This window comes from Triticum aestivum, chromosome 5B, assembly GCF_018294505.1.
Source record: "Triticum aestivum cultivar Chinese Spring chromosome 5B, IWGSC CS RefSeq v2.1, whole genome shotgun sequence".
Lineage (NCBI taxonomy): Eukaryota > Viridiplantae > Streptophyta > Magnoliopsida > Poales > Poaceae > Triticum > Triticum aestivum.
This window is the reverse complement of record NC_057807.1, coordinates 461733237-461805325: the sequence shown is the minus strand read 5'-3', so window position 1 is coordinate 461805325 and position 72089 is coordinate 461733237. Positions and strand designations below refer to the sequence as shown.

Sequence of the window (72089 nt, the reverse complement as noted above, 5' to 3'; positions counted from 1 at the left end):
TGCTTGCACCGATGACAACTTACTTGAAGGATCTTACTCAATCCATAGGTAGGTATGGTGGAATCTCATGGCAAAACTGGGTTTAAGGATATTTGGAAGCACAAGTAGTATCTCTACTTGGTGCAAGGAATTTGGCTAGCATGAGGGGGAAAGGCAAGCTCAACATGTTTGAATGATCCATGACAATATACTTTAATTGAGATGTGAGAAAACATAACCCATTACATTGTCTTCCTTGTCCAAGATCAACTCTTTAGCATGTCATACTTAATGAGTGCTCACAATTATAAAAGATGTCTAAGACAGTATATTTATATGTGAAATCTCTCTTCCTTCAATATTCTTTCATGAATTGTTCAAATGACCAATACAATGTTTGCTAACCTTCAATAAATTTACAACCTCTACTTCTTAGATGTGAAGTCATTACTCCCAAGCAAATGAAACATATATAATTTTAGATTTATTACATTCAACGCATTCAACCATTTACTCATAGGATATAAGTGAAGCACACGAGTAAATGACAAACTACTCCAAAAAGATATAAGTGAAGATCAATGAGTAGCTAAATAATTATGTAACTATATGAAGACTCTCTCTCATTTAAGAATTTCAGATCTTGGTATTTTATTCAAACAGCAAGCAAAGCAAAAAAAATGGCATTGCAATGATAGCACAACTCATGTGAAGAAGCAAAAACTTAGGCTCAACTGATACTAAACGATAGTTGTTGAAGAAGAAAGGAGGGATGCCTAACGGGGCATCCCCAAGCTTAGATGCTTGAGACTTCTTGAAATATTATCTTGGGGTGCCTTGGGCATCCCCAAGCTTGAACTTTTGTGTCTCCTTGATTCCTCTCATATCATGGTTTCTCTTTTTATCAAAAGCTTCATCCACACCAAACTCAACAAGAACTCGTGAGATAGGTTAGTATAAACCAATGCAAAAGCCTTATCATTTTCTACTGTAACAAATCACTAAAATTATTATTCAACATTGCATACTAAATGTCTCTGCATATTTAACAATCTTATCCTCAAATAGAATCATTAAACAAGCAAACATATGCAAACAATGCAAACATAACAACAATCTGCCAAAACAGTATAGTCTGTAAAGAATGCAAGATTCATCATACTTCCCTAACTCCAAAAATTATGAGAAAAATACCTCACTGTAGAATATTTATCATAGATCAATATTCAAAAAGTTTCAAAATTATACCATTCTCTCACTTTTCTAGGGAATTTTTGCAACAGCGGTAAACTTTCTGTTTTCAAACAGCAACATGTATACTAGCAAAAATAAGCATGGTAAAGGCTATCCTTGACATTTTTATTGAAAATAAAGATGCAAAACATTATTATAAATAACAGCAAGGAAATACTAACAAAATAAAATGATGCTCTAAGCAAAACACATATCATGTGGTCAATAAAAATATAGCTCCAAGTAAAGTTACCGATGAACGAAGACGAAAGAGGGGATGCCTTCCAGGGAATCCCAAGCTTAGGATCTTGGTTGTCCTTGAATATTACCTTGGGGTGCCTTGGTCATCCCCAAGCTTAGGATCTTGCCACTCCTTACTCTATAGTCCATCGAATCTCTATCCAAAACTTCAAAACTTCACAACACAAAACTCAACAGAAAACTCGTAAGCTCCGTTAGTATAAGAAAATAAAACCACCACTTAGGTACTGTAATGAACTCATTATAAATTCATATTGATTTAATATATAATGTATTCCAACTTATCTATGGTTCATACCCTCCGATACTACTCATAGATTCATCAAAATAAGCAAACAACACATAGAAAATAGAATCTATCAAAAAGAGAACAGTCTGTAGTAATCTGTATCAAACGTATACTTCTGGAACTTCAAAAATCCTACCAAATTAGGAAGTCCTGAGAAATTTGTTTACCAATCCAGAGCAAAAAGAATCAGATTAGAAGCACGTTTCTGTGAATTATCAAAACTAATTTACTGGGTGCAAAAGGTTCTGATTTTCAGCAGGATCAGCACAATTATCACCCTAGGCTATCCTAAAGGTCTTACTTGGCACTTTATTGAAACAAAAGCTATAAAACATGATTAGTACAGTAGAATAATCATGTTGAAAGCACAAGTGCTCCCTGGGTGGTTTTGGTAATTAATGTCAACATATCTCTTGTTGGACTAACACTTTTACCTAGTATATTTCAGACAAGTTCAACAATGGAGTGGCATGGACTAAAGGATGTGGAACCCCTTCAAGATGCTAAGGACAAAGGATTGGCTCAAGATCCAAGATCAAGACTCTACATGTTTTCCATTTTAGTGATCCAAGATCACATTGAGTCTATAGGAAAAGCCAATACTATCAAGGAGGGATGAGGTGTTGCTTAATGAGTTTCTTGCTCCATAGTGCTTAGTGATATGCTCCAAAACCCTCAACTACTTTACCACATCCACATATGTCCTAAACCCAAAGTCTAACTCGGCCCCACCGATTCTTTCTACCCAGAGCCACCGAGTTCAGGTGTCATAGCCACTGCCACAAACCCTAGGCAAATCGGTCTCGCCGATAGGGATCTCGGTCTCACAAAGATGGGATTGTAATCTCTCTGTGTATGTCCATTACCAAAATCGGTCTCACCGAGTTTGAGCAATCGGTACTACCGAGATTACAATGCAAACTCTCTGGTTAGCTTATTACCAAAATCGGTCCCACCGAGTTTGTGTAATCTGTCTCACCGAGTTTGCCTGACCAACTCTCTGGTTAGCTTATTACCAAAATCGGTCCCACCAAGTTTTTGTAATGGGTCTCACCGAGATTACGTTATGCCCTAACCCTAACCATATCGGTCCTACCGAGTTGCATGTCGGTCCCACCGAAAATCCTAATGGTCACTAGGTTTACTAAATCAGTCTGACCGAGTTTGTTGATTCGGTCCCACCGAGATTGGTAAACTGTGTGTAACGGTTAGATTTTGTGTGGAGGCTATATATACCCCTCCACCTCCTCTTCATTTGTGGAGAGAGCCATCAGAACAAGCCTACACTTCCAGCATCCTATTTCTGAGAGAGAACTACCTACTCATGTATTGAGGCCAAGATATTCCATTCCTACCATATGAATCTTGATCTCTAGCCTTCCCCAAGTTACTTTCCACTCAAATCTTCTTTCCACCAAATCCAAATCCTGTGAGAGAGAGTTGAGTGTTGGGGAGACTATCATTTGAAGCACAAGAGCAAGGAGTTCATCATTAACGCACCATTTGTTACTTCTTGGAGAGTGGTGTCTCCTAGATTGGCTAGGTGTCACTTGGGAGCCTCCGACAAGATTGTGGAGTTGAACCAAGGAGTTTGTAAGGGCAAGGAGATCGCCTACTTCGTGAAGATCTACCGCTAGTGAGGCAAGTCCTTCGTGGGCGACGGCCATGGTGGGATAGACAAGGTTGCTTCTTTGTGGACCCTTCTTGGGTGGAGCCCTCCATGGACTCGCGCAGCCGTTACCCTTTGTGGGTTGAAGTCTCCATCAACGTGGATGTATGATAGCACCACCTATCGGAACCACGACAAAAACATCTGTGTCTCCAATTGCGTTTGAATCCTCCAATCCCTTCCCTTTACATTCTTGCAAGCTGCATGCTTTACTTTCCGCTGCTCATATACTCTTTGCATGCTTGCTTGTTATGTATTGTGAGTGTTAAACTTGTGCCTAAACTCCACTCCAACTTAAAGTAAGTTAAAAACTGCAACTTTTGGTACTTAGTGTCTAATCACCCCCCTCTAGTCACCTCTTCTCAATCCCTTTCAATTGGTATCAGAGCTTTGGTCTCCATTGCTTTGGTTTAAACACCATTGGAGGAATATGGATGAGTCTACTTTGGGGAGTCTTAGTCATAGAGTGCCTATACTTGATGGAGAGTATTTTCATGAGTGGAAAAATGATATGCTTGTGATTTTCAATCAATATCATTTGAACAAGTACATTACTAGCCCTTGTGCACCTCATGTTGACCCTATGCATCCTACCCTTGATGAGTCAATTGACATGATTAGGAATCTTAGAACTGTTAATCTTATCACTAGAGGCTTGCCTAGAAACTTGATTAGAAACTTGCCTACTCTTGAGTGTGCCTACACTGTTCGGAAATTTCTTGAGGAACGATTTCCGAATTATTCCTTGAAAAATCTAGATGAAATTCTCCATAAGTCTATTGCTTTGAGTAAGATGAATACTAGTGATCCTATGTTTGGTGATCGTCTATTTGAGCTTACAAACCTTATGTGTGCCAAAGGAGATATTTTCGAAGCTATAAAAATTCATAAGAAAGATCATTGACAAGCTCACTCTAATGAATCACCCTCTCTAGGATTTGATCCACCACATGACGACGTTAAACATGGATACTATGATGAGGATGATGGTAGTGACTTCAATCTTGATGATGCAATGAGACACTTTGGACTTATGGCAAATCTTCGGGGATATATGGCAGGAGGAAAGGAATGGGTTCTTGATAGTGGATGTACCGATCACATGACCGGAGATAAAGACATGTTTCATGAGCTTGCTGGAAACGATGGTCCTCGAAAGTATGTCACTTTCGGTGACAACTCAAAGGGTAAGGTGGTTGGCCTCGGTAAGGTGGCCATATCACATGATAGCTCCATAGAAAATGTCATGCTCGTTGAATCTCTTGGCTACAACTTATTTTCAGTATCTAGACTTGCTGATTTCGGTTTCAATGTCCTATTCACTAAAGTAGATTGCCAAGTGTTTCGTAGAGATAATCATAAAATGGTCTTTACCGGTGTTCGTAGAGGTGATCTTTACATTGTTGATTTCACTAAAAAGGCTCAACCTAGAGCTTGCTTTATTGCTAAATCTTCTAAAGGTTGGTTATGGCATAGACAATTAGGTCATGTTGGTATGTGAAACCTTGACAAGCTTATTAAAGGAAATCATATCCTTGGTGTTAACGATGTTATATTTGATAAGGATAGACTTTGCAGCGCTTGTCAAGCAGGTAAGCAGGTTGGAGGAAGGCATCCCGTGAAGAACATCATGACCACAAGGAGGCCACTCGAGCTACTTCACATGGATCTTTTTGTTCCCAACGCTTACAAGAGTCTCGGTGGAAATTCTTTTGGTCTAGTTATAGTTGATGATTTTTCAAGATTTACGTGGGTGTTCTTTCTCGATGATAAATCGCAGGTCCAAAAGATCTTCAAAAATTTCGCTAGGAAGGCCCAAAATCAATTTGAAGTGAAGATCAAGAAGGTTTGCAGCGACAACGGAACGGAGTTCAAGAGCGCAAATGTGGATACCTTTCTTGACGAAGAAGGGATTTCACACGAGTTCTCGGCTACGTACACACCTCAACAAAATGGAGTTGTTGAGAGGAAGAACCGGACGCTCATCGAAATGGCGAGAACGATGCTTGATGAGTACAAGACGCCGAAGCACTTTTGGGCAGAAGCGGTTGAGATAGCTTGTCATGCAACAAATCTCTTGTATCTTCACAAGCTACTCGACAAGACGGCATACGAGCTCCTCACCGGTAACAAACCCCAAGTTGGATACTTTCGAGTATTCGGCTCAAAGTGCTATATTCTTGATAAGCATTGTCATTCTAAATTTGCTCCTAAGTCTCATGAAGGTTTCCTACTTGGTTATGGCTCAAACTCTCACACTTACCGTGTCTACAACAATTTCACCCGAAAGGTTCAAGAGACGGTAGATGTGAAGTTTGATGAATCTAACGGCTCGCAAGTAGAGCAATTGCCAATTGATGTAGGAGACAAAGACCCCTCAGAAGCAATTCAAGACTTGTCTATTGGCAAGATTCGCCCAACGGAGGTGAAGGAGAGTACCTCGTCCGTCCAAGTGGAAGCTTCCACCTCACGACAAGGTGAACCAAGAGTTGATACGGAAGCATCCACAAGTGGGACACACCAAGATGAAGAAAACGAGGAAGTGCATCAAGATGAACGTCAACAACCTCCTTCTCCATCACGACAAGAGAACGACAACGCCAACAATGAAGAAGGCCAAGAATAAGAACAAGATGAAGAAGAAGTTCAACCAAGAAACAAGCAAAAGCTTTCACGAGTTCGAGCAAGAATTGCTAAAGACTATCCCGTCGAGCAAATCTACAATGACATTCAAACCGGGAGAATCACTCACTCTAAAACTCGTTTAGCTAACTTTTGTGAAAACTATTCATTCATCTCTAGCATTGAACCTATGAAGGTTGAAGAAGCATTGGAAGATCCGGATTGGACAAATGCCATGCATGAAGAGCTACACAACTTTGAGAGGAATCAAGTTTGGACATTGGTTGAGAAGCCCGATGACAACCACAACATCATCGGTACCAAATGGGTGTTTCGCAACAAGCAAGATGAAGATGGACAAGTAGTTCGCAACAAAACACATCTCGTCACCCAAGGCTACACACAAGTCGAACGTATGGACTATGATGAGACTTATGTTCCCGTTGCTAGACTTGAGTCCATTCACATCTTACTTGCCTATGCTAATCACCATGATATCACCTTGTACCAAATGGACATTAAAAGTGCTTTTCTAAATGGTGAAATAGAGGAGGAAGTTTATGTTAAGCAACCTCCCGGCTTTGTCAATCCTAAGAAACCAAATCATGTTTACAAACTTTTCAAAGCTCTTTATGGTCTTAAACAAGCTCCTAGAGCGTGGTATAAATGCTTGACCAAGTTCCTTATTGAAAAAAGCTTTGAAATTGGAAAAATAGATTCTACTCTTTTTACTAAAAGGGTCAATGGAGAACTATTTGTGTGCCAAATCTATGTTGATGATATTATATTTGGTTCTACTAACCCTCATTTTAGTGAAAAGTTGGGAAGCTAATGTCGGGGAAGTTTGAGATGTCAATGATGAGTGAACTCAAATTCTTTCTTGGTTTGCAAATCAAGCAAACTAAGGAGGGTACCTTTGTCTCTCAAACGAAGTACACCAAGGACTTATTCAAGAAGTTCAATATGCAAGAATGCAAAGGTATGACTACACCCATGCCTACTAGTGGACATCTTGACTTGACCAAAGATGGTAAACCAGTTGATCAAAAGGTTTATCGATCTATGATTGGTTCATTGTTATATCTATGTGCTTCACGTCCCGATATCATGCTAAGTGTGTGCATGTGTGCACGATATCAAGCTGCTCCTAAAGAATGTCACCTTAAGGCCGTGAAAAGGATAGTGAGATACTTAATTCATACACCAAATTTTGGCATTTGGTATCCTAAGAGGGCCTCTATCAATCTTGTTGGCTACTCTAACTCAGACTATGCCGGAGACAAGGTTGATAGAAAGTCCACTTCGGGTACTTTTAAATTTCTTGGTAGATCTCTTGTGTCTTGGTCTTCCAAGAAACAAAACTCGGTATCCTTATCCACCGCCAAAGCGGAATACATTGCCGCTGGATCATGTTGTGCTCAATTACTTTGGATGAACCAAACTCTTAAAGATTATGGGATATATGTGGAACATGTTCCATTACTTTGTGACAATGAAAGTGCAATCAAGATTGCTCACAACCCCGTGCAACACTCTCGAACTAAGCATATTGAAGTTCGTCATCATTTCATTCGAGACCATGTTGCTAAGGGTGACATTAAACTTAAGCATGTTCGCACCGAAAAGCAATTAGTGGATATATTCACTAAACCACTTGATGAGAAAGTGTTTTGCAGGTTAAGAGGTGAATTTAACATCATTGATGCTTCAAACTTGGAGTAGGAACTCCATTTGATACATGCAAGGCATGAGCCTATGACTAATCATTGACATTTCTCTTATGATGACTATCTTATGTCCTGGATATATTTGCACCTTGCATGTTATCTAACCCTTGTAGGTACTTGGATGAATCTAAGTCTATGAGATTGCAACTCACTCACATCTTGAGCAATCTCTACATCACCAAGTCTCTACACAACGGTGGTTGAAGACAAGGAAGCATGGAACCATTCAAACATATCCTTTGACAAATTCTATGTTGAAATTCATGATTGTTATTTTGGATACACAAGTGCTCTTCCTTGAAAAAACTAACCCATGTAGGTAGATGAACTCAAATTCCAAGTGGTGCTCCCAACTCTTGATGAGCTACATCAACCTTGAGCAACCCACACAAGTTCAACTACATGATCAACACCACCACCCAAGGTATGTCATTCCATCTTAGAGAAGCTTTACTCCAAGTCATGAGTCAAAGCAACTCGACAAGATGTGAATACATCAAGATGCTTAAACGATAAATGGTAACCCCATTTTGAGCTTAAACGATGAGTATGACCTATGATCAAGTGATCTCACTTGACTCCTAAGTCAATATACTCTAACATAGGTGACTTTGTCACCGACCATCTCTAGATGAAGTTTACTTGTGTTCCTTTCTGTGCTCTTGCATTTGTCTCATGCATGTTTGTTTCCCCTTTCCAAAAAATAAAAATAAATAAATAAATAAATAAAAAACTTCATCTAGATTTCTTTCTTTTCTATTTGTTCTGCATTCCCTGCATTCAATTCATTGCATATCCTTCAGTTAATTCCTTGCAAATCCTTGTGAGATCTTACCTATCTAGTGAGCTGAGGTGACAAGTGTTTTCTCTGCGATGAACTCGGCCTCGCCGGTTTGTTGCTTTTGGTCCAACCGAATCCTTTCGGTGCAACTGAAACATACCACTCGGTGCCACCGATTTCACTACAGGAAAAACATTTTGCCACTTATTCCTACCTTATTTCTGATCCAGCTCTACTCAATGAATATTGTCCTCTACAAGCATCACATTTTTATCAATGCTTTGTGTTGTGACTCAAGGACCAAACCCATTCACGACAAATTCCAGAAGGCCCTTCTTGGAAATTGATGTCAAAGGGGGAGAGAGAGATCACATCAAAGCTTATCACTTCCAAAGGGAGAGAGAGTATCACCTCCATAGGGGGAGAGAGAGAGAGAGATCTCCAGGGGGAGAGAATACTCAAGAAGAGAGTAAGCCTCAAGGATCCCAGATGCTTGATGTTCAAGAGGAGAGATTTCACATGTCTTCTTGAGGGGAAAGAAAGACATGTTCATATGTGCTTATTTGCATTAGCTCTGATTTTGCTTTTTGCTCTGATTTTCTGTTCCCTATCTTCTTCCAGTATCCCATGCTAGATTCAGGGGGAGCAAGACATCTAAGGGAAAGAAATCATTTAAATTCATTGCACATCTTTACCTTTGGGGACATGTCTATATCAAATGTGGTACTCAGTACTCACTCTCTACGTGTCATCCCAGTCTTGGTATTCTTGTGATTTCTTCTGTTTGCTCTGGCTAGTAGGTGTATCTATGTTATCTATCCTTGTTTACGCAGGTTCATTCCATCCTAAGCCAACTCAAGACCACAAGGTAGGTATATGCATCACAGTCATGTGTATGAGGAATTCTTGCTAATGTACATATCGTTTGCAAGAAGGACTCATGAGCATGAAGGTACATTTCCCACATACACATCTCTTGCTATATTTTGCTCTGATGCATATGGACAAGATACATGTAACACATTGCTTACTCTGTCATGTTCATGCATTCACATGCTTCTATATTCCATATTCACATGATTGCATACATGTAGGGGGAGCCTATGCTTGTTACATGTCTTTCCAAAGCTTTACCTGCTATTCTCTATATCTTTATCTAAAGCTTTGATGTATGTTGTCATCAATTACCAAAAAGGGGGAGATTGAAAGCACAAGTGCTCCCTGGGTGGTTTTGGTAATTAATGTCAACATATCTCTTGTTGGACTAACACTTTTACCTAGTATATTTCAGACAAGTTCAACAATGGAGCGGCATGGACTAAAGGATGTGGAACCCCTTCAAGATGCTAAGGACAAAGGATTGGCTCAAGCTCAAAGATCAAGACTCTACATGTTTTCCATTTTAGTGATCCAAGATCACATTGAGTCAATAGGAAAAGCCAATACTATCAAGGAGGGATGAGGTGTTGCTTAATGAGTTTCTTGCTCCATAGTGCTTAGTGATATGCTCCAAAACCCTCAACTACTTTCCCACATCCACATATGTCCTAAACCCAAAGTCTAACTCGGCCCCACCGATTATTTCTACCCAGAGCCATCGAGTTCAGATGTCATAGCCACTGCCACAAACCCTAGGCAAATCGGTCTCACCGATAGGGATCTCGGTCTCACCGAGATGGGATTGTAATCTCTCTGTGTATGTCCATTACCAAAATCGGTCTCACCAAGTTTGAGCAATTGGTACTACCAAGATTACAATGCAAACTCTCTGGTTAGCTTATTACCAAAATCGGTCCCACCGAGTTTGTGTAATCGGTCTAACCGAGTTTGCCTAACCAACTCTCTGGTTAGCTTATTACCAAAATCGGTCCCACCGAGTTTGTGTAATCGGTCTCACCGAGATTACGTTATGCCCTAACCCTAACCATATCGGTCCTACCGAGTTGCATGTCGGTCCCACCGAAAATCCTAAGGTCACTAGGTTTACTAAATCGGTCTGACCGAGTTTGTTGATTCGGTCCCACCGAGATTGGTAAACTGTGTGTAACGGTTAGATTTTGTGTGGAGGCTATATATACCCCTCCACCTCCTCTTCATTCGTGGAGAGAGCCATCAGAACAAGCATACACTTCCAGCATCCTATTTCTGAGAGAGAACTACCTACTCATGTGTTGAGGCCAAGATATTCCATTCCTACCATATGAATCTTGATCTCTAGCCTTCCCCAAGTTGCTTTCCACTCAAATCTTCTTTCCACCAAATCCAAATCCTGTGAGAGAGAATTGAGTGTTGGGGAGACTATCATTTGAAGCACAAGAGCAAGGAGATCATCATCAACGCACCATTTGTTACTTCTTGGAGAGTGGCGTCTGCTAGATTGGCTAGGTGTCACTTGGGAGCCTCCGACAAGATTGTGGAGTTGAACCAAGGAGTTTGTAAGGGCAAGGAGATCGCCTACTTCGTGAAGATCTACCGCTAGTGAGGCAAGTCCTTCGTGGGCGATGGCCATGGTGGGATAAACAAGGTTGCTTCTTCGTGGACCCTTCTTGGGTGGAGCCCTCCGTGGAGTCGCGCGGCCGTTACCCTTCGTGGGTTGAAGTCTCCATCAACGTGGATGTACGATAGCACCACCTATCGGAACCACGACAAAAACATCCGTGTCTCCAATTGCGTTTGAATCCTCCAATCCCTTCCCTTTACATTCTTGCAAGCTGCATGCTTTACTTTCCGCTGCTCATATACTCTTTGCATGCTTGCTTGTTATGTATTATGAGTGTTAAACTTGTGCCTAAACTCCACTCCAACTTAAAGAAGTTAAAAACTGCAACTTTTGGTACTTAGTGTCTAATCACCCCCCCTCTAGACACCTCTTCTCGATCCCTTTCACATGTGAACACACAAAAATAGTAAGGATAAATATTGGGTTGTCTCCCAACAAGCGCTTTTCTTTAATGCCTTTCTAGCTAGGCATGATGATGGTAATGATGCTCAAGATAAGAATTGAAACACAACGGGAGCATCATGAAGCATATGACTAGCACATTTAAGTCTAACCCACTTCATATGCATAGGTATTTTGTGATCAAACAACTTATGGGAACAATAATCAACTAGCATAGGAAGGCAAAACAAGCATAGCTTCAAGATTTTCAATACATGGAGAGGAAACTTGACATTATTTCAATTCCTACAAGCATATATTCCTCCCTCATAATAATGTTCAGTAGCATCATGAATAAATTCAATAATATAACTAGCACCTAAAGCATTCTTTTCATGATCTACAAGCATAGAATTTTTACTACTCTCCACATAAGCAAAATTCTTCTCATTCGGAATCGTGGGAGTATCATAAGAGACTCGAATACTAAAAATTGTTTCCACATTAAAAGAGTAACGTTCAAAAAAAGGGTAATCATAATCATGACAAGTTTTATAAATATAATCATCACTACTTTTTATAGCATAAGTTTCATCACAATAATCATCATAAGTAGCAACTTTGTTCCCATCATAATCGATTGAAACCTCTTCCAAGATAGTGGAATCATCACTAAATAAAGTTGACACTCTTCCAAATCCACTTTCATATTCATCACAATAAGATTCAACATCCTCCAAAATAGTGGGATAACTACTTCCTAAAGTTGACACTCTTCCAAACCCACTTTCATCAATATAATCATAATAGGTAAGAGGCATGCTATTATCATAACAACTTTGCATATCAAAACTTGGGAGGCTAAGAATATCATCTTCATTAAACGTAGCATCCCCAAGCTTGGGACAAACATTAATTTCAGCAAATATATTCTCAAATATTTCATCCTCATCAAACATAGCTTCCCCAAGCTTGGGCCTTTTCATATCATAAGCATAATCACTCTCATCATTAATATTATGGATAGCACCAATAGTATAGCAATTATCATCATCACAATGAGTAGTAGGAGCAACATCATTTGGGAGGGATACCTTTTTACCTTTGTTGCTCCTTCTTTTCTTTTTCTTCTTCACATTATGTGTGGGTTCAACCTTCTTCTTTGAGCTCCTTATAGATGAGATTGGTTGAATAGAGAGCTCCTCCTCGTTACCTGATTCATCATAAGAAATAATAGGAGGATAATGGGAAGTTTCTTCCCTTTCATTAGTATTCTCTTCATCTTCTGTTTGCTTTCTTTTCTTTAGGTAATTGGCAATATAAGGATTTTCAATTCAATTCGCCGCACAAAACATATAAATCGTCTCTAGATCGAAATCAAGAAGGTTATAACGGGCAAATTTTGGAAGAAATTTAGTTAGACGTTTCATTTCTTCATAACACATAAGCAAACTAAGTTCATTATAATGTGCAAGGGAAATCAAATCATCACAATTTTTGGACACGGTTCGATCATGAAACAACTTGCATCGAAGATGTAAATGACCACTTTCATTGCAAAGTTCACAAGTACGTCCAAGGAAATATAATTCTTCAGCACTCACCCTTAGCCTTTCTTGCAACAATTTAGTTTCTACTCCCTCCGTTCCAAAATACATGACCCAACTTTGTACTAAAGTTATTACAAAGTTGGGTCATCTATTTTGGAATGGTGGGAGTACATGCCTATGCCTCTTGCAATATCTATCTTCTCTATTTGGTGTATCTATGCAAACCCAATGCTCTCCACAAAAATCGATATGCTTATAGGAGACATTTTCATCATAACTAGTGCAATCATCATTAGTACTATGGATATTCAAGGAGTTCATACTAACAACATTGCAATCATGCTCATAATTCAAAGATTTAGTACCAAGCATTTTAATGCATTCTTCTTCTAGCACTTGAGCACAATTTTCCTTTTCATCATACTCACGAAAGATATTAAAAAGACAAAGCGTATGAGACAAACTCAATTCCTTTTTTTGTAATTTTCTTTTATAAACTAGACTAGTGATAAAACAAGAAACAAAAAGATTCGATTGCAAGACCTAAAGATATACCTTCAAGCACTCACCTCCTCGGCAACGGCGCCAGAAAAGAGCTTGATGTCTACTACACAACCTTCTTCTTGTAGACGTTGTTGGGCCTGCAAGTGCACAGGTTTGTAGGAAAGTAGCAAATTTCTCTCAAGTGGATGACCTAAGGTTTATCAATCCGTGGGAGGTGTAGGATGAAGATGGTCTCTCTCAAGCAACCCTGCAACCAAATAACAAAGAGTCTCTTGTGTCCCCAACACACCCAATACAATGGTAAATTGTATAGGTGCACTAGTTCGGCGAAGAGATAGTGATACAAGTGCAATATGGATAGTAGATAAAGGTTTTTGTAATCTGAAAATATAAAAACAGCAAGGTAATTAATGATAAAAGTGAGCGTAAACGGTATTGCAATGCTAGGAAACAAGGCATAGGGTTCATACTTTCACTAGTGCAAGTTCTCTCAACAATAATAACATAGATAGATCATATAACAATCCCTCAACATGCAACAAAGAGTCACTCTAAAGCCACTAATAGCGGAGAACAAACGAAGAGATTATGGTAGGGTACAAAACCACCTCAAAGGTATTCTTTCGGATCGATCTATTCAAGAGTTCGTACTAGAATAACACCTTAAGACACAAATCAACCAAAACCCTAATGTCACCTAGATACTCCATTGTCACCTCAAGTATCCGTGGGCATGATTATACGATATGCATCACACAATCTCAAATTCATCTATCCAACCAACACAAAGTACTTCAAAGAGTGCCCCAAAGTTTCTACCGGAGAGTCAAGACGAAAATGTGTGCCAACCCCTAGGCATAGGTTCATGGAAAGAACCCACAAGTTGATCACCAAAACATACATCAAGTGGATCACGTGATATCCCATTGTCACCACAGATAAACACGGCAAGACATACATCAAGTGTTCTCAAATCCTTAAAGACTCAATCCGATAAGATAACTTCAAAGGGAAAACTCAATCCATTACAAGAGAGTAGAGGGGGAGAAACATCATAAGATCCAACTATAATAACAAAGCTCGCGATACATCAAGATCGTGCCATAGATAGAACACGAGAGAGAGAGAGAGATCAAACACATAGCTATTGGTACATACCCTCAGCCCCGAGGGTGAACTACTCCCTCCTCGTCATGGAGAGCGCCGGAATGATGAAGATGGCTACCGGTGATGGATCCCCCCTCTGGCAAGGTGCCGAAACAGGCTCCCGAGAGGTTTTTGGTGCCTATAGAGGCTTGCGGTGGCGTAACTCCCGATCTATTATCGTATTCGATGGTTTTAGGGTATATGGGAATATATAGGCGAAAGAAGTCGGTCGGGGGAGCCACGAGGGGCCCACGAGACAGGGGGCGCCCAGGGGGGTGGGCGCGCCCTCCTATCTCCTGGCCTCCTCGAAGCTTCCCCGGCTTGTACTCCAAGTCTCCCGAATCATGTTCGTTGCAAAAATCATGCTCCTGAAGGTTTCATTCTGTTTGGACTCCGTTTGATATTCCTTTTCTTCGAAATACTGAAACAGGCAATAAAACAGCAATATGGGCTGGGCCTCCGGTTAATAGGTTAGTCCCAAAAGTAATATAAAAGTGTATAATAAAGCCCGTAATCATTCAAAACAGATAATAAAATAGCATGAATGCTTCATAAATTATAGATACATTGGAGACGTATCAGTGCCTTCCTTGCTTGCGTACAATTTCCTCAAATTGCTTACTTCTGGCAAGGCTCTTGTAGACACCTTTCTCTATAATTCCCTTCAATAAGCTATTTTCTTGCTCAAGTGTGACTTGGCTAAGAGAATCATTAGTGGAATTAAGAGAACTACTAGAAGCAACAACATTGGATTTAGCATGATTATTGTTACTACTAGAAGAAGAATCTTTCTTACTCTTGTTGCTAGACTTTACTTGTGGCGTGTAAGTAGATAAGAGTAAATGCTTGGCAATGTAAGAAGAACTTTTCTTGCGAAGATCATCATTGATTGCCTTTAAAAACTCATGTTCTTGCTCAAGTTTGAGCTTTTCAAAGCATAACTTCTCATGAGTCTTTAAAAGTTCTCGATGATCTTCCAAAGTAGTTTCATGAGCTAACTAAGAGTGTTTAGTCCTTTAGTTAGACGCTCAATCTTTTCCTTATCATCGTCATTCGTTTTATCTTGATTAGCATGATTAGTTGACGTTTCATCATAGTATTCATCACTAGAGTTGTCAACAAGTAAATCATCATCACCTAACAAGTCATCTTCATCACTATTGAAATCAACATACTCGGGGTGTGATACCTTTGGGCCTTTAGCCATGAAGCATCTTCCAATTCCTTCATTTGGTGAGTCAAATATGTCGTAGGAGTTGGTTGACACAAGTGCTAGACCGGAAACACCTTCATCTTGAGTATATTCGGAGTCGGGGTGATGGTTGGAGACGGAGCCGGATACCCATTCACCAACATGAGATTGATGTCTTCGCTTTGTGTAGCTCTTTGATGATTTGTCCTTCCCTTCTGAATCCTTGCTTCTCCGGGAGGTTCTTCGTTCATAACGATCATCTCTACTCCTTCTCTCTCTTGGTGGTGATTCTTCTCTTCTACTTCTTCTTTTAGGTGAATCTTCTCTCCTTTTTTAAGGAGCCGTACACTCATTAGAGTAGTGTCTGGGTCTTCCACAATTGTAGCAATTATGTTCACGACTCGAAGATCTTTTGTCATTGTAGGACCTTGACTTGGAGCTTCTTTCCTTGCTTCTACTCTTGTAGAACTTGTTGAAGTTTTTCACCATTAAGCTCAATTCCTCATTGAAGGTTTATTTCTCACTTGATGACGTAGGAGCATCACATGAGGCTTTGTAAGCACCACTTGACTTGTTGTGAAGCTCTTCCTTATCCTTGAGTGACATCTCATGAGCAATAATTTCCAATGACTTCCGTTGGCTTGAGATCTTTGTAATTGGGCATCATTTGGATTAATGTGCACACGGGATCATATTTTCCATCCAAGGCTCTTAGGATCTTCTTGATGATGAATTTATCGGTCATCTCTTCACTTCCTAAGCGGGCAATCTCATTTGTGATGAGAGCAAGCCTAGAGTACATTTCAGCGACACCTTCACCATCCTTCATTTTGAACTTGTCAAGTTGACTTTGAAGCACATCCAATTTGGATTCCTTGACGGAGTCGGTACCTTCATGCATATCAATCAAAGTATCCCAAATTTCCTTTGCATTCTCAAGGCGGCTGATTTTGTTAAATTCTTCAGGGCACAATCCATTGAAGAGGATATCACAAGCTTGAGCGTTGTATTGCAGCATCTTCAATTCTCCTGCGGTAGCTTCATGGTTCGGTTCTCTCCCATCAAAGAATTCACCTTTCAAGCCAATACACACAATATCCCAAACGGCGGGGTTATGCCCAAGAATATGCATTTTCATCTTATGCTTCCAACTAGCAAAATTAGTACCATCAAAGTAAGGTCCTCTACGGTGATAATTTCCCTCGCTAGACGCCATACTCTCCTAGGTTGTGAAACCAAGGCTATGATCACCACAAGCTATGGAAATTAAGGCAAATGGAGACCAAAGCTCTGATACCAATTGTAGGATCGAAAGTATGTCTAGAGGGGGTGATTAGACTACTTGACCAAATAAAAACTTAACCTTTTCCCAATTTTAGTTCTTGGCAGATTTTATCAACTTAGCACAAGTCAAGCAATCTTAACACAATTCATGCAAGCATGCAAAGAGTATATGAGCAATGGAAAGTAAAGCATGCAACTTGCAAGAATGTAAAGGGATGGGATTGGAGTGTGCAAACGCAATTGGAGACATGGATGTTTCTGGCGTCGTTCCTATAGGTGGTGCTATCGTACATCCACTTTGATGAAGACTTCAACCCACAAAGGGTAACGGCTAGGCGAGTCCACGAAGGGCTCCACCCACGAAGGGTCCACGAAGAAGCAACCTTGTCTATCCCACCATGTCCATCGCCCACGAAGGACTTGCCTCACTAGGGTAGATCTTCATGAAGTAGGCGATCTCCTTGCCCTTACAAACTCCTTGGTTCAACTCCACAATCTTGTCAGAGGCTCCCAAGTGACACCTAACCAATCTAGGAGACACCACTCTCCAAAAGGTAATAGATGGTGTGTTGATGATGAACTCCTTGCTCTTGTGCTTCAAATGCTAGTCTCCCCAACACTCAACACACTCTCATAGGATTAGATTTGGTGGAAAGATGATTTAAGTGGAAAGCAACTTGGGGAAGGCTAGAGATCAAGATTCATATGGTTGGATTGGAATATCTTGGCCTCAACACATGAGTAGGTGGTTCTCTCTCAGAAAATGGGTAGTGGAAGTGTAGGCTCGTGCTGATGGCTTCCCTCATGAATGAGGAGAGGGTGGAGGGGTATATATAGCCTCCACAAAAAATCTAACCATTACACACAATATACCAAACTCGGTGGGACCGAATCAGAAAACTCAGTCGAACCGATTTAGCACATAATGTGACCGTTAGGCAATTTTGGTGGGACCGACATGTCAACCCGGTGGGACCGATATCATTAGGGTTAGGGCATAATGTAATCTCGGTTTGACCTATTACACAAACTCGGTTGGACCAACTTTGGTAATAAACTAACTAGAGAGTTGGTCAGGCAAACTCGGTGGGACTGATTCGCTCGTCTCGGTGGGACCAAAGCATTACGAAAAGGAAATAGAGAGTTTGCATTGCAGACTCGGTGGGACCGATCGCTCATCTCGGTTAGACTGAAATGTTACGAAGGGAAACATATAGTTTGCAACCCCATCTCGGTGAGACCGAGATCCCTATCGGTGAGGCCGAAGTGACTAGGGTTTCTCGCAGTGGCTATGTCAAATGAACTCGGTGGCGCCGGATGGATCAAATCGGTGGGGCCGAGTTTGACTTTTGGTTTGGGACATATGTGGATATGAGAAAGTGGTTGAGGGCTTTGGAGCATATCACTAAGCATTTTGAGCAAGCAACCATTAAGCAACACCTCATCCCCTTTTAATAGTATTGGCTTTCCTATAGACTCAATGTGATCTTGGATCACTAAAAATAGAAAATGTAGAGTCTTGGACTTTAGAGCTTTTGTCCTTAGCATTTTGAGGGGTCCATAGTCCTAATCCATGCCATGCCAATCATTGAACTTTCCTGAAATATTTATCTTGAAATGGCATTAGTTTAATGAGCTATATGTTGTTAATCATTACCAAAACCACCCAGGGATAGTTGCACTTTCAGAGACAAAAAAATTGTTCTCGCCGCCCCGCTGATAGCAAAGGCCGGTGGCAAGGACGCAACAAGACCGCGATGATGGCTCGTCGACCTTCCCTTCCGTTGGCCAGCGGAAAGCATGCGAGAAATCCAATGGAGGCAATGAAGGCACTGAAAGGAGGGCGTCAAAGAATAAGAAGAAAAAGGCATCGGCATTGAATGCGATGGCTCGTCCTCGTTCGATGGGTCGTAGCACATCTCTGATCAGCCCTCCGTCTCCTCGTCTGACGTGTCCGTCCATCGCAGCCGCAGCCGAGAGCCATGGCTACCAAGTGATCGATAGTATGCCGATGAGGTAACTCTTTTTGCCTTTTCATTTGGGTCGATACATTGGTGATGGCTTGCGGCACGAGTGGTGTCACTGTTTGCATCACATGAGAAATCGTCATTCCAAGATTAGCCACCCCCGAGGAGTTTATAAACAAAAAATGTATGTGTGATGAAAATTTTGTGTAATAATTTAATTTTATTGATTGATGAACAATTTGTTTGTGGTTCATTTGAGATGAGTTTGGTATATTTGATTTCTTGGGACGAGAGGAGCGAAGGCTGGCCAAACCCAACATAATAAGCCAAACCTAAGTTTAATTTCTTGGGACGAGAGGAGCGAAGGTTGACCAAACCCAACATAATAAGCCAAACCTAAGAGCAACTCTAGCAGACCCCGCATCCGCCGGCCCGCAAAACGTGTTTGCAGTTCACAGAAAACGGCTTTGCGGGCCGGCGCGGACGGCCGCAGAGGCAAACCCCCCAGACGGACCCGTATAAAAGGATATTCGTGAAATATACTTTTTTACGGGTCGGCTTTGCGGGGTCTGCTCTTGCGCCGCTGCATCCCGTATCCCGCTGGTCCGCAAATATCAATACCACACCATAATTATCAATGCCAACACAATACAACAATCATCCACATTACAAATAATTATTTAAATCACCGAATACAAACACAAATAATGAAATACAAAACTTGTCCCGAATACAAATACAAATACACATGACTGGAAAAATGAGTTTGTTACTGTCCAACCCTTTGCCAATGGTGCTCAATGAGATCCTCCTGAAGCTGAAAGTGGGTGTTTGCATTTTCAATCTCCTTGTATGTTTGAAAAAAAACTCTAATGCGGTTAGGGTCTCTTAACTGGTTTGGCACGGATACCCACATTGTCGTAGAAGAACTCCAAGTTCATGCCTTTCTCATCTTCGAGAATCATATTGTGAAGGATAACACAACATGTCATGATGTTTTTCATGGCCCGCTTGTCCCAAAAACGAGCAGGACTACGAACAATGGAAAATCTAGATTGCAAAACCCCGAATGCTCTTTTAATGTCTTTTTGGGCTACCTCTTGCACCTTTGCGAAACATTGTTTTTTAGTAATGCTCTTGACAAATGTGCACCAAGGAGGGTATATACCATCTGCAAGATAGTACCCTTTTGTGTATTCATGCCCATTGATAGTGTAGTTGTAAGTAGGAGCATCACCACTAGCAAGCCTAGCAAACAACTGAGATCGCTGCAACACATTGATATTATTGAGAGTGCCCGGCATACCAAAGAAGCAATGCGGAATCCACAAATCCTTGAATGCTATGGCCTCTAGCACAACTGTTGCATCACGAGACTTGCCACAATACATTCCCTGCCATGCCTCCGGGCAATTTTTTCAAGTCCAATGCATACAATCAATGCTACCTCGCATGTCAGGCCAACCTCTTCTCTCATTAGATGCCATCAATTTCTTTGTGTCATCCTCGTTGGGTGGCCGAAGATATTCAGGACCAAAGACACGGATGATCACTTTGGCAAATCTACGCACTGACTCAATTGTGGTATCTTCACCAATGCGAAGGTACTCATCGGCATAGTCAGCCGGAACGCCGTATGCAATCACCCGCATAGATGCCGAGATTTTTTGATATGCACTAAATCCCTTCAAGCCCGCAACATTTCTCCTTTGAGTAAAATATTGACAATTTGCCTCACAAGCTTGAACAATTTTCACAAAGAGGGATCGGCGCATTTGGTACCTTCTCCGGAAGAGGTGCGGTCGATATGTTGGATTCTCCACGAAGTAGTCTTGCATCAACATATCGTTCCTGAGATGACGATTCTGAGGAATGCAAAGACGCCCGACGGTCGATCCTCGCCGCCTCTTTCGGATCTCGTCTTCGTCTCCTTCACGGCAAGAGCCATCACCAATGTCTGCTGCCGAAAGTTTGAAAGCATCGTCTCAACATCCGAGTCGTCTGAATCGAACGAATCAGAGAGCAAAAACTTCTCGCACGGGCTCAATTCCATCTACATGAACGAGAAGCGCACGCCACGTCAACCAACTACGCGGAGCGCTCGACACGAAGCACAAACAAACCGGCGGCTCGTGGGGCGGGTGATCCGGGCGGCGACGAGGAGCGGCTCAAGGGCGGTCGATCCCCGGCGGCGACAACGACGAGGGCGGCTCTTCTCGCCGGATCCGGGGGGCGGTGCAGCGTATCGATGGTGGAGGGTGGGGGACGCCCTCGCAGCGCGGTTCCGCCCGCAGATTTGGCCGGAATCGCCAGCGGCGGACGGGCGGAACCAACGGCGGGCGGCGGCGGAAGGAGGTGGGGAAATGGCGCGGGCTGAAATGTCCCTCCCGCCAACCGCTTCACTGCGATACGGGGCACCGTAGGAGCGATGTGGAAACCCGCGTATTCGTGGGTTGGGGCCGAGGTTTTGCCACGCCCCTCAAATTTTTTTATGGACCGGTCGAGTTTGCAGGGTCTGTTCGGGCGGGATTTTCCATGTTGACCCGCATTTTGGCAGTTATTTTACGTGTCGGGGTTTTTTGCGGGGCCTACTAGAGTTGCTGTAAGCGATCTCGTAGCCGATCGATATCCTGATTCCTGAATAAGCACGGGGGCATGCGCTTGGTTGGTTACGAAGTCTAAGCCCTGATCCGGCTTTGCATCGATCGTTCGAGCTCGGGCGTCATGACGCCGCCGGCCTTGCTTCCTAGGGCGAGCGCCGTGCGACCTCTTGCCCCAGCCTCTTCTTCCCCCCTCCGCGCGCGCGTCGTCGCGGCCGCCCGAACGCCCCTCGCGCCGCCACGCACGGCGCGTCCCGTGTCGCTGGTGAGCGCCGTCGATCGATCAGTCGGTCGCCCTGCACCGTTCATATGCCTGCACGTCTCGCTCGTTGCGGTGACTAACTTGTGCAGTCGATTGCAGCTCTGCACCCCGCGCCGCAACGTGGACACCGCCGCCGCCGGTGGCGCTGACACGAAATCTTACTGGTGGCCGTGGGGGGACGAGGACCCTCCCAAGTACGTGGAGGAGGGCATCGTGGAAACCCACCGCAGGTTCGTGCGCGAGTCCAGGGAGGCGGTGGCTGCGCTCAAGGCCGCGGCCGCCGACGCGTGCCGCGCGCTCGTCGACAACTTCGGCGACATCCGCTCTCTCAAGACCGTCTACGACGTCGAGGACGACCACATCGACATGCCATTCGGTATGTATAGCTTGATCGTTTTTTTATACAGTAAAAGCAGCTTGATTCAAACATTGCCAATCGTTCAGCAGAAGCAGCGAAATAGAATCTGGTGACACAAGCGCTGGTGGGTTGCAACTTGCAACCACCTCTAGCTAGGACATCTGCCACGGAGTTGCTTACCCAAAAAGACTCCACACTGGCTTTATAGATAAAGCAACAACAACCATACAACCAAACCATGCGAACGGAGGTCCACAAAAAGATAAACTCTCTGCCTTTCGAAATATAAGTCGTTGGGGGAGTGTAAACTGAACTCTCCGAACGACTTATATTTCGAAACAGAGGTAATACATGGGTAAACAAGAGAAGAGAAAGGGGTCTACGCTACGGGCACAGCAAAACAAGGCCGAACAAGAAAATGAGATACATCCTCAAGGAGGGCATAATACAAATGCTGCATTTACAAACAATACACAAAATAAGAGTGGAGGTGATCTCGGCCGATGCTCCCATACGTGAAGAATGGGGATTATTGGACTTTAATCTTGAACGGGCTTTAATATATAGATTGGAGAACAAAAGCAGTAGTAGGAGAGGAATTGGGTGCTGTGAGATGCCACAGCGGGAGGCGTGGGCATTTTGGGTCACTTCTTGTTGACATGTAGGTTTGCTTGGCCTAGCTTGTTATTTTTTAGATGAAGAAAAATGTCAGAGTGGATGGATGATCGCTAACTGAAATCTTTATATGATGCCCCTGAATTTAAGTTGTGCCCTGATTAAAAGATAATGCCGTTATATATCACTAATTGACTTCAGAAGTGAGCCTGAATTGAAAGAACATCATAAAGAGCAAAATTACAATAAAACACAGTGTCAATGTATAATTGAGTAAGTACAAGTGGGCATAAAATACATAACACATATACACTCATTATTCACAACGGTGTCCAATATTCGAATTGTGCAATCATCCTACCCGAAAACAAACATAAAAAGCTCAAGAGATTCACTTCACTTTGGACAAAATTTAGAATGCAAATTAAACACGGACCAACCAGCTAATATTGTTCTCTTACACGATTGATCCAACCTAATATAGCAAAAAATAGCTTGGGTTGGATCTGGAGGTACTGCTACCAGGTCACACGATTGCGGTGTGGAATAATTTCGTGGAGAAGTTTGGGGTGCACCCTTGTTTGGGTCCAAGGAGAATCTCGGGATACTGCTCCTAGGCAGCTTGCGCAGATACACACAAAACCAAACAAGCCAAGGAAATAAGTGGGCCACAAATTATCCATTCTTTTCGGCAATGTGATTTTTTGCTTTCTCATTGATGTCTTGTATACCTTCATTGTTTGTTCCATTTACTCCATCCAATAAGCTTCATATATGAAACGTAGGGAATGAATTCAAATGCTTGCTAGTTCCCTTGCCATCGGATGTAGGGAGAAGGGGGAAGAGGACAATCGGTATATAGAAGATCAAGGAAAAGGCGAGGGGAAAGAGGGAGGCGGCCTAACTGGTGATGGTAAGGTGAGAAGGTGGAAGGAGTTCGATAGTGATGGGCATTATAACAGATAGAATGTGCGCAAGGGGGTGCGAATGAAGATTGAGGGGAGGGGATGTTCATACTACCTCTGTATCATTAGTCATTACCAGTATCATTAGTACATAACTTTAGTTGATATATACAAAATGGTTTGCTGCTCTAATCTCATTCAATTGTTGGTCGTTATCGTCTCATCCCAAAATTTAGGAATTTATTTCTTCCTTCTTCAGGTGTGCTTGTTGCATGCATCGGTTGCTATCAACTCTGGAAGCTAGACCCCTCAACATTTCTAGATGTTGTACTGGGTTACGCATTCTACAGGCTAAGCGTCTTAGGGTCTCACGTCCGGAGACAGGGGTTCTCGAATGACCTGTTCGGGCAGCTCAAGTTCGGTCAGTTATCGTACTACACAGTTTAAAATCGAAACTTGTATGTCTGATTTATGAAGCCATGTGAAATACTATACTTTTCTTTCTATGCAGTTATTGTCATAATCATGGCCGTGAAAGATTTCAGGAAAAATCTTGCTCTCATTGATGCTATCAGGTATGAGTATCAGCTTACACTAAGACGCATGTTATTTTTTAGATGAAGAAAAATGCAGAATAATATATTTTTTCCAAAATGGCCATGGCTCTGCAGTTCTACTTTAACTTTAGATGGCATGAGTTTCAAACATACAAAAGGAATATTTACATCCCTCAAATTTGTTTAGAGACATCTAAAGAACCATCATATTCCAGTGACACAATTATATGTTGTGAATGCAGAAAAATAGTGTTCACACCCTTTACACAAGGCATTGCACTCCACCTTGACGATGCAAGGTTCTAGGCATATTTGCGCTAGTACGTTGTTGATATGTATTACTTATACATCTTATAATTATATGGTCAAGTCAAGGTAAATTTTGGGGTGAAATAAATGTATCTTTATAAAAAATACATTAATAATAGATGTACATATCAAATCCAAGTAACATCTATTATCTTAGGGTAAATAGCTTGATGCACCTGGGTGTTGGTGCACCCGATAAGGATTTTTTTTTCATTACTTACATATAAGTCAAAAACTCCTGAAACTTTTTTGGATATAAAGTTGACCTACTTTTGTACCCGTATAAAAAGTTTATCACATGAATAAACTTCTGTTGACCTCAGGCAAAAAAAAAATCCTAGTACAAACCTCATGAACAGTAACTTATATATAGTCTTGATGTTTTCTGTTGCCCCTGGATGGTATTCCTTCGTGAAACTTTTTATATGGGCACAACTTTTGGTCATGTATGTTTGCAGACATTTTCAAGATTTTTTTTACTTTTTAATTACTAAATTAATTTTGCCTGTCGGGTGCACAAGCGCTCGAGTGCACCAAGTTCCCTCACACTATATTACATTTATCTTTATCATTGGGGGGGTCACTCAAATAAATGTATCTAGCACTGAAATACGTCTAGATACGTCTGTTTGAGCGATATGTAATATGGATTAGAGGAAGTACCTGAATTTGATTTAATAAATTAATAAAGTATGCAAGGTGCTATACCTTGTCAGTATTTTAGTTTATGCACCTAAATGAAGCAACGTTGACACTTCTTTTTGGGATACTATATGCATGGTGCTACCATTCCAATTTACTGTTGATTTATGCATCAAAATAAACTACTCCCTCTGTAAAGAATTTTAAGAGCGTATTGATCACTATTTTAATAATCTAAACGCTGATATATTTCTTTACGGAGGTAGTAGAAGCCAAACTTTAAAGATACACTTGTTAGAGTACGTAATGGGTCTGGGCTGGCGGTATAGCCCGTTAGTCTTAGGGTTAATTAATGATAAGGGTTGCTTGCTTAGGGGTCAAGTAAGCCTTGCTTGGGAGTCAAGTAAACCTCTTTATATAAAGAGAGGAGATGTATCAATCTAATCAAGCAAGAATTAAGAAGGAAATTCCTTCCCTCTTGCCCGGCCGTGGGCAAAAAGGCCCCCGGTCGGCCCTCCCGCGCCCTCCTTCTAGCAGCACCTTAACAATTTGGTATCAGGTAGCTCAGTTTCGATCATGTCTTCGTCGCTGCCCACCCCGTCGCTTCAGCTGCCGACCGTCACCACCGCGCCGCTGGCCATCTAAACCGCGCCGCTGCCCTCCCCGTCCGCGCCGTTGGTCGCATCCTCCAGCGCCGCCACCGCCCAGATGCCGGCGCCCTCCACCGCACCACCGGCCGCCGCCTACACCCAGGAGGAGATCACCGGGGTCCTCAACGACCTCGTCATAGCCGTTCAGGGGATCCGGTTGTACCTGGCCAGCCCCTACGGGCCGCCGCCGCCCCTGCCGTTGACCGTCGCCACCGGGCCACCGCCCCTGCCGTGGTACTTGCCGCATCCAGGGGCCTTCGCGGCGTTCGCTGGGACGATGCAGCCCCAGCTGTAGCTGCCGCCGCCGGCTCCCGCCGCGCCTCTAGCGCTCATCGCCGCCCCGCGCTGCTGTGGCTGCCGTGGCTGCCGCCACACCAGGCGGCCTTCGCCGCGCTCGTCGGGCCACTATAGCAGCCGCTGCAGCTGCCATCCATCGCCACCACCGCCCAGCTCTGGCTGCAGTGGCAACCGTCGCTCCTGGTAGCCTCCGCCACGCCCGGTGCGCCACCGCAGCAGCCGCTGCAGCTGCAGCAGCCACCACCGGTCAGCTCCGGTCCCGCATCGACCACACCGACGGGAGTCCCGCTTCACCAAGTCCAGTCCCCGCCGTCGCCGTTACCGTTTTCGTCTTGGATTGCTACCCGCCACGTGTCGGTGGCGGTGAGGCTGCAGGCTGCTGCGCGCGGCCTCCTGGCGCGTCGGCATGTGCGGGAGATGCGTGGTCTGCAGCTGCTGCTCCTCCAAGTTACCCTTCGCTGCGCAAAGGACATCGATCTCATCTGCTGCGTCGGGGATCTTGGGCATGCGGTTTCCCCCACGGGCGGCGGGCATGCTGTTTTCCCCGCGGGCAGCGACCTCAAAGACTGCGACATCGGCGGTTGGGGGGGCGCACCCCTCCTCGTCATTCTCCATCGCAAGCCCTCCACTCTTCCATGTGCGGTGTAGACCAATAGTCGTTCGGCAGGGAGAAGGCAGGGTGTCACCGACAAGAGCGCACCGCGTAGCACCACTACTTTCCGCCGGCAGCCGCCGCAAGGACGCCTCTGCTGGTCGCTCTTGCGACCACTTCCAGGTGGCCATACACATGCACTCCTTTGGTCCACGTGGTGTTCATGGGATCCAGGTGGTTGTACACATGCACGTCCGACGTGCAGATGGTGTCTACTTTTTGTTGAGGGGTCCACAATAAAGTGTCCCAGTCCATTTCAGGTTGAGAGTAATAAAACAAGCCGAGATGTAAAAGGCTTGTTTTTAGGTGCTAGATTTGTGTTGCGTCGAATCCTGGTTATAAGTTGGTTAGGCTGCAGCTCGAGGACAAGCTGCATGTCCAGATGGGGTGTAGTGTTAGAGTAAGTAATAGGCCTGGGCCGGTGGTATAGCCCATTTTTTCTTAGGGTTAATTAGAGATGAGGGTCGCTTGTTTAGGGGTCAAGTAAGTCTAAATAAACCTCTCTATATAAAGAGAGGAGATGTATCAATCTAATCAAGCAAGAATTAAGAAGGAAATTCCTTCTTGCCCGGCTGTGGGCAAAAAGGCCCCCGGTCGGTCCTCTCGCGCCCTCCTTCTAGCAGCACCTTAACAACACTTAGTGCTAACATGCAAGTATGTGTCGATTTTTATGCACTACAGAGTGTTATTTAACATCGTGTAAAAATATTGAGTTGTCCGGTGACTAGAAAAAAGAGAGTGGATATTTGCCAAATGCAATGCTTACCATTTAATAGATAGAATATGTATTCGGTCTCCATGGAGACTGGGAGCCAAAAATCTACACTCAGTATCTCTTAATAATGTCTTTGTTGGTTAACATTTTATTAATTCTATGCTCATAGGACACCCGTTTATGCCTTCTATGTCATATCATTCCTTCAAGACATAAGTGGTCAGAAGAAGTATAGCAAATATTATTTGGCTGTGGTTATAGAACTACTAAAAACTGAGGAGGGCAGAGGCAAGCTAGTGAGTTGTTTCTAAATGTTGATCCTGCTAGTGGAGTGGCCGTCTTTTCTCCAAGGTCATCGATGATAAGTGCTCCATATTCCATATGATTATCAGATCGAACAATGTACTTGTTATGGAGTTATTTCTGAATGTTTGCGACATGTATATAGTGAAGTGATCTCAGCCTTCTCTCAAGTATGCTACATAGGATCGACAGAGAGGAGTTTGTTTCTCTTATGTTATGTGTAGAGATGATCTCTCGGTGTCTAAGAGGAGAAGTATTTTATTATGCACAATTTTCTAACTAAAACTCAATCACCATATATAATATATTGAGAGCATACAAGTATTATTTGCTAAGGGCATCTCCAACGCTGCCCCGCAAATTCTCTCCCCCATTCGTCCAAGAACCGGGAGTACCAGTCCGCTGACACGGATGCGGGAGGCGGTCATCCAACGCTATCAGCATACATTTTGAATGCATTTCAATTCAGATAGTTTTCATATAAACCAGACCAAATTGATAACATTTTGGACAATTTTAAACTAAACCCTATTCTAAAACTAATCTAAATGATCGACAGCACCCGTTCCTCATGTTCGGCCATGAGCCCCGAGAATTCCACTCGCCATCGCAGCCTGAGCGGCTAATCGGTCGGTGATTTTCAGCTTGCCAAGCTTGGATTCAGGGGGAGGGGAAGAGCGATGGCCTTTTTGGGACCCGGGTGGCGGCAACCTACGTTGACACTACGCTTCCTTGTTGTCGGCAGCGCCCGCAGACGTGCTAACTTCAGGGTCGTGGTGGCGGGTGTGGCCTTGGCGGAGCTAGTGATGTCCTCCTCGTCTCTTTTCTGAACACCTCGTCCTCCGCCTCGTCCATCTTGTAGGTGGTCTGTAGTTCTGCCTGTTATTGGCGGTACAGCTAGCGGTCACGACGGATGTCACGGGCGGAGCGGTAGAACTTGAGCGTCTGCATCCGACGCGGTGGCCGTGGAAGCGACGAGTTGCTCCTCCACTTGTCGATGCTCATCAGGAGATGGAGGTTGTAGGCCTGGTCGGCCCGTGCCTCCTGGAACTTGGCCTCCTGCTCCTCCCACATCATGTCCATATAGTTGGCATGGGCCTCGCCGATGGTGATGCCAACATGTACCGATGAGGAGAGTGGTGCCAGCTCGTCCTTGGCCACGTCCTCCATTGGGACGTCGACAACCTCCGTCAGCCTGCCGGCCTGCCAGCCAGCAGCAATAGCGGCCATCTCCTTCTCGATGGACGAGAGGTCGTCCGAGATGTCTTTGGAGCACGATAAGGCTATGTTGGGCATGGTGGGGAGAAGGGAAAGGAGTCGAAGATGACTGTGGCTATGGCCTAGGCTGAAGTTTATATAGCGGGCAAAAGACAGACGGATGTACGGGTGGCGTCGGAGTAGTTTCCTCTGCAACCGCACATCATTAATATGGACCACTATGGTGTCATTTGAACGCGAAGCAGTCGCATGCACCGAGAAGCGGCATGGGTGGCGCGCCACTTCAATGCCGACAGTAATGAGAGGCCGCGTCCGCTCTGGCCAGGCATGAATGCGACACTTACGATCTGGAGCAGCGCTGTCCGTTTCAAAAGGGAAGCACGTGGGGCGAGGGAGGGGGTTTGGGTGGGCCGGGGCAGCCACAAGAGGACGTGGCAGCGGTCTGGACGCCCGCAAACACACACCCCCACCACCACCACCACCAACTTTGCCTCTGGTTTGTGGGTGGGGGGGCGTCCGGACAACCAGCGGACCAATACAGACCCGTGTTGGATGGCAAAACACGTCAAGACCGTGTGTCCGGATGTATGCAGGTGGTTTGAGGAGTCGGCTTCGGAGATGCCCTAAGAGCATCTACAGTCAGACTTGGCAAATCCGACCCCTCAAACGCCTGCAGACGCGCTCGGGCGCGTCCGCGGACACTAACCGGTCAAGCCTCATATTTCCCTTCTCACAACCGAACACGTCAATTAGCATACCTCTAATCCATACAAACTCGTGCAACTACATAATAATGCATTGCACACATTGTCAGGCTACTACATTTAAACATGCCTTCGGACTACCAAAATTTGGTCTATTTGGCTATGGTTGACAAGATCATCCGCAGCTGCCCTTGCTCTTCCTGCCGCCATTGCCATCCTTCTCGTGAAAGTACCGTACGGAAACGCGGTAGGGATCGAGCCAGATCTGCTCGTTGCCTTAGCTATCCGACCCGTTGTTGTCCTCCTTCTCCTTGGTGGTAGTCCGACCATGGCAAAGACCGCCCGATTCTGCTCTCAGGCGATGGCGCACGTGTTCCTCCGCTACCGCTTATTTACAATGTAGGCACTGAAGGCTTCCTCCTTTGCGGCCACCCGCGCTGCCGCATCAGCCACCCCGGCCACCGCCATGTCGGCAATGAGGTGGGCCTCCGCCGCCCTTATCCTCTCTTCCCACGGCGGGGTACCCGGTCCCGATGAGACTCATAGTTCGCCGGACCGGTGATGGGGAAGGGGAGATTTCAAGGCTCCTAGAACCGCGATGATCCAGGCCCGGAGGATCCGAGCGCCCGATGCATCCACGCTATGGAGTCAGCACCGGACAGATCCTGCCGTCGGCTGGGCGCTGTCTTCCCGGGAGCGGCGGAGTGCAATGTGGACGATCATTGCCTCCTCCAACCCGCATGGGATAACACCCCAGTCGACGGATCCGAACTGGTCGAAGTCAGATATGTTGTCCGCCATGTCGGAGAAGGCCGGAGATCACCGGACGCAAGCTTGGGTGGCGGAGGGAGTGGAGTAAAGTGGTTAGGGTTTGGTCCAACGAGCGGATGGGGAGGAATACATGTGGGGTCCGATAGGCCAGCATGCGTCAGGAATGACGTGGCGGGCACGCCCATATCCGTCTCATATTTGAGCTGGATATGAGGGGTGTCGGTCAGCCCTCATGTTTGAATCAGGCGTCCATCTGAATCACAATTTCGTGGCCAAATGTTTGAGGCGGATTTGAACACCCGGGCGTAGATGCTCTAAGGAGTAAATAAATTGCACAGCCGGCACCGTCGCATGTCCGCGCCCTCAAATTGTCTCACTGGATTGTCGCTATGCGATAAGGCTAGTCATAGTGGGAGTAACTTAGCAAGTAATGTAGCGCATTCCGAGATTTTTTTGCTTATGTGGCATGTAGTTAATGAGAAGTGGTAATATAATATGTTACTGTAACATAGCGCTTTCCAAGACAAGATGAGTCTACAAGCTAATTAATGAAGTCCTCTATGACACTACTACTATATTATTTTGCACTATGAAAGTAGTAATTTAGGCTAGTGTCATATGCATGACACTAGTATAAGTTACTCCCCACTATGACCAGCCTAAGAGATTTGGAGCACGCAGGTGGTGTGCACACGCACTTTCTGGGCCGCACATCTATGTCCTCTCGCGTGGCCTCATTGCTCTCTGGACAGGCCGCAGTCTCGCTGCCGCTGCAGTCAGCGTTGTTGACGCCGCGTCAGACGCAACCCGCAGTCGCGCCCAGCCGCCGTGCCGCTACATGTCGCTGCGCAGACGGGCCGTACCTACTATCGCGTGCTGTTGCTGCCGGCTCGCGCCGCCACGATCGACGCCGTCTCGATGCGTCGCGCCATCTTGCATGGCAATGCATCGCATGCCAATTCGCTGATGGCACGGTCGCAGAGTTCTTTGCCAAGGTGTACTGGAGTTCGCAGTCTGCAGTTCAAGTGATCTGGTCGACTGTATTTGGTGGCTCTAAAAACGCTCGCTGTGCCTGTGCCTAACGATGCCGATCAGATAGCTTTGCTACCGACTACTCCCTCCGTCCCATGAAAGTAGCTAGCAGCTTGGCATACGTACCAGTCGAGATGTGGAGCCCGGCGCGTGCGTGGCGCCGAGGGGCATGGGGGAGCTGTTACTGCCCGATCCTGCCGACTGCCGTGCAGCAAGACGAGGAGCACCAGAGCGCCGACGCCTCGGAATCCAAGCGGGCACCGGCTGTGCAACGACTGGCCGCGGCGGCAGCAAGAGCAGATGGCGTTCTTGCCGTTCGGTGGCGTCGAGCGGGTTTGCATCAGAGAGAACCTGGCGATGATAGAGGCCAAGGTGGCGCGGCGCTCGAGATGGGGAGGTGTCCGTGTCCCCTCCCGGGACAGGGGAGTAGACTGGTCACCGGTGCCTACACCTGGGCTAGCTCCCATGACCGGCCGCCGCCAGTTCCGAGTGGATCACCAGTCCACCGCTCGCGGAAAGGCTCACGACGCCACGCGCATTTCATCAAAACAACAGGTGAACAGTGATCTTTTCTAGGGAAAAACACAAACTTTACATTACTCAACAGGTTCGGACAGATTGCCCATTGTATCAGCGGAAACTACAGCTGACAGTTCATACTACTAGTCCCGGGATACGCAGGTACCCCACGTCGCCGAACTGGGCGAACACAGTGACAATTTGGTAATACTGATACCCAATAATTCTGTGCGTGTGTTGGGTGCAAATTGCGCAGACGACGGATATGTGCGGAGTAGAAAAATAACAGCGCAAAACACGTGGGCATTGTTCCTATGTTATCGGATTTGGCCGGCCACTTGAGGTTGAGGTACGGCACAACAGTTGAAGATCTCCGGTATCTTCTATGCTCTATCTGATATCTGTATCTGACCCCTGTAGCGTTTTTCTTCAGGTTCCAAGGAAATCGCAGTGTCACCCGTCACCTGCAGTTGACACAATAACGACGTTGTTTAATCATTCATCACAGTTTGTATATAAGGAAGCAGAGCTGATTTATACTATACCCACGGCAAAGTAGATTTGTCAAAGAAAGCTTTAACATGTGATTTATACTATTATATGAAATCACGACCATATGCTATGCTTTAACATGTATTCATCACACTTCAGTAGGAATCAATGCACGCAATTCCATTTCATTGTCATAATACTGCTCCATCCGCCTGAATATTTAATTCATACGAGGAAACACAATGACGAACATTTTTAAGTATTAATTAATTGACAGCATTACTGGTTCACATAAAACCTGCAAACTAAAATAAGGTGATTCCTGAGCCAGGCTTTGTTTCAGCAAAACAAAATATACCCTACAAACAGAGCCAGAGGGAGAAAGAAGCGTGCAAATAGGATCTGATCGCCAAACAGTACTCCATCCGTTCATAAATATAAGATGTTGTGGATTCAATAGGGACTACATACAGACCGAAATTAGCAACAAACACACCAAAACGTGTTTACATACATCCGATTCATAGAAAAGTTAGAACATCTTATATTTGTGAATGGAGGGTATGGTGTATTGTGGCTACCACATTCATATATACGCCAAATAATTACAGCTGACCAAATTCAACTAATAATATGCAGATAGAAGGAACAACAGATATATCCGGTTAGCAATCTACTTTCTAATTATCATGTATAATGGTTGAACACCAAGTTCCAGAAGTTTATGTGCATATGCCTTTAGTTCATCCCAAGAAGGAACATCAGTAAATTAATAAGTCAGTACGATCAGACACAATATATCAACACTAGAAGTTAAGCAAACAGCTGCTTTATGTATTAGTGCCAATGTTTCACTTCCACTATCAGATATAATTTGGAGTAAACAAAATGCACAGGTCGATTTCTCGTATTTTTCAGTAACACTACCATTAGGTTGCAGTGATGAGCAACATAATACACACACATTTGGCAACTAATTCAATTCAGTTCAGTAGGCGAAATAACAGTAACACACACAGTTGGCAACTAATTCAATTCAGTTCAGTAGGCGAAATAACAGTAACACACACATTTGGCAACTAATTTGAAGTACTAATTCAACTCGTTCAGCAGGCGACATAGCAGTAACAGTGTAACACCACGCATTGTTCGAACACAGCAAGCTGAAGCACGTCTGAAGAAATGAACATCAGATTACCTCTTCGATCTAGATCATGGAAAGAACAGCTTCTTCAAGATAAGTAGAACGTCACAAAGGAACTTGTAGACCTCGGCTGCATCCTTCGATGTCGTGACCATCAAGGCTGCCCTTGGATCATCCTATCGCGGACAAGAAGCACAGCCCGAGACACAGCACTACGGTGACCAACTTGAAGAAGGAGGTGCATCGTGGGTATGCTTCCATCAACTCATCCACTGTTCTTGGTTCCTTGTGGGCATTCCTGTCAGGCTCTGACGGAACACCATTGCTCTCCCCCTGAGCATACACGCGCCGGCCTTGGGGAGGCACGCCAGCATAGGGGTTGGCAAAGCCACCGGATCGGCCGCGTCGTCCCACCGCAGCCGCCGCCATCAGCCAGCGGGGTTCACCTCCGAGTCCCACGGCCGCTGCTGAACGGCGGGAAGAGTGAGTGCGACGAGCTCCTGCACGAGATCTTTCACAAGGGATACATGTAGATGATTACAAAGCATCTTACGGCGGCGTGTATGATTCGAACGAGAGGATCGACTCGAGTTCTGGACGCACCTCGGAGCGGGAGCAGGGACACCGGGCGGCCGCAGCCAAGGTGCTCGTGGCGTGGTCTCGCCGGGGCCATGGGAGAGGGACGGGTCACGGGTACTGCCACCAGGTGCGAATCGATCGTCAGAGCCGAATCAAAGTCCGTCACGACGCGGCCGAGCTCCAGCCGTGGCGGCCGACGAGGCTCCGCTGCAAGTAAGCCCACGGAGTTGTCTAAGCATCTCCCAAGCAAGGTACATTCCAAGATCACTACAGAGTTTCATGATCGGTTCTCACCTCCGTACGCCGCGTAGAGGGTCGACGACGCCGTGGCGAAGGAGGAGTGGCCGCCGCGGGGGCCCGCTGCGGGCATGGGGATGGCCCGGCGGGGTCGTCGCACGCGTCCGGCCGCAGCCTGGAGGTCGAGGCCGAAGGGACGCGCCGCGGCTGCGCCCCGCGCGCCGGTTGCGAATCCGGCTGCGGCAGCCTCCATCCTCGGCGGGGGCGGAGAGCACGCGGGCGCGCGGCGCAGGACAAGCGTGTGACAGAGAGGGGAGAGCTTTCGTGGGGAAGAGTCTCACCGAGTCGCCGTCGGGGTGGGGAGCTCCTAACCGGCGCCTTAAGCGCCGGTTCAGGAAGCTGGCGCTCACAGCCGCGCCTGCTGGGCCGGCCCACGACACGCCTTCTATACCACAAAAGAAATCCCCTAAAAAGTGTTGCTCCTAACCACTAGTGCAACCAATCGATCATGGGTATTTTCAGCGCGCATGAATTAAGAATAATTAAAGTCGCGCTATTTATTGCGCACAGATTTTGCGTTAAATTTTAAAAAAAGTTCAGCGACTTTGAAAAATGTTCATCAAATTTGAAAAAAAGTTCATCAAAGTCAGAAAAACTTCATCAAATTTTAAAAAAGCTTGTCGAAATCTAAAAAAGGTTCATCGAAATCTAGAAAAAGTTCATTGAAATTGCAAAAAGTTCATGGAATTTTAAAAAAAATGTATTTTTCGTTTTTTGTTCGTGATTTCAAAATGTGTTCATAGTTTTTCAAATTTGTTCACTTTTCCATATTTTGTTCACTATTTTAAATTGTTCAGTGTACATAAAAAATGTTCAATGGGTATTTAAATGGTTTTTCAGCGCATATCACAAAATTGTTCAATGTGTAGTTAAAAATTGTTCAGATTATATTACAAAAATGTTCAATGTATAAAAGTTGTTCATCTTATATCAAAAAAATGTATAAATATGTTTTAAATTATTTCAATGTATATCACAAAAATGTTCGCTGTGTAGTTAAAAATTGTTCATCGTACACCAAAGAAATATTTAGTGTATATTTGAAAATCGCTCATCGTATATAATTTTGTTCAGGTTCTCAATAATTGTTCACGTATTAAAAAATCATGGAATTTGAAATTTTTCATCGAATTTTAAAAAAAAGTTCATCGATTTGATAAAGGTTCATCAAATTTGAATAAAAAATTGCACATTTACGAAAAAAAGAAAAAGGAATAAAGAAAAGAGAAATGAAAAAAGAGCAGGAAAAAGGAGGAAAAAATCTCGTGATCTAGAGAAACAATAAAAGAGGGGAAAGAGGTTTGCAAACAGCAAGTGGTAACTGCGCTGATGTCTAAACTAAACATCCCAAGTTCGAACCACCGCACTCACGCTTTTTTGATTGATGCAGTTTTAACAGAAAAAGAAGAAATGGGCCGGCCCAGCCTGGCGCGGGGGGTATGCGCCCGTTTGCATGCAGCGAAGAAACGGGCGCAACGGGCGCGGTTTAGGATTTACCGTCGGGGTGGGCTATTTACACTTCTCTGTTGCGGGCTTGCGGGCCGTGGGGCGTCGGACGTGCACCTCCATTGGCCCATGTGGGCACCTTCTTCTTCTTTTTTTGATTGAAGTAACCACATTCCACTGAACATGAAGATTATTGGCTCAAAAAAAACTAAGCATGAAGATTACAAGGTACAAGGACATGGAAACTATACAAGACATCCAGAGAAATTGATGTCAAGAAGTTACGCACAAAGGAGCCTGTAAAAGAAAAACACATAGTTTGAACATCAGATCCCCTTATACCTTGTTGGACTGCCACCCGTCCATCACCATCGTCGTCGTAGCACCGCTGGAGGCAGAGCGAATCACCCTTCAAAGCCAGATCAAGAGGAGCACATCACAGACTATGCTGTCCTTTGAGCCGATTAAACGATCCGTCACAAGCAACAAGATCGAGTCGTTGTGGCACGTTGGCCGAGGATCTTCCCCATGTCCACCTGATCCCGGCACCGCCGTCTTCACCTGATGTAGTCGAGGAAGAAGAGCGATGCCTCCAACATGCATCTGCTCAGCCAACTCCAAGCCATCAAATTCATCTGCAGAGGTCGACCACGGCACCATCGAGAATGTCAGGCGCCAACCACCAGAACCTAAGTTTGCTGAAACCGTAGACCGACGAGATGACCGAGTCGACTGCTCCCCGGCGTCACCGATTGGAGACCCACAAAGTTGGAGAAAGAACAACGGCTCCACTGAAACAACGCCTCCAGGAAACACTAATCCTGCCCTAACTACACACCGGATTCGAAACGCCGGGGTCCCCTCCCCCTCTCGTAGTCGGAGTGGCAGGCGGAGGAGGCAGGGACCCGCAGCCTCACCTCCGGAGGGAGGGGCAAAGCTTTTCACCTCTCAGATTGCCACAAGAACAGTTGGGAGCGAAGCCAGTGTGTACCCTTTAGGTGAACAGATAGCAGCACCTAAAAAAAGGCGAACGGATAGCTAAATCCAAATGCCCCTAAAAATAGCTAACTTCAAATTTACCCCCAAAATTAATAGCTAAATCAAAATTTGAAACCTCCCCTCAATTGTTTTCGTCTCTCTTGCTGCCTAACCTAGCAGTGTTTGATTTTGCACAATAGTCAAACTAGTTTTGCATTTTTCTTCCATTTGGTCTTGCCGCATGATTCCAATCAAGTATAATATGACAACCGTTGACTACGCTCTATCAAGTACTACAAAGTCCCAAGTGTCACTTTGTATTGGTCTTAAAATATACTGCTAAGTATTAATTAGGCAAATTTTCTCTTCTACCCACCCCAAACACTACATCTAACTGTAATCCTACTATTTCCACTCTAGGGGTTGATAAAACTGAGGGCATCTCCAACGCCTATTACGTCCTTATAAGTCTGCATGGACAGCACAGACACTTTTAGGCCTCTAACATGATGTCTATTTTGGGTCGGACATGTCTGGACGCATGAAATCCCCTACACTAGCCCCAAACCGAGGGATTGTCTAAGAGAGTCTAGACGTCCGCTACGGCGGCCTCTGGCACTCCGGATCCACCCAAAAAACACAGTTGGAATCAACATTTTTTGACAATCCGCCCCTCACCTTTCACTTTGTCCATGTTTCCGGACCCGAGCGCCATCGTCACCCCCTCCCCCCTCCTTCGCCCCCGGCGGATGTTGTCAAACCTCTGTGGACCTCCGCGGCTCTACCCTGCCACCAAGCCTGACATCGCCGCCACATCCCTCCGGATCCGACCTCCACCCCTGCCAACACCGTCCATGGCGGACAACACATATGGCGAGTGTTTGGTCAAATGGCATAGTGCATTTTTTATGTTTTTGTTTTCTTTGAAGCAAGCACAATGGATTTGAACAAGCACGAGCAAGGGCATTCTCGACGGTCTTGCTTAAGATTCCCGTGAAAATGAACTTGCTCAACACATCGTCAGTGGGCGTGTTGAGGTGTGTCTCTGGCGGATCTGTCCTTTATGGATTTGCTCGGATCTGGTCGTAGTTCATCTGCGTTCGTGTGTCTTGAGGTTGGATCCTTCCGATCTACGCTATTCTTCATCGGCGTTGGTTGTTGTTCTACTGCGCTGGTCCTATGTGGTTTTAGCACGACGACTTCCTGACTGTCTACTACAACAAGTTTTGTCCAGCTCCGACGTGGGAAGGCGATAACGGTGGGGCGCCTTCTGCTCGCTTCAGTGCTTGTAGTCGTCGCTAGCTGGTCTATGGATCCCGATGTAATTTTTATTATTTCTAGTGTTCGTTGTACTGCTATGATTGAAAATGAATAGATCAGAAGTTTTCTCGCAAAAGAGGAAAAAAAAAACCTCCCCCGATGCAGCACCTACCAAGTGGTCGCTCGCCCTCAGCCTCAAAGGTCGGCCTTCTTCATGATTCGTTTATTTTTCTCTTTTCATTGTTGTGACATGATGAAGACTTGCAAAACACATACTTGATTTTCTGAAATGAAGACTTTTGGTGTTGATGGCCATGCCGTTTTCTTCCCTTTCTCATATACGTGGGAGCTAGCCAAGAGCACATCTTTTTTTTTTACAAATTACTCATTCAATTTACCTCAGTGTGTGTATTTTTTTACCAATATATTTAACACAGTACAGTTTCCGTGGATTTGAGATTAGCTAGCTATTATGACCATCAGACATGCATCTGAGTTTTCTATGGCACAGTTATATATTCTCCACATTGCATTTTATTTAAAAATCCTACGGCAACACGCGAGGTATCTTTAGTATATGTAATATTTCACATTGCCAAGAATCATACTATAGCAAAGCAGTAGATCCCTGCTAGAGATTACATCTTCTATGCTGTATTTGAAAACTGGTCAAGGGAGAAACAATCTCTCCATCAGGAAGGGCCCTTATTAGATGAATTAACAAGCACATAGCCATCCTCTCTCCATATCATGTTTACCCGTCGAACATCATGCTGGTTGAAAATTTCAAAGACTCTAAATCAAGAGTGCCTTATTTTGATTTATGAGATCAAGAACACCAAGGGCACCGGTTGCTTTTGGCAGACATACACTCTCCCATTAAGCAGCATGACAACTAGTAGATCTCTGTAACTACTATGTTAAATAGGATATCATCCGGCTGTTACAGACTTTAAAAGAATGCTGACACATTTATGTAATGCTAGTTGACTTGCCCATGGTTGTGTACAGTTTTGTGGCATCCTTCATGCACAAATAGCTAGATAGTCTACTACTCCCTCCGTCCCATAATATAAGAACCTTTTTAACACTACACTAGTGTTAAAAACATTCTTATATTATGGGACAGAGGGAGTAGTTGATACAATTTCAATCTTGAAGAGCATTTGCGATGTGTCAGCATTCTTTTATTGCTCTGATTCCTAAATCAGCTAGGGACAATAGGCCAATACAAACCAAACTGTTGGCTAACAAGTTGCAGAAGGGTAATTGTATTTATTCTGACGAAGAATCAATATGGTTTTGTCAACAGCACAAATGTCGAGTCTCGCATGAACTTTTGAGTACCTTCACATCTTTCATAAATCTGAAAATGAAGTTGTCGTTTTTCAATATTGATTAAAAGGCATTTGACATGGTGGACTATAGTGCAATTCTCTTTATGCTCAAACTCTTGAATTTGAAGAGAAATTTATCAAATGAACCCAATGCATCTTGCGTAGTGCCTCCAACTTTGTCATCTTAAATGGAGCTCATGAGAAGAAAATCATATGCAATTTTAGCTGCTGAATTCCAAATTGTCAAGGCACAATGGAAATCTAAGCTTGCCCATTGAGCAACCATTTGGACTCGGATATACAGTTGTCCAATATGTAGATGATCATTATTTCTGCTGATCTTGTACAACTGAACAATCTCAATTTTTCCTCCATTTGGTCTAAGGGTCAACTACAAATAAGTCCTCCCTTGTTCCCAAAAGTTTGCTTGTAAAAAGGAAGGAATGCTATTCACATAACTTGACCTTCCAATGGGCACCACGAGGCCTAGAATTGAGAACTTTGTAACTACTATGGTATATAGGATCTCATCCGGCTGTTCCCATTTTATCATGTGTGCCATTAAAGTTCTTCAAGATTGAAATTTATGAGAACTTTATAACTACTATGGAATATGGGGTCTCATCAGGCTGTTACAGACTTTAAAAGAATGCTAACACATTGCAAATGCTCTTCAAGATTGAAATTGTATCAACTAGTAGACTATCTCGCTATTTGTGCATGAAGAATGCCGCAAAACTGTACACAACCATGGGCAAGTAAACTAGCATTACATAAATGTTATTACACATTATACTAAAAATTCTTATATAAAAATCTCACATAAACAGATCCACACAATCTCAGGGGTCTACATTTTATTTCCTACGGAAGCAATCATCATATGGAGATGTATAGCTCGGATAAAACATTATTCTGAACAATTCTTGAGCTCCGCCCTTCATTCTCAATAAATTAACTGTGAGAATCAGATAATGCTTTGCATATTTCTTCATGCGTGCCACATCAAAGATGAATGTCGAAAGATAAAGAAAGAAAACAGGCATCCTGTATCAACAAATAAAATGGTTGATGACAAACTAAATCGAATGTCAGTGAGAAGAACAGTAACAACAGCATATAAACAAAAAAATATAACAATTTCTCTCAAACAGAAGAAAAACAAGTCTACCAGCATAACAACATAACCAAAGCTCAGAAAAAGGACTACATAGTTTCATCTAAAAAATTAACACATCTAGATCCATTGTGCTAGGTGAGAGAGCTAAGCATAACATCAAGTTCCTAATGTTGGAAAGTTTACATACCTAACTACTGAAATAGTAATAAAACATTTATTTCATTTTGGTTGTAGTGTCAACTTCAAAATTACCATAGATAATTCACAGTTACAGGAATATCGAACAACTAATAAGAGAAAAGGAGAATACTAACTTGACAATATCCAAGAGTTCATAGTTCTTCCTGAAGTCCTTAGTAGCCATAATAACCACAATACCTGAACGAAATTTGAAGTTGGTCAAATGTTTAATCAAGACAAAGTTTTACACTTTAGATTTACTAGGAAACATGCCCATGCGTTGCAACGGGAGAAAATTATATCACTCGCTCCTAGTCCAATAAGCATGGCTCAAGATCCCCTACAGAACCCTACAAGTCCAGGCCCCCTCTATTTCAACATGGTGCCCTATCTGTGTCACAACTTATCCTCCTCCCCTCTCTCGCCAACAATGATCGTGGTGTACACTTATCACAGTGTGTCCGAACATGTACCCACATGACTCCGTAGGGTACGGTCATTGCCTAGCTTTTATAATATCAATGAGTACTTGTGTATGATATAACGATGCAGTACCTAGCTATATCTTCTTGGCATCCAAAATCTTCGCGAGAGACTCCTCCATGTGCACCTTGGAGGATGACTATAGCCTCTATCCCGACTATTTTCCTCTGGTGACATGGGGCACGTGTTTTCCATGACCCTTTGCCTGGACCATGCGGCACAGCTGCCTGACGCGCGGTGGTTTTTTCATCTCAGCAGCGGCCGAATAGCTCCCAACGTGACTGCTACCCCTCCGACGCATCTCTTGGTTGCGCGGATGCCTAATACGCAGTCTTGATGGCGACACTACCCATAGATGTAAGGTACCAAATAAATCATGTTTATAACCACATGACATCAGCAATTGCTGCTTTCTATCGGGATGCATTTTTTTCTGAAATTGCAATCATATTGGGTTCGGGAGAAAACAGGCGTCCCACTCTAAAGTAAAATTCAGCACACCCAGTTGCATGTGTTGGCGCAGACTCCAATCACACATCGCAAGTCACTCCGATGACAAGAACTTTCCGTTGAGGAAGACGATACACACGCTGGCTCAGGTACAATGGCTTGCGGATTGCTTTTCGGTGAGATGCGCAAATACAGAGGCTACGCTTGATCGATTCTGCTTGCACATACACAAGTCTACACGCAGATATATATAGCACACAACCGTTTTTTCCAGGAATATAATACATAACCTAGCCTAGTACTAAACCAAGACAGTGATTGCATGGCCCCAACGACATCACATACCGTAATTCTTTTCAACATGTACGTCCTTTTTGTTTGATCAGAAAGCTCGTTTCCAACAACAACAAAAGTGCACCGGAAGTCAGGATGGCTAGGCTTGTCAGGAACGATGGCTTGGCTTGTCCGAGCTCGATCCTAGGCTGACTGGTCCGATCCTAGGCTGGCTGGGCTTTTGTTTTTTCGAACCATGAGGCTGGCTGGACTTGGGATCGATCACTAGGCTGGATTATCCGATCGATCCGTAGGCTGGCCAGGGTCTGGGCCTGGTGGTATTGGTCCGATCGACCAAATCAGCTCAGATCTATCGCTGCCACCGTGGGCGGGGCTTGACGAAAGAAAAGGTGGAACAGGGCTCCGTGTTTAGATAGGAGACTTTCTAAAGATAATGTCAAAGTTGTACAGATAATCTGACTACGGGATAGGCGATCTATGCTATATTTTTTCATTGATGTTACCACGAGATGTAAAACTCAACCAATCAGGACCAGCCCTCGAACACGGATGGGTAGGCCTGTGGGCACTATAGAATGCTCTCACCAGCTACCCGAGCACACTTACCATGAGAATTAAATCAACCTTTATCACTACCTTCTAAAGACAATGTCAAAGCAGTATGCTTACCAAATTTCAAGCGAGTCAGCAAATCATTGCATTTGCCCTGCCGGCGCACCTCCGAGGACATAACGCTCAGTTTATAGAATGCATAGGCAAGGGCAGCATCAACAAAGATGGAAGGAGCAGCCTTCCACAGCTGGTAGCACCCGACGCAGCCAAGAAAAGCACCTACAGAAGTGCAAGCAGCAGTAGAATCAGTAAAATGCAGTGTCAATCAGTGGATCCATATGGCTCTTTCCATTGCTTTCTTTCCAGATACAAATGGGGGATTGTTGTTAGGTGCTACTACCATATAGTAAAACATACCAAACAGCATGCCGACTTGATAATCCTCGAGGTCAAAGACAGTGCGAAGGGATCGGATATCCGAGATGTTGCGCGCCAGGGGCCTGAACATGTCGCACACCATGGCCTTCAGCGCCCCCAGCGCCCCAGTTCGATCTGAATGCTGGTCACCCTCCAGAGGAGGGGAATCAGGCGAGCAGCGCTACAGCGAAATCAGTTTAGAATTCGAGTATGGATTTAGATCTAGAAAGAACAGATAACAGCTGCGCGGCACCTTGGATCAGTAAGACGCTTACCAACGCCCATGGAGCTTCGGAGTATTGTGAGGACGGGATCCTCAGGAGGAGGCTGAGCCCTCGTGTCCCCCTGGTCGTGGCTGAGGGTCGCGCAGAGCCGACGCCGCAGCATCTGCTCCTCCGCGGCGTCAGGTAGGCGCCGCCGCCGCCGCCGCCGCCGGCCGCGCACCTAAGGGCCATTACGGCGCATGTGTTTTTTTTTAGCGTATGTGCCTGTACGCTCGCTGGTTGATGGCTTTTTGGTTCCAACATGGTCAGTCCAAACGGCCCGGCACCAACATGGACTGTTATTTGGGCTTTAGCCAGGGGAAGCCTGGTACTCCGAGTTCCATTGTCATCCTCCCACACAAAAATAATAATCTTGCTAAAAAAACACAAAAATAATAATCAGAAATGATACTTCCTCTGTCCCAAAATATAGTGCATATTATATTTTTTAAGTCAAAACTTGTGAACATCTAGGATACCAAATCAATAACATTAGACTCGTCATGATATATATCTTCATATCATGTCAAAAAAATATCTTCATATGGTATACTTGGTATTGTAGATCTAGGGTACCAAATCAATAGCATTAGACTTGTCATGAAATATATCTTCATATGGTATACTTAGTATTATAGACATAGATAATTTTCTCAATAAACTTGATCAAAGTTTATGAAGATTGACTTTTGCAAAAATTAATGCACACTATATTATGGGATGGAGGGAGTACCTAGTTTTTTTTAGGGTTTTGGCGAGTGGCAGCAATCTCACTGTCGGGAGTATTTTCTAGACGACCGACTCCACCCCAACCCATCCCTGCATCCTTCTCGAGGGGCTTCGGGGGACTGTCTAGCAGCAAAAGTACGGACGTTGTCAATTCCTCATAAAAGGGTGGAGGTGAAGCTTTCGTAATCAATCTTTAGGATGTGTTGAGAAAGTTGAAACTCAAGGAAAAAGAACTTGACAATGTCTTCCTCCTAAAGGCGGACATGGATTAACTAATAGGATACTAGGATCTGAGGTGGATGGCAGTGGATAAGCTCAACATAAACAAGACTTTCAGCACAACCACGTTCCCCAATACCAAGTGCTACACATGGAACTTGGCGAGGGTGTTCTTTCAGCGGTCGATGGGGATAACCTCTTCATCATTAAGTTGGACTGCCTCGGCCCTTCAAAAAAAAGTTGGACAACCTCAGGGATTGGAGGCAAGTTAGGGAGGAGGGGCCCTAGATCTTTCGCAAGTATGAAGTTATGATAGATCAATACAATAGCTTGATCAAGCCCATAGAAAACATGTTTGAGAAGTTGCAAGTGTGGGCACCTATTTCGGACATACCTCCACTCTTCTGCAAGGACACGTGATCGAGAAATTGGTTCCACGAATCATCATTTATGTCTCTATTGAGATGAGGCTGTCGGGTAGGGACTTTGTCAGGTTCAGAGTGATTCATAATGTTTGTGACTCGCTGACGAGGTGTACTGTTCTGAACCGGGAGGAGGGAACTAAGAAGGTTCTTAACTACTACTCCCTCCGTCCTATAATGTAAGACGTTTTTTTGGCTAATGTAAGACGTTTTTCACTAGAGCCAAAAAATCGTCTTACATTATGGGACGGAGGGAGTACATGAAAATATTCCTAAGTTCTTCGAAGTGTGGCATCATAGGCCATGGTCATCTCGAGTGTAGGTAAGGGGCCCATAATATTGAAGATTGGAATTATGTGGAATGGATGGCTGCCATCTACTCTGATTGGCGCCGCCACACATAGGAAGCCCGAGTCAGAGAATACCAACTGATGCGGCTATCATCGCAAATGAGGGGGCGTGGGACGAGAGGAGATAGAGGTCACACCACTAAGTGCAAAGAGTGGGTTTGACCAAGAAGTTGTTTTGGTGAATACGGCGGAAAGAGGATATCGAGAGTCGTAGGGCTTCTCTAGTCCCATAGCTAACGCTTCGGCGGTGACAAACATAACAAATGGTTCTGAGCTAGCGTTGTCAGCAAGAGGAGAGTAGAATGCATTTGCAAGTGATTAATAAGATGGATAGGGTTGGAACCTGTAAAGCCCTGGCCACAACCACCGGTTTTCGGCCGTTATGCCTGGCAGGATCTAGACTGGCCCCACACACCAACACTAGTCTTTCTGTTCACTTTTGTCCTTATTTGTGTGCACCCGAGATCAACTTCCCAGTCATTTCGCCATCTTAAAATTTCTCTAAGCCAATAACGCTTAAATTTGAGTTTCCTTGTGGATGTGCTCCTAAAAAAGTAGAAATTCCTTGTTAATATGAGTAGTCTATAATTCCAATTAAATCGTCACAACACCCCATCCTCTACTCCTACCTACGTGAAGCAGAAGTTAACAAAGAAATTAAGCAAAGGGGCCAAACTCAAAAACTGCAGATCAAGCAGACTCAAGGAGCGCCCCCAAAAAATGAGTGCCTTTTCTTGGAACTGTCGTGGACTTGGCAGCGGCGAGATAGTGAGAGAGCTTCATGAATTTGTGAGGCAATATGCCCCTACTGCTCTTTATGTAGTCGTGACTCGAATACATAAAGTCCAGGTTGAAAAACTAGCGGCTACGCTAGCTTATGACAAGTGTTTTACCGTTAGCAGCTCAGGTTGAAGTGGTGAACTCATCATTTCCTGGAATAAAATTTTACATGTTGAGATCTTATCATATTCGTAACATTACATTGATGTTTTTATACGGGAGCACTTGGAGGTTGATGCGCATGTATGGGGAGACACAAATTCCGTAGAGTTATAAAATTTGGTACATGTTAAGTTTATCTGAGCTTTGTTTGATCTACCCTGGCTGTTATTAGGGGTCTTTAACAAAGTTTTGCAGCGACATGAGCACTCAGGGATGGTGCTGAGGAGCCAGACACGGATGGCGGGCTTCCAGGGGGTGGTTGATGCTTGCGGTCTGTCGGGCTTGGGGTTTCAAGGAAAAAAATTGGACATATGAGAAGCCTGTCGCGGATGGGGCGCATTGCAGACTATGCCTAAATCATGCACTAACATCGCATGACTGCTGTGCAAAGTAAGAAGAAGAGGTCCAGAAAAAAATCTTCACATATGAGGTCATGTGCGAAGCCCACCGACCATTTCTCTGCCATCTTAGCCAATGCATGGCAAGGGCGAGGATAAGAAGCGATCATGCATCAATTACATGAGAAGCTACATGCGATATCAGGCACCCTACAATACTAGTAGAAAAGGGGCCAATGGTCCAGGCCGGTCCAGCTCATTAGTCCCGGTTTAACCCAGAACCGGGACCAATGGGGGCATTGAATCCGGTTCGTGAGCCCCAGGGGCCGGCCGGGCCACGTGGGCCATTGGTCCCGGTTCGTCTGGACCTATTGGTCCCGGTTGGTGGGACGAACCGGGACCAATGGCCCTCGCTCCTGGCCCACCACCATTGGTCTCGGTTGGTGGCCTGAACCGGGACCAAAGGACGACCATTAGTCCCGTTCCATTCCACCAACCGGGACTAGAGGGTTGGTCCTCGTTGCGGCCAAAGTTTAGTCCCACCTCGCTAACCGGAGGGGAATCAGACCGGTTTATAAGCCCCTCCTTCTCTGCCTTATTGAGCTCCTCTGAAAATGAAAATAGATGCCCTTATATAGGGAATTTAGGCTAAATTCATACGAATTTCTCTTGAAATTTGTTATGAATTTAATTTGAATTTCCTCTATAAGCGCATCTATGCTCATTTCTGAGTAGCTTTTTATATAGTTTTTTTTCTTTTCTGCTATATTTATTTTTTCTTTTTATTTCTGAGTTGTAATAAGTCATTAAAAATAAGCATCTATGCTCATTTTTTTAGTAAAGTTAATCATAACTATTTTTTCTTCTATTTATTTTTGAATTGTAATAAGTCACTAAAAATAAGCATCTATGCTCATATTTTAGTAAAGTTAATCACAAATATTTTTTCTTCTTTTTATTTCTGAGTTGTAATAAGTCATTAAAAATAAGCATCTATGCTCCTTTTTTAGTACAGTTAATCACAACTATTTTTTGCTTCAATTCATTTCTGAGTATCTTTTTATATAGTTTTTTTTTCTTTTCTGTTATATTTATTTTTTTCTTTTTATTTCTGAGTTGTAATAAGTCATTAAAAATAAGCATCTATGCTCCTTTTTTAGTACAGTTAATCACAACTATTTTTTACTTCAATTCATTTCTAAGTAGTTTCTATATAGTTTTTTTTCTTTTCAGCTATATTTATTTTTTTTCTTTTTATTTCTCAGTTGTAATAAGTCATTAAAAATAAGCATCTATGCTCATTTTTTAGTAAAGTTAATCATAACTATTTTTTTCTTCTATTTATTTTTGAATTGTAATAAGTCATTAAAAATAAGCATCTATGCTTATATTTTAGTAAAGTTAATCACAACTATTTTCTTTTATTTTTATTTCTGAGTTGTAATAAGTCATTAAAAATAAGCATCTATGCTCCTTTTTTAGTACAGTTAATCACAACTATTTTTGCTTCAATTCATTTATGAGTAGTTTTTATATAGTTTTTTTCTTTTTAGCTATATTTATTTTTTTCTTTTTATTTCTCAGTTGTAATAAGTCATTAAAAATAAAAAAAAGCGCAATGCTTGTTAATTTGCTTCAAGCCTTTCGGAATAGTGTCAACTGCACTGCACATAGCTCTGTGCAGTCTACCGTATTCCTCAAGGCTTGAAGTTAACCAACGTGCAGGAGCATTGGGCCTCTTCGTCATCGTCTCTCCACTCAGGGCTTATAAACAGCTGCGAGTGCCTCTCGCTTGGCGAGGTGGGACTAAAAAAACAACCGCAGGAAGAATTAACAAAAAAACAGCTGCAGAAAATAAAAAAGTAGTTAGACAGGTCCATTGGTACCGGTTGGTGGCATCAACCGGTACCAATGCCGCTCTTTGGTCCCGGTTGGTGGAATCAACCGGGACGAATGCCGCTCTTTAGTCCCGATTGGAGCCACCAACCGGGACCAAAGGTCTTCGTTTCCCGCCCTTTGGGCTGCTGAAAAGAGGCCTTTGGTCCCGATTGGTGGCGTCCCGCTTGGTGCCATGAACCGGGACCAAAGCTTTTGCTATATATACAGCACTTAGCGCGACTTCGATCTCTCCTGCTCCATTCCCGTCGCCGGCGTCTCTGCCGCCACCTCGTCGTCGCCGCCCGCCCCGCCACGCCCCGACGCCGTCGCCGCCCCGCGCCGCCCCGCCCAGCCTCGCCCCGCGCCGTCGTCGCCCGCGCGCCCCCCAGCCCGCCTGCGCCGCCCCGATCGACGTCGCCGCCCCGGCCCGCGCCACCTCAACGCCGTCGCCGCCCCGCCCCGCACCTCGCCGTCGCCTTCGCCGTCGCCATCGCCGGCCGTACGTGAGCACCTCGCCGTCGCCTTCGCCGGCCGTACGCCGGCCACCGTCATTTTTTTGTTAGATTTAATTAGATTTTTTTTGTTAGGTTAGATGTGTAGTAATTTAGATATGTAGTTCATAGATTTTTTTATTAGATTAGATTTTTTTTGTTAGATTAGATGTGTAGTGATTAATTTGTTTATATTATGTTAGATTTTTTGTTAGATTAATTAGATTTTTTTTGTTAGATTAGATGTGTGTAGTAATTTAGATATGTAGTTCATAGATTTTTTTTGTTAGATTAGATTTTTTTTGTTAGATTAGATGTGTAGTAATTAATTTGTTTATATTATGTTAGATTAATTAGATTTTTTTTGTTAGATTAGATGTGTGTAGTAATTTAGATATGTAGTTCATAGATTTTTTTGTTAGATTAGATTTTTTTTGTTAGATTAGATGTGTAGTAATTAATTTGTTTATATTATGTTAGATTTTTTTTGTTAGATTAATTAGATTTTTTTGTTAGATTAGATGTGTAGTAATTTTGATATGTAGTTTATAGATTTTTTTTGTTAGATTAGATTTTTTTTTTGTTAGATTAGATGTGTAGTAATTAATTTTGTTCATAGAATTTTAATGAATTTTTTGTTCATAGTATTTAGAAAAAGGAAAAAAATAAGAAGTAGTTTATATATAGTTGAACTAGCTAGTTGATTTAATAAACTAATTTATTTTACTATATATAGAAGTAGTTTGTTTTTAGTAAGTACTACTTATTTATTTATAGTAAGTGCTTAGTAGTTGAATTAGATAGTTGATTTAATTAATAAAACTACTTTTATTTAACTATATATAGAAGTAGTTGCCGCATCGACGTCGGCGATGCCTATCCCGCATCCTCGTCGTCGTCGACTCGGCGGTGGAGGCCTGCTTGATCAGGGCCATGTTCGGGACTGGGTTCCGGCGGGCTGGTATTGGGAGCACTACTGAAAACTGGGAATTTGCCATCAGCTAGCTCTTTGCCATCTGCCAGTTGATGGCAAAGAACGTCTTTGACATCTGCTTATAAAAAACAGATGGCAAAAAACTAACAGACGGCAAATAACATGGTTGCCATCAGTCAATTCTTTGCCATCTGCTAGTGGATGGCAAATAATCTTTGCCATCTTCCAGCAGATGGCAAAGAGGTTGGCAAATCCTGTGGCCGTCAAGAGTGTAACGGCGTACTAGTCCCACCTCTTTGCCATCTGCCAGCAGACGGCAAAGATTCTTTGCCATCTGCTGGCAGATGGCAAAGAGATGGGTTATTTTTTCTAGATAAAAAAAACTGTGGGGTTATTTTTGTTCTCATTGGTTGAAATGTTTGTGTCATGGATTGATGACATGGCAACCCTAGGGTCCCACATCCATACGTATTCAATTGACACACCCCCTCAGCTAGCACACACACATCTTATCCATTCTCCACCCCGACTCACACACAGCAACCCTAGCGAGCGGCGGCTGGAGGCGTGGGCGACGCGGCGGGGCCCAAGGCGGCGGGAGGCGGGCGCCGCGGCTCACGGTTGTTCGCTCGCTCACGCCGCTGGGCGCGACGCGGCGGGGCCCAAGGCGGCGGGAGGCGGGCGCTGCGGCTCACGGCTGTTCGCTCGCTCGCTCCGCTGGGCGCGACGCGGCGGGGCCCAAGGCGGCGGGAGGCGGGCGTCGCGGCCCGCGGCGACTGGAGCTGCGCGGCACGGCAGTGGCCCGCGACGGAGGGGAGCAGGCTCCCGGCTGTTGGCTCGCGCTGCTGGATCGATCTATTCAGGTAATCCAATACTTTCAGTGCAACAATGTGGTGAAACAGAAATAGATTTGCACAAAGAATTTCACAGCTCATGTGGATGTAGCACTAAATTTCTTTATGCGCCGAGCTTGAACAGAACTCCCTGGTTGAAGATGTGCACTTAGCTTATTATTTTCTTGGAACAATGATTTATAATGATTCACTTGATTTTGGTTTGAAGCAAACATATAGATAGATTTAACAAGGTAATAGCAAGCCCGTGTGACATTATATGCAATCTCTGTTTGTAGATGCTCTATATTATGACATTTATCTAATTAAAATTTACTGAAATAAAAACGGCTACGGTATAACTTATAGATCATTTTTTTGTAGGTTAAATCTAGGAAATCGTATGTCGTCAAAACTCTAACAAGCCATCAGATTGTTATGACAGTATCCTTACTGCAATGAAAAATCACTTCAAAAGATTCATATTCTCATTCTGATGACCAATACAAACAAAGTATATCGCAATTTCTGTGTGTTGGAAGGAGAAACTCACACACAAGAAAAGCTATGGTATTTCATGTTAAGCTTGCATGTACAGACCTGCAATGATTGAGTTAGTTCAAATTATTGTGTGCTATATTACTAACCTGCTCTTTGTAGTTTGTATTTATGGACATATATCATGCTGTTTTATGGTCATTTTAATAATGTTTCCCTTTTCAAATATTTGTTATGATGATGTATAATTAGGTTAGCTTGAAAAAGGGAGGATGATGCTATTAGCTATTCTTGAGCTAGGAGCTCCTAATTAAGTGTCCTTTTAGTTTCCGTATTACGGCTTTGTTGTACTGGTAGAACAGTAGGTTGGCACTTCTTCTGTCATGTTTTTTTTTTACCCATTGCCCTTTTCTAATAGTGTGGTACTATTCTGTTACAAAGTAAATTCTTTTCCGAGATCACACTTTCATATTTGGTATCGAAAATAATTGTCTTTTGTGAAGATCCATCTCTGAATATTTTAGTTAATGAACAGCAGTCTTACTGCCTAATCTTAAACTAATTGTTTGAACTTTTCATAGAGATCAGAATTGTACATAGACAGCTGGTTATAAACTTATAATGAGTTGTCTTAGTACATCTTGAATAATTGATGACTGGATGTTTTGTACAAAACTCTGCTTCAGTAGGGTTTCGGATGGTGAATAAATTAATGAAGAACGTTTCTTATGCATGTGGAATCACCTGATAATTTTCTTAGGAACGTGGTTTTCCTATTCCACAGTGAAATCTGAGGCTGCCTTTAAACTACAACAAAGGAACTGGTGATGCTGCCATTGTGTGGCCTCTTACGATATATTTTTGGACCTGTTACTAGATGGCACACACATTAGCTGCCATAAGAAACAAATCATTTTTTATTTTAATATGTCAGCTGAGACGCGTTTGACTACGTACCTTCTTACTCATTATGCAGGGCACCAAGTAACGAATAATTGGATCTCAAAGCTCATATATGAAGAACCGATCTTGGTAGTGGCATAAATGGAAGATGAGATCTATGAATAACAAATACAATAATTACCTGTAGTTTCTATAATTTTCAAAGTTTGTATTCTCTTCAAGATTTTCAGTCGTTCAAGCTCACAAATAAGATACATATGGCATCAATTCTATCAGGTTTTTACACACATGCTTTATTTTTGAAGTAAAGAAGCAAGGAAAAACTCAGGTAAATGCACCAAAAATGAGATGTCATCAAAAGTGTTTAAGTTATTGCAACATCACTTTTTATGATTTCGTGTACATCTGAATTTGTATTTGTTAGCATTAATCATGGAAAAAATAAACAATTTTCTTTTCCTATATAAGCAACCATAAATTTGCATGTTTCCAATAAAACAAGTGGGTAAATGTAGTACTTTTATATTTTATATCTCTAAATATGGTTTATCAAATAAATGTTTTAGTACCTATATAGACTAGCCCGTGCGGATGCACGGGTTGACGACTAGTCCTATTAATTACTAATACATCAAGGATCTTCATGTTGTTGGTTTTCTTACAAATCCACTCATTGGTAATGATGGTTTAATTTCTTTGATATTTTCTTCAGTTTAGGGACAGCAGCAGTTTTACCACCGATGGTGTTGCATGTAAGCTGGATGTTCTCATTGTTCTCTTGGCTCTGATCGGGTGAGTTCTTCCCTATTTCCTTTTACGGTAGTACAGTTGTATGCATATGCCTCTTGATATTTACCAGCTCTTCTTAGGATTGCCTAACTAGCATATATATTCTCAGAAAAATTATCATCTACGGCCCATTGTCAGCTATACAACTTTTGAATTCTGTGAAGTTCAGTTCAGATTTGATAGCTATGTCAAAACTCAATATTGTATAACATGTTTTTTGTATGAGTGATATCAGCTTTCTGAGTCAGATAATTTTATCGTAAGTGCTTAACTTGATGACTTTGTAAACTTGCAAGACAGAAATTTCATTCTGTAAGGAAGTGAAAGACCTTCTCATTTTCTGATTGTTCTACCTCTGTTACTGAAACAGGAACTTTCGCGCAAAGAAAACACACACAGGGCAGGAACATGAGTACTCTCGCCCTTCCATGTTTCTGGTCGATTGAACTCTTCGGTGACCAGAAAATGAGAAAAGGGCAGGTCGTCGATGTACAGACCACAGGCGCTCGGACGCACGGCCGGCGTCATGGTCGTCATAGCTCATAACCCATGAGGGGGTGACGAAGCAAGAAAGGAAGGTTAGTTGACTCTCCTCTAATTCATTTTGTTGCTGTTGAGAAACTCTCCTCTCCGATTCTTATTGTCTTAGTTAGTCCTTGGAAATCTCCCAACATTAGATTAATTTATGCATTAAAAACTACAAAGAGTACAATAGTAGAAATTATAGTCATAGAAACTGATGTGGGTTGCAGAACTCCCCGGCGACGAGCCCAACGGCCTTGTACTTCGCCCAGACAAGCACCATTGGGTCGACGTTGCAGCCAGCGGCTGCGGCCATGCATTTGGAAATTGCAGGAGTTTTTTCTTGAAAAGAAAATATAAAATTTACACCTCTTGCACCACTGGTAGAGATGTGCCTTGCTGTAATAAGATGATGGGCTCATGACTTATCTTTCTTGGACAAAACAAGGAATCTAGCCATAACTATGTACATATCTGGATACTCATCTTTTTTTCTCAAGCTATCATGTCAAGTGTAGAGGAAATGATGATATACAGAATAAGGAGAAAGACATGCTGACAGTACATCCGGTTCCAATTTTCATCATACTATGTGCTAATATATGCTCTCAATGATAATATGCTACCTTGCGCTATCTACACACGTAACATGTTCTTCTTTTGTATAATTATACACTATAAAATTATTGTATGCTTACCTTTGGTGGAATTTCAGAGTTGAAAGGACATGAAGTTTCCACGCGAGGGGAGTTAGTTTGGTTGTCCTTTGTTTCATAAAAAATGTTGGTATCATTTAGAACTATGTTTATTTGGTGTAACCGGAATTAATCACTGGTTAAACATATAGAAGGAGTCTCTCTATTGGAAGGGGAAAATATAATATTAGACACCATTTATTTTTCTGCTCGCTGATGCATGCAATGTATCATTTGGCCTTGATTTAATGTAGTACACTTTTCGTCATTGCCCTCTGTTCTTTAATAAGTCAGACTCATATAGAACCTGATATTTCTTAGTGATGTCTTCAGATCCCATGAATGTCATTTTACACCGAAGGTTTGTAACCATTGGGGAATGTTTTCTTGCTCTGATGTATCAAGTTGCCATGGGGGTGATTTAGAAGTGAAAGCTAGCAAGCCATCTCCTGATATTTTCCTTACTAGCAAGCTTAATGCGGAACACTTATATTTCAGTACTTGTTTGTTTAATTGTGTTATTTATCTGCAGGTCTCTTCCTTGTCCAACGTATGTCGTACCTAATCAAGACATGTTCATTTAATTTACCCGTCATGTAAATGACACAACATGATTCACTTGTGTATAGTGTAAACATATATTTATTTATGGCAAGCAGGTGTTCAAATTATAGTTGTGAAACGTGTATAGTGTAAGGATATAATTATTAAGGGAAGTGACGTCACAGTGGTCGTGCCTGGTCTTCTCCGAGTCTATGCTTGTGGTTTGTGTTCTTTAGATCTGTTCATGCCCTGATATTGCTATCTGATTTCATTGGAAGGTGAAAATGAATTGATATAAGAAAAAATAAAATTAAATGGGGCAATATAGTCACTTTGCCATCTACCAGCAGATGGCAAAGAGGCCACGTGTCATCTACATGTAAAATTTGGGCTGGCCTATTTGGGCTCTTTGCCATCTACCGGCAGATGGCAAAGCTCTTTGCCATGTGCTGGCAGATGGCAAAGCATGCAGCCTTTGCCATCTGTTGGCAGACGGCAAAGAGCCTGCAGCCTTTGCCATCTGCTGGCAGACGGCAAAGTATGCCGTTAGGCTTCTAACATGGCTAACCTCGTTAAGAGGCTTTGCCATCTGCCAGCTGATGGCAAAGAAGCCTTTACCGGCAGGGTTTCAGACAAACTGTTTGCCATCTGCTGGCAGATGGCAAAGCCTTTGCCATCCGCTAACCATGTCTTTGCCATCTGCCATGGCAGATGGCAAAGTGCCAGATTCTAGTAGTGGAGGTGCTACCTTCCAGGGGACGTAGGTTGGTGAGGAGGCAGCCCGTTGTTGACCCGATCCTTGTTTGGTGGCGGTCGCGTGGGCCAGTGACGGTGGTGAGGCATCCGGACACCGCGGAGGTGGTACGTCACCGTGTCAGCGAGGAGGATGAGCACGTCCGTGACTACATGGTTGCATTGGAGGGCAGGTTCGACAATACCTGGCAGGTTCTTCAGGGATCTCACTGGAGCTATGATCCTGTGATGGTTCCTTATCTTTGGGTGTCCACCGCCCGCGTCGATACCCGTCGGGCGCTACGGTTCTAGTTGTATTAGTGATAATATTCGACGATGTACGGACACCAAGAGATGATGTACTTTTGCTTATAATTATTGAATGCATGCTAATTTGAATACTATACTTTATTTTATGATTTGGTTTTGCTTATTTTATAATTTGGTTTTGCTTATTGAATGTTCATATTGGATAAGTTCTCCTTCATTCCCGTGTGCTAGGCAATTTGATATAATAATGCATTCGGAAATGAAAGGAGGAGTTACGTACATCGATCATCGATAGTCAACCCGTGATTAATAATAATGATCTAGTTTAATATTTGAATTATGAACGTAGGCCGGAAATGTCGTACTCATCGGACGACGAAAACCGCCCGGGGGAGTGTGACTGGTGCCACGACGACCGAGGTATCTGCGATAGGTTCATTGTGTTGGACGAAGATCGTCGCTTCAGCATTAAGCTCGAGGAGACCTTCGATGTTCATACGGTACGCAACCGACGATAATAGTTTTTTTTCGTAATTACTCATGACTTCAACTATTTTAATCATGACAATATTTTTCATCTTTTCCAATTCAACTAGCTTATCCCATGCTTTGCAAGACGCTATGTCTTGGAGAGGATGGGTTTTGAAGACCATGAAAGTTTCAAAACCAAAAAAATTATCCTAAGTACCCATCATGGTGTGGATTTTCAAGTAAAGTTGTACAATGCTCAGAGTGTAACCCATTTTGGTTGTAAAAATTGGGAAGCACTTTGCAAGATGTATGGTTTTGATGAGGGTATGCTTGTACCATGGATCTTGGTGATCCTACAATCGAGCAAGAGAGACCTACGATTTTCGTCCTTGTGGATACACCTTCAATTCTTCCCCCATGTGAGCTTAACATAGTTATTAAGTAGTTTATATTGTTTATTTCAAAATAGTTGACAACTTATTCTCCATTGACAGCTTATTTTCATTCTTCAAAGAATGTGCGGAAGATGGTAGACAGAACCTACTACACCGAAGGCTCCGAACTAACTTATCAGGAGAAAAATCATCTGGTCGCATTTTGTACTGATCTTGAGAATTACAATGTCTACAATCGAACTCCTCAACATTATGGTCAATACGTGTCACTAGTGCACGTGTTGAACTACGGTAACTACCATGGAGATACCCGGGTAAGATTTTTTACTATTACAACATCCGTGCATCTTTTTGCACGCTTCTAAAACTAGTACATCATATCATTGCTAACTACGAAGTTATTACTATGTTTTTCAACAGATAATCCCGAATGATTGTGTGCCTCATCTGATGTATACACACGGTAGCCTTCATATTTTGAACATACAACCAGGTCTTCCTACGAATCTGAACTGTCCATACCAGGTTTCTAAAAGAAGTGGAGACATGACAATCAAATAATGGAAAAAATGTATGGACAGTCGTAAGGAGCTTCTTGGAAGCAACATTCAGCGAAGGGCAAAAATTGGAGACAGGATGATCGCCATTCTTCATAATGGAGAGTCAGGGTCTATATTGTTTTATGCTATTTTACCTTAAGGGTGTTTAGGTCCTACCTGATACTGATGATCATGTGTTAAGAACAATTATGTAGGGTTGGGTTCGATGACTATGAGGATGATGATCGTATGACTTATTATTAATAACGAGTAGAAGTTGTATGATGATGCATGATTAGTAGGACGAGTACTTCTTATTATATATGCTGATGTATGCGAGCATGCATGAGTTATTATATCAGCGGGGAAAATGAACATATATAGCAGCAGCGTTGGTAAACCAAGAACGAAGATATAAGAGAGGACACTTCTCTCTATTAGCTAGCTAATATAACAACCTAAAAATAACCCCCAAAACCCCTAAAGCAGACACTTTTCAAAAAAAAACATGGACTTTTGGTCCCGGTTGATGCCACCAACCGGGACCAAAGGCCCGCTGACTGGGCTGGGCGCACAGAGCCACGTGGAGGCACATTAGTCCTGGTTCTTGTTTGAACTGGGACTAATGAATGGAGGTATTAGTAACGACCCATTAGTCCCGGTTCATGAACCGGGACTAAAGGCTCTCACGAACCGGGACTATTAGGTGTTTTTCTACTAGTGCAAGCATGGGGGGTGAGACTTTTGGCCATGTCCAAAAGGAGACAAAAGGCTACTGAAGGATCTTCATGGCTTGTGGGGCAATCAAATCACCTGGGTTCATCAAGGAGCAGTAGCAGAGGCAGGATTAGTCAAATATGGATGTTGGGCGGCCGATTGAAGCAAAAAAAAAAATCAGACCGTTCACAAGCGTATAAGTAGTAAACAAAACCAATATGTAGTTGATAGTCAAGATCACGTTATTAATACTTGGGTTGATATCATCAAATCGCCTGGGTTCATTTGGGAGTAGTAGTGGAGGTAGGGCTAGTGGACTATTGCTGTTGAGGGGGTCGGTTAAAGCAAAAAAAAAAACTTTCAGAATGTTCCAAGAGTATAAGCAGTAAATCAACCATGTTAGGGGGTGGAGGGCCTTGACTGGTCCCCTAGCTCTGCCACTATCAAGGAGGAGCCCAAGATAGTTGATTTAATTTGTTGAGATGTATCACTGCCAGGAGGTCATGTGGCCATCGATGTTTTGCATTCATTGGTTGATTAAAGGTGATAAAAATACTCTCTTTTTTTTCATCTCCGTGCTAGGCAACGAAAGACATCACCATGGCTCCGTCACATAAGACTTAGCCAAGATGGGATCCGTGGCATGTGCTTTCTATAAGGATATGTATTCATCAGAGGGGGCAGTTCATATGCATGTTATACCCGGGAAAGTCATTTTAGAGATGAACAACGTGCTTATCTCATAAATTACGGTGAAGGAGGTAAATATAGCTCTGTTTGAGATGCAAAGGAGAGTTGGGACCAACATATATGGAACTCTCTTTCGCATCCCACTGGAGCATGAGAAGAAAAGTGGTACTCTGTCGCTCGCCTCACCACACCACGCTCCAGGCCTTCGAAACTATGCCCTTTGGGATTGTGCACTGTAAAAAGGAGAGTATGTTTTTCTGGAACCATCCCGGTGTGATTGCTCGATTCCGCCCCCTACTCCCATGACTTTATCCACTTCCTCAACTACATCATGACTGGCAACTCTGATGGCGCCATGAAGAAAGTTGTTGTTGTCGCCGTCGCTGCCCGACCTTTCGGACAGGAGGGCATGACTTTTTCATCCTTTTACTGGTTCGTGCGTGTGCAATACCTATAAGTTTTGCAATTTCAAATGCTTCATGTTTTGTACGCTCTCATATGAATAATTTACAGTATGTCATTAATCTTGACAACAACATCGTCATGTTTTTAATATGGAAGAAATTAATTAGACAATTGCTAATATCCAGGGTGGACCGCCTTTATGTCACCTAAAAATACAAATAAATAATTTATAATGGACAATTTTATTGCTAGTCTACCCTGACTCATTGGGCTAGATCCGCCCCTCAATATATCACACAATATTCACGTAAAATGCAATGGACATTTTGACCTCCCGCCACACTCACAAGTAAACTGACAAATGAGGGTGTTCTCAATACTCTCCTCTCTAGTACTTCATTCCATAATGTAGTGTCTATAGATTTTTCTAAAGAAAGCAAACTTTGAAGAAGTTATAGAGAATCATCAATATCTAAAACATCAAACATATACAATATGAAAATATGTCTTATGATGTATACCAAATGTATTTGATATTCTAAATGTGCATTATATTATGGGACAAAGGGAATATTGCCATAGAAGACGCAAGTGTTGCATTCCGCTCGGGTGGCAGTCATGAGCAAAATTGACTTCAACCTTCCAAATCACCGTCCAAAACTTTTACTCGCTCGCAATGTCAAAAGGCATACCCTGACTAAGAGGACAAAAAGATGGCCGGACGAGCAAGATTATAAACCGTACCTGGTACGCTGTCAAGTGAAATCATCACCTCCACGGGAGTGCGGTGTTGCAAAAACTGAGCTCCATGGAGCTTGTTTTTCAAAAAAAAAAGTAAAAAGCTAGTGGTCAACCGACCGATCATTCCTCTCACGTCCACCATGTTGTACACTTGACACACCACTTGATGAGCCAGTGCACCGCTTCTCTCCTTCGTCCCTATCTCTAATGAAATGGCCGCATTTTTTATCTTCTGTCCATGTGTTGAATCTCATCTGACCATGCAGAGCGCTCCGTACTGCAGTTCTTGCAACTGAGCACCTGTTTCGAAAAGGCATACCACAACAAATGGGGTGATGCAGAGACCATGGGGTGCTCTCTCCATTGCAGCTGTCGGCATTCTTGCAAGTTTACGCAACAACAATCTTGTTGCAGGAATACATAGAAGAAGCTAGAGATGTTGGGTCCTATTGCAATAGAGGTTTTGCAACAAGAGTCTTGTTACAGAAAAATAGAGAAGAAGTTTTGCATCAATGGTCTTGTTGCAGAAAATAGAGAAGAAAAAGTTTCGCAACATGGGTCTTGTTGCAATAAATTAAGGAAGATAATATTTTGCAACAGAGGTCTTGTTGCAGAAAATTAGAGAAGAAGAGATTTTTGTAGCATTGCTTTTGTTGCAGAAAGTTGGAGAAGAAGATGTTTCACAATAAAAGCATTATTGCAAGAAATTATAGAACAAGAACGGACGGCTCACCTCGTACAATCAGACGGCTCACATTAAAAGATTCGCCGGCCGACGCGTAGCACCGACCAAAAATTAAATCAAAATATAGTTAAAAGTTAAAAAAAGCTCATTTTATATTTGATTATTTGCATCTACACAAAAAAGACAAATATCTGACCCAAATACAACAAAGTAAAAAGCTCATTTTAATTTGTGTATTTGTCTTTTTTGTGTTCATCAGATATGAACATATATGTTCATGAAATTTTTGTACATATATACTACAAACATATGTCTACATGTATGTAAAAGATGGGAAATGATTCTAATCAGCCGGCTGATGTAGCACGAGGCGTCCGTCGCCTTCCTTGCTTGACACGTGTCCTGCTTGACCACACATGTCTCTCACCCTCATCTTTTCTTGCAACAACATCGTTGTTGCAGAATGGTGGCAGCGAACGGTGACTTCACGAGTGCGCGACGAGGCTGGAGATGTGTTTGCAATTTTTGCAACATGTGCCTTGTTGCAGAAAATTAGGTGCGACGGAGATGTTGTTGCAATTTTTGCAATCAAGGTCTTATTGCAAAAAAAATAGGAAAGGTTGTGCAGCATGGGTCTTGCTACAGGAGATTAGAGAAAAAAAGATTTTGAAACAAGGGTTTTGTTGCAGAAAAATAGAGAATAGAACGTTTTGCAACAAAGGCCTTGTTGCAAGAGGAACAACGATTAGAATCATCCGACTGATCATGACTATAGTTGGGCCACACACGCAGCCGTCAGATACAAGTTTAATTGAAGACATGCAGCCTCTATCAGCCGCCCAAGACCTACATCACTGGACGCGTGCCTCTGCCATTTTTCTGCAACATCATCGCAGAAGTCATCCCGCAACAACATCCATGTTACAAAAACATTAAGATGAGGAAAAATTCTGCAACATCATTTGTGTTGCAGAAATCCGTCTGCAACGACACTCATATTTCAAAAATGTTAAGACAAAAATAAAATCTACAACAAAATCTCTGTTGCAAAAGTTTCCGCAACAAAAGATATGTGCAAACGGTTCTGCACGCCGCCTTTGTTGCAACTGTGAGGAAAGAGCCGGGCCGATGGATGCGCCAGAACAAACGGCTGTGAAGGCGGAGGGTCTTTGAAAATAATCCACCGGCGGATGCGTAGTGTCGCCCGTAAAAAATACATGTATATTTTCTTTCAGATTTTTTTTAGGTGTGAAAAAAGTATTTTGGCTGGAAAAAAAAGAGCTCTATGAAGCTCGGCCTCTACTTGCACTTTTCCGCCACATCTGGTCTGGTGAATGGAACTCTGAAATCCAGTTTTCAGTACCAGTAGTATCTAAACCGCCCTGCCATTTCGAATGCCCCGCCTGAGTCCGCTGTGGAAGCAGATCCCTGGCAAAGAGAGAGGCACGCGACGCGCGTCCCCGCCAGCACCGGATTTTTTTTCAAAACTATCTCGTTATTTGAAGCAAATTCGAAAACTACAGCATGCTTTGGAGAAATATCAAGTCTAGCACCCTGTCGGCCAGGTGTTGGCCGAAAAGAGTGTTTTCGGCCACCTCTAGGCCGAAATAGGGTTTTCGGCCATGCCTTGGCCGAAAAGATGCAAAGCTGGCCGAAGAGGGGTGTTTTCGGCCACCCTTTGGCCGAAAAGGACTTTTTGGCCTAGTGTAGGCCGAAAAGTACTTGTTGGTCAACCATAGGCCGAAAAGTACTTTTTGGTCAAGTTTAGGCCGAAAAGTCCCTTGGGCCACCTTTTTCCGTTAATTGTTGGCCAATGTATTTTCCCGCCAACCCCTTCGTTGATGCAGCCCTCTTGCCCTTCGACGATGTGGTGCTTTTGCCATCCGTCGATGCAGAACTATTGCCCTTCGAGGATGGAGAACTCTTGCCCTTGGACGATGAAGAACTCTTGCCCTTCGACGATGCAGAACCCGGAAGCGGGGCATGAAGATATCATCTTCGTCCTGGCTCTCCTCAATCCATAAAGATGGATTATTTGCTGAAAGCCTTCTGAAAGTTTCACTCTTCGGCACCACCACCTTCTTCCACCTTTCATGCAACCTAAAAAGTTCTTTATGTACCTCCTCATAGGTCCTTTCAGGCCACCCAGACCTACGTAATTGATGAGCCAACTCATTCATTATGGTGTCACTACCAGTGAGTTCGTCGCATGGAACTATCCTATTGTCCATCCTGAAATCGGTAACTAGACTCAGAAGAGTCCTGCTAATCCCAGGGTGAAAACTAATGGATAATGGGACATCTCGACTACAATAAACTGGAATGCTTATCCACCTCCGCCTGAAGGGTTTTTTATAGGTACAGAGGAGAAAGGGGTTTGCGGGAAGGGGTTGGCGGGAAAGAGTTGGCGGGAAGGGGTTGGCGGGAAAGGGTTGGCGGGAAAGAGTTGGCGGGAAGGGGTTGGTGGAAAAATACATTGGCCAACAGATAACGAAAAGGTGGGCCCAAGGGACTTTTCGGCCTACACTAGACCAAAAAGTACTTTTCGGCCTAGTGTAGACCAAAAAGTACATTTCGGCCTATATTTGACAAAAAAACCTTTTCAGCCAAACAGCAGCCGAAAACAGCCATTTCGGCCAGCTCAACCACTTTTCGGCCATGGCAAGGCCGAAAACTCTACTTCGGCCAACAGTTGGCCGAAAACTACCTTTTCGGCCTGCACGTGGCCGCCGACAGGGTCATAGTTTTGCATTTTTTTCATTATGTGCTATACTTTCCGAAATTGCTACAAAATACGTCATACTTTTGAAAAAAAATCCCAGCACCGAGCCTCCGAAGGCAGTCGACTGGGAGGCGACCGCCATGGCCACCGGCTCCGGCTGCGTCCCCGGCGCTCTGCGCTTGGTTTCGTGGCGAGGACAGTCCTCGTCCTCCTCCTCCTCCCGCGCTCTGGTTCGTCTCCGCCCGCGCGTCGCCTCGTTCGCTGCCCCGACTCGTCCTCTCCATCGCGCCCTTCCTCCAGCTCCCGCCCCGCACATGACGCTCCGTGCTCCTCTTCCTCCTGCGAGGTGCCAGGCCCCCGCAACTCCGGGTGAGTCCCTTGATCCCTTGCGTGCTTGATATGGTACGGTAGGGAGGGGGGAGGGGGGAGGGGGTGTTGGTATCCGGAGAAGAATACAGCCTTTGCTGCCGAGATATTCGGCGAAATGTCTAGTAGGCAGCAGACGCCCTTCACGCGTTTGATGGTTGGTATCCGAGAAGAGTACGGCCCTTGCTGCCGAGATGTTCGGCGAAATGCCTAGTCGGCAGCAGACGCCCATCACGTGTTTGATGGTTGCGCCCACCAAGTGTTCGACAGTAAGCTCACGATCACACGAACACTTTGTTTTCTTCAGTACACGCGAGTCTTGTGCATGTCATCGTATTGAGATCAGAAAGGGGTATGATACAACAGTTTGTAGTGTACACTTTACCCTTAACCGTAGCCAGGCTCTGCCTCTACAAAAGGCCAATTACGTTACACCTCTCTCTTGCCCACCTCTACGAGCCTGGATTGTAAGCGATATATCAGACTTTATGTTGGTCACCGCCTCTATTTAGCTCCAGCCATAGGTTGTACATGCATGTAATCGCAGTAGTGTTAAAGCTGTGCCCCTGGCGCTGTTTGTTGAGGATAGTTGAGTCCGCTGAAGTCCACCAGTCCTAAGGATTGGCATTGCTTGCCGGAGTAAACGTAGGGAGATTGATGAGTGAGAGTATCAAATTAGACAGCTCTAGAGACCTGACGAAGAGTTTGGCTTGAAGATGAGTCAGATGACCACACCATCCTAGCACCAGGAAATTCACAGTAACGACATGGAATAGAGCATACGCAGACCGAGATGAGAATTGGCCACTGGCTTCAAACTTCCAAGAAAAGCTGTCCTAAACCTTGGGGTTCAGCTAAGATGCAGAGATTGCACTCTGTAGCTGACGTGTCAGGCCCAAGTGTCATTTGTTAGCGCCTCTTCACTTATCTTTTCAGGGCATTCTTCCTCACAAAAGGGATTAAATCCAGCACGATGTGCCTGACCGCACATCCACCTATCCATCGATCATTTCAGAAGGATATTCACTTACCATGGCCAAGGGTGATCTTTGTTCCTGCACAAAACAAATCCACTGTTTTGGAGCTTTAGATTGTGAAGTCCCAGACCTTCCACTAGCTTGGGTTTGTATACAGTTTCCTGGGCAACCAAACGATGTCCACCATGGGTTTCAGAGCAGCCCCGCCAAAGAAATCCCCAGCGTAACTTGTTCAGACATAATGAAATCGGCGCTTGATTGAGCAGATGAAATTTTCGGCCGTCAGCAGATGTGAGCCGATTAAAGGCTGCGAGTACATAATCCTTTATAATTGTCCAGCAGCGCTGCTAAAAGGCTACATAAACGCATTTGGCTGTAAGAAATATTGATCCATGCATTGTGAATTACAGTCCTAAAGACAAGTGACGATAATGTTGGAGGCTGTCTCAAGGCTTCTTGTATTGGCATTAGGACTTTATTGCACATGTTTGACATTGCTTGCATTATGTTTCATGCGATGGCTGGGAGCTTCCATTATGTTTTTGATCTTTTAAACCTTTTACTTAATCATAAATGTAATGAAACACATCCGGAGTTCATGTAGGATAGCTGCCCATGCAACATGAGATGTAGTAATGGCAGGTTTCTTGTCGAAGACAAGCATAATTTCGCCTGGGAAGGTCCGGGAGAGGGGCACAGAAGGAGAAATACCATGTATACAGTACATATACATGATCCATATGAGCCTGTGCATGTGTATGTGTTGTATAGTCTGAGCTCATGGAGAAGGGGTGCTTGTGTCTGTGATGCCTTCATCGAGTCCTATATACTGTCTATTGATGCAGTAAATTGAAGTCTATTCCCCATCCTCTGTTCTTCTTGTCCCCTTGTTCCCTTGCTTAATCTGCCTGCATCTTTTTATCATTGAAATACAGAGTCGCCCTTGGAGCCGCCAAGCCTTTGGCAAAAGGTGCTGCAGGCGTGTAAGCGGGTCTCCTGGAAGCACCTTACTTCACTGGCTCTGCTTATTGGCTGCATAGCAGTAGGTTACTTTGGAAACAAAGGGGACCCACGAGCCTTGCTGATCATTGATATACTTGACAAAGCAAATAAAACATACAAGCCTAGTCTGGAGTTTGCAGTTTTACTCATAGCAGTTTTGGCTTCTCTCTCCTCGAGGTATGATAAAACCTAACAACTTAAAATTATTTTGTACCCAGTTTCAAAAAAAATATTATTTTGTACAGTATTAGTTAGTGGTTCTGAATATAGTTTTTCCAAATCTTTATTGATATCAATTTTCTTCAAATTTTGCAGGTAGACGCAGATGATCGCTCAGGTTTCATACAAGCCTAATCTGGAGTTCGCAGTTTTACTCATAGCAGTTTTGGCTTCTATCTCCTCGAGGTATGATAAAACCTATCAACTTAAAATTATTTGTACAGTATTAGTTAGTGGTTCTGAATATAGTTTTTCCAAATCTGTATTGATATCAATTTTCCTCAAATTTTGCAGGTAGACGCAGATGATCGCTCAGGTTTTTTTGGGTACATGTTTTGGACAGCAGGAAGTAAGTGGTACAGTTACTGAGTCTTACCAAATCCATTTCTAGAAGTACAGGGTGAAGATTCCCACCGGTTTTATCAGAAATGGATTGGTTGCACATACGGCGATGCCGACTTGACTAATAGCACTAGTTATGGACTTCCTCAAATTGCTTTATCTCATTACATCATTGTACCAGATGCACCAGGCGTGCGTGCACCTTCTCGTTATTCACGCTTTATGCCGTTTCCTTTGAGGTGGAAATGTCATGTTTTTCGGTGTTCACTGTGAACGATGTTATCTGCTGTGAATGATGAATCATTATGCTGTAAAGTTGAAAATGTATCACCATCAATTACGGTTTTAGTGTGGTTGTACGTTTTCCAATATGATTGATCAAATTCTGTTGAACAAGCCTTCTACCTATAATTGCCTTACAGGAAGGTGGGATTTTTATTCATTCGCAATTATCAAGCAATCATCCAACATATTGGGGGCGATGCATTGAGTGTAGATTTTGTGCTCCTTGTTGCGCTTGCCGAAGAAGTTTTAACTCCCAAAAGACTGCCATTTTGTTCGGCTCTAACCCAATAATCAGCCCCAACGTCCATACTAGCAGCGATATTTTGCTTACTCACAATGCCCCTCTTAATTCATGATTATTGGTCAAAGTTACTCATCAGCAGTTGTATTCCATGATACGTACTACTCCCTCCGTTCCTAAATATAAGTCTTTGTAGAGATTTCACTATGGACCACCTACGGATGTATCTAGATGCATTTTAGAGTATTGATTCACTCATTTTGCTCCGTATGTGGTCCATAATGGAATCTCTCCAAAGACTCATATTTAGGAACGGAGGTAGTATATAGGTAGGATCTTGAGCGTATGTAGACCATCATTTGGTCCACTTTGATTCACTAGGGTTTGCATTTTGCATAACTTCCATTTTACTAAAGAAAAAAAAATCTTTTCCTTAGTACATGCATCTGTTTATCACTGCAACTGAAGTGTTATCTGTTATCTCTTGCCGACTACTACAACATAACATGGAAATTAGTCCCCTATTTTTAAAATAATTATCCGATTGGTAAATCTAATTGTTCCATAGCAAAGCGCGGTGAATCATCTAGTTAAATGATCGCAACCTCACCAAAAGGGGGAGGCAACCAATAAATAGAGTATATCACGGGACTACAAGGTGGTGACGGAAAAACTTCATTGAAGCATGACATTAGATCTTGTTTTGAAGCCCTTGTCAAGAGGAACTCACCACTAAAGAATCCCTAATTGGTTTTTTTGGGATAAATCATTGAATTCTTAAATTTTGCAGTTAGTACTTATAATTGGTTTTCACGACTGATCCTTCACGTGATTCATCTCTGGTTATTGAGCTTCTTGAGGCTAAGGTTTCCGACCAGGACAACGTGCGACTCTGTGCTCCCTTTGGTGATCAGGAGATCTCGAACGCTTTATTTCAGATCGGTCCCTTGAAGGCGTCGGGACTAGACGACATGCCATCGAGATTTTTTGAGCGCAACTGGGACACCCTGAAGGGCAGCATTATTTCAGCGGTCAAGAATTTTTCTGTGACCGGACACATGCCGGCGGGGGTAAACTCTCTATCATTCTTGTTCCTAAGATTCCTAACCCTACTAGTTTGACTCATGACAGGCCAATAAGTCTATGTAATGTCATTTATAAAACAATTTCAAAGTGTCTTGTGAACCGTCTACTACCTCTTCTTGATGATATTGTCTCTCCGGAGCAGAGTGTGTTTATCCCCGGACGCATGATCACTGACAACATTCTGGTGGCTTTTGAGTGTATTCACCACATCAAACAAGAAGAAGAACCCACGAAAAGTTTGTGCGCATACAAACTTGACCTGTATAAGGCATATGATAGGATGGATTGGAAGTTTATGAAGCAGGTGATGCAAAAGTTGGGTTTCTCTCAACGATGGGTGGACTAGATCATGTCTTGTGTCACATCGGTGAGGTATTCTGTCAAACTTAATGGGACCCTCTTGGATTCATTTGCATCGTCGCGTGGTCTTAGACAGGGCGATCCTCTCTCTCCCTTTTTGTACCTTTTTGTGGTTGATGGCTTGTCTGCAATTCTAAAGCATTTTGTGGTTGTGGATGATATCTTTCCGGTGAAGGTGTGTAGAAGAGCTCCTGGTATATTGAACCTATTGTTTGCTGATGATACAATGCTGCTTTTTGAGACATCATGTGTTCTGGCTGAAAAAGTTAAGATGACTCTAGATATATATGGCAATGCTACAGGTCAAAGTTTGAATTTTGGCAAGTGTACAATATTATTTGGTCCTGCTTGCCCTTTTGCTATTCAGGAGGAAGTAAGAGAGGTGCTCAATGTGACTTGCTTAGTCTTTGAAGAGAAGTATCTTGGCCTCCCTACCCTGATGGTCGACATTTCTAAAGGACGGCTCCAGAATCTCCAAATGAACCTGACAAAATGATTGATACAATGGGGATATGGTCTTCTCGCTCAGCCCAGGAGAGAGATTCTCATTAAATATGTCGCTCAAGCTTTACCCACATATATCATGGGCGTGTTTAAGATACCCTTTTCAGTGTGCGATGAACTAACTCGAATGGTTAGAGGGCCTTATTGGGGTGCTGAAAAGGGCAAAAGTAAAATTCATTGCCGAGCATGGGATGATTTGTTGCAACCAAAAAGTAAAGGTGGTGTTGGTTTTCGAGACTTCCGTATTTTTGACCAAGCCTTGCTAGCTCGGCAAGCTTGGCGCTTAATCTCTAAACCAAATAGTCTTTATGCACATGTTTTAAAACCAAGATATTGCCCGAATGGCGATCTTGAGGACACCATTTTCTCTCAGAATGCATTATCTTCTTGGCAGGCCATTAGCTATGGTCTTGATCTTCTGAATAAAGGGCTAATCTGGAGGGTGGGTAATGGCTGGAGTATTCGGGTTTGGAGAGAGAGTTGGATTCCTCAAACCTACTCCTATAAACCCATCACGGCCCAAGGGACATGCAAAATTCGTTTTTGTTTTTGGTTTACTTAGCAATAATGATTTGTGTAATCATGCCTTGCTGCAAGAATACTTTGTACCGGCAGATGTCGCTGAAATAATAAAGCTTAGAGCCTTGCCCAGGTTGGAGGATGACACCTTCGCGTGGGTTCCGGGTAAATACAGTCTGTTCATAGTAAAGAGTGCTTATCAATTAGGTTTTGATGAAGCACACAGAGGCTCAGCAACAGGCTCGAGTACCAGGCCGGACGGTCATTGAATTGCTACCAACTTATCTGGTCTTCGGATGTTCCCCGATAGTTCACAATTTTGCATGGCGAGTCGCGACTAATGCTGCCAACATGGAGGAATAAGCATATCCGGGCCTTGAGTCAAATGATCCATGCCCTATATGTTCCACCAATCTGAAGACAATTTTCACGCACTATGCCACTGCACCTTATAACGTGTTCTATGGAATACAATGGCCGGAGTCTGGACATCACCAAGTATTAATACAATGCTGAATACCGGGAAAGAGTGGCTTCTACATGCGTTAGAGCCTCTTCCAAAAGTTGAATGATCAATGCCTCCCATGTTGTTATGGCGGGCTTGGCACATCCGCAATGAGGTGGTTCATAACAAACCGCCACCGACCATGGAGGCTTCTAATCATTTCTTGGTGAACTATCTTGACTCCCTCATTGGTATCAAGACAGAGCTCTCCTCACATCAAAGCAACAGTATCATGAAAATTTACAAAGATGTATTATACACCCCCTAGGTTTATGTGTGTTTTTTCTGATTTTTTCAAAACTAGAAAATATGATTTTTCATTTTTTTTCAAAAAAGAAAGCTCCAAAAGGCAATTACGTTCTCACTATCTTATTTCTCTCAACATGCTAACATGACACCTCAACATGTTCTATGCATGAAAAATACTCAGCTCAACATCCAACTATGTATAACACATCTCAACATGGAACCATGCATTAATGCTACATATATTCAATAAATGTTCCATAACTAAAAAATAAAAAATATTATATTTTCATTGTACTTCTCATATTGTCAATCCAGTCTCATTAGAATATATTGCAACTAATTCCGGTGGCAACATCTGAGGAATCTTCTAGTTGTTGTAATGTTAGTGAATTTCCTCAGGCAGGGTAATAAATGTAATGTCCGTGCATTTTTTTCTCAAGCAGGGGAATAGTTCTGTAACTTTTGTTATTGGTATATTTGTCTTTTGTTGGAGTAATCCAAACATGTTTGTGTATATTTAGGCTAATGGAGTTCAATGTGGCCGGTGATTAAGAGTCCTAGTAGTACAAGTTGTAATCAGGTTTGGACTCAGCTTTCAGCTTTCATGGAGTACGTGGTTGATGTCCGCGTAGAAATTTGTCTTGGGAATAGGCCGTAGGTGAGTTTGAGTTGCCTATCTGGGGTGGTGGCTGGGTCTATATAAATACACCAGCCGGTTAAGCTGTAATATCAGATCCCGTAAAAAAAAGCTGTAATATCAGATAGTAGCGAGAGAAAAACAAGAAAAGAAATCAAGAGAAAAAAGAGGGCACAGCAAAAGTATTTGCCTAAAAGTTTTTGTGCATGTGTGTTCATTGTTTTTTAATGTGATCAATCCGTGGGCGAAGTCCAACATCTTTTGAAAATGAGAAAAGAGTTATGCTTGGGATGATGTCTCGTCTTTTCATCCAAAGTAAGATGTTGTGGTATACAAATGAAACAATCCATTGCAATAAAAAATATTTAAGGCTCTATGTGTAGGATTCTACACACGACACTAAGAAAACATGTTTACATGTCTATATAAAAAAACATGTTTACATAATTGGTAGTGTAAAAAATACCCTTATATTATGAGACGGGGGAATACAATTTTATTAGATTATGATGTCACATACTTTGCGCAGGGAAATATGATGAAGTTTCATTGATCTCACGTGTGCCCTTCCTTTGCAATTTAGCTATTTGGTTTCACAAACATTAATATATTTTGGACGCCGATAACGCCCACATGTGTGGGCGTTAAGGGGTCTGCCCATACATTTTGTGTGGTGTTTTAGAGGATCAGCCCACAGGCCTACGTGTGGGCAAAACAATTAATGCTCACATGCCTTTTTTTCCCTCGCGGTCCCTCTCACATGCCTACGTGTGGGCAAAATAGATAACGCCCACACGCCCGTACGTCAGGCCTCCTATCTCATGGTCCCGCATGTTCCGCGTGATAGCCACCACGCGTCCCCGCAGTTGCCATGGTCTGAACCCTCTTCCATGTTCATTTAACTACAGTTGCCATGTCGGACAACTACAGTTGCCATGGTTGCTCAATCGCAGTTGCTATGTATGGTCTGGTCTACTGCAGTTGCCATGATTCCAAAACTTTAGGAGTTGCCACCTACTAACACTAGGCAGTTGCCATGTAGCACTACAGAAAAGGCATGGCAAAAAAACTGTTCGGGTAAAAGAGAGAGTTGCCATGTGCTCACAAACACGCTAGAGCAGTTGCCATGTAAAAGAAAGAGTTGCCATCTGCTTACGTGCACGTTAGGGCAGTTGCCATGTATCATGCAAAAACACATGGCAACTCGAGTAAAGTAGAGTTGCCATCTGCTTACAAGCAAAGCTAGGGCAGTTGCCATGTACCCTGCAGAAACACATGGCAACTGACAACTTTGGATGTGGGCGAGGAGACGGGCGTGTGGACGAAGTGATAAACGCCCACACACCAGCCCCTCTGCGTGCGTGAAAACTGGTGTGTGGGCGAATTGCTAAACACCCACACAGCAGCCCCCCGTGTGGTGAAAAAGGACGTGTGCGCGACTGGATGAATGCCCACACACCAGCCCAGTCCTACGTGACACACAAAAACTGCTAGAACGCGCCAAGATTCGTGCGGAATTGATTGGACGAGGATCCATGCGTGTGGGCGAGTTGCCAGACGCTCACACGTGTGGGCTTTAGTCTTTCCGTATATTTTTGCACAAACTTGATCAAACTTTAAAATAGTTTGACTCTTCAACAAAGTTGAAAGTACACTCTTTCAAGGAAGGAGGGAGTATTTCTTTGTACTTTAAGGGAAACTAGATCATGGTGACGCGCGTTGCCGCGCCCGCCTTTTTTTTTTTGACAACACATCATGATTCACAGCATGGGTGAGAGTAGAATCCGAATAAGGAAAAAAAATTACAATGCTTATCTCAGTTATTGTCTCCATGTACCGTTTAAAAAACTTTTAATCT

At 43.5% G+C, this 72089-nt stretch overlaps 4 protein-coding genes across 4 annotated transcripts; 3 read left to right on the top strand and 1 right to left on the bottom strand.

Annotated features, from left to right (window-relative positions):
- Nucleotides 1–21727: 21727 nt before the first annotated feature.
- Nucleotides 21728–28243, top strand: LOC123116438 (uncharacterized). Its single transcript, XM_044537394.1, has 5 exons — nt 21728–21950; nt 22047–22323; nt 24085–24246; nt 24337–24400; nt 27817–28243. Exons 1-5 carry the CDS (start codon nt 21810–21812, stop codon nt 27956–27958), a joined length of 786 nt encoding a protein of 261 aa, XP_044393329.1. The 5' UTR covers nt 21728–21809; the 3' UTR covers nt 27959–28243.
- Nucleotides 28244–40367: 12124 nt separating this feature from the next.
- Nucleotides 40368–43737, bottom strand: LOC123112476 (uncharacterized). The gene is made up of 5 exons (XM_044533462.1): nt 43499–43737; nt 43224–43404; nt 42924–43085; nt 41162–41225; nt 40368–40774 (listed from the first exon to the last, which is right to left on the bottom strand). The coding sequence occupies exons 1-5, from the start codon at nt 43676–43678 to the stop codon at nt 40585–40587; spliced, it is 777 nt and encodes a 258-aa protein (XP_044389397.1). The 5' UTR covers nt 43679–43737; the 3' UTR covers nt 40368–40584.
- Nucleotides 43738–50021: 6284 nt separating this feature from the next.
- LOC123114878 (uncharacterized) lies at nt 50022–52282 on the top strand. Its single transcript, XM_044536256.1, has 4 exons — nt 50022–50060; nt 50339–50652; nt 51007–51023; nt 52097–52282. The coding sequence occupies exons 1-4, from the start codon at nt 50022–50024 to the stop codon at nt 52162–52164; spliced, it is 438 nt and encodes a 145-aa protein (XP_044392191.1). The 3' UTR covers nt 52165–52282.
- A 9212-nt stretch (nt 52283–61494) lies between these two features.
- LOC123116437 (uncharacterized) lies at nt 61495–66112 on the top strand. Its single transcript, XM_044537393.1, has 5 exons — nt 61495–61680; nt 63036–63308; nt 65218–65461; nt 65600–65689; nt 65798–66112. The coding sequence occupies exons 2-4, from the start codon at nt 63080–63082 to the stop codon at nt 65601–65603; spliced, it is 477 nt and encodes a 158-aa protein (XP_044393328.1). The 5' UTR covers nt 61495–61680; nt 63036–63079; the 3' UTR covers nt 65604–65689; nt 65798–66112.
- Nucleotides 66113–72089: the final 5977 nt, after the last annotated feature.

Excerpts from the sequence above, each read along its gene's own strand:
- LOC123116437 (XM_044537393.1), top strand. The coding sequence starts at position 63,080 with ATGGCCACCGGCTCCGGCTGCGTCCCCGGCGCTCTGCGCTTGGTTTCG. Across the intron at positions 63,309-65,217 it reads CCAGGCCCCCGCAACTCCGG|AGTCGCCCTTGGAGCCGCCA; the intron begins GTGAGTCCCTTG and ends ATTGAAATACAG.
- LOC123112476 (XM_044533462.1), bottom strand. The coding sequence starts at position 43,678 with ATGGCCCTTAGGTGCGCGGCCGGCGGCGGCGGCGGCGGCGGCGCCTAC. Across the intron at positions 43,086-43,223 it reads TCAAGTCGGCATGCTGTTTG|GTGCTTTTCTTGGCTGCGTC; the intron begins GTATGTTTTACT and ends GCACTTCTGTAG. Across the intron at positions 40,775-41,161 it reads GAACTCTTGGATATTGTCAA|GATGCCTGTTTTCTTTCTTT; the intron begins GTTAGTATTCTC and ends TTGTTGATACAG.
- LOC123114878 (XM_044536256.1), top strand. The coding sequence starts at position 50,022 with ATGGCAAAGAGGTTGGCAAATCCTGTGGCCGTCAAGAGT. Across the intron at positions 50,061-50,338 it reads ATCCTGTGGCCGTCAAGAGT|CGAGCGGCGGCTGGAGGCGT; the intron begins GTAACGGCGTAC and ends CAGCAACCCTAG.
- LOC123116438 (XM_044537394.1), top strand. The coding sequence starts at position 21,810 with ATGACGCCGCCGGCCTTGCTTCCTAGGGCGAGCGCCGTGCGACCTCTT. Across the intron at positions 24,247-24,336 it reads GTTCGGGCAGCTCAAGTTCG|TTATTGTCATAATCATGGCC; the intron begins GTCAGTTATCGT and ends CTTTCTATGCAG. Across the intron at positions 24,401-27,816 it reads GCTCTCATTGATGCTATCAG|GACACCCGTTTATGCCTTCT; the intron begins GTATGAGTATCA and ends CTATGCTCATAG.